The following is a 60948-nucleotide window of genomic DNA, read 5'->3' on the forward strand; positions in this document are numbered from 1 at the left end:
ATGAAATCATGACCTGAGCTGAAATCAAGAGTTGGATACTTAACCAACTGAGCCACGCAAGTGCCCCTACTTTTCTCATCAGTTAAACAAGAGAATAACACTGTCTATTCTGCTAGGTTGTTCTGAGGGATTTCTAGTGAGATAATGCATGTAAGAGAAGTATAAATTATTATTATTTTAGTCAAAAGTTTTATGGGCATCTGAATTGAAACATGTCCGTTGGACCTAGTGTAGTGGGATGATCCATGGACCTCAGGGTCATGGGGAACTCATGGGGTCATAATTCCAGTCTTCTCAAAAAGTCCCAATGATGACATCCAGCCACACCTGTGAGTAGAGCCCTGCTATCTTTTCTGGGGTCCCTTTGGGTCTAGAAAGTACCCTCGGGTCACCATGGTCCTCCCTTCAGTCAATGTTTGTGCAACTGCAAGCAACATTTTTCAGTGATGGGGAAAAGAGACAAGAAGAGACAGAAGAGAGGATACTAAAATGTATTGCAAATAGGGTGAGTATCCATTTGAGAAGCTTTTGTTTCAGATATTTTAGGCACACCCAACTGTATATATATATGTTGGACTGCAACTAAAAAGGTATTTCTTACTGTGAGTTGTGTCTGAAAAAAAAAACAATGCTGCTTTAAGCAAAGACAAATATGATTGCATCACTTGGGCAGCTTTGAGTCCAAAATCCAGCCAAGGAAGTGAGTGCTGACAGAGTCACTGAGGTGAGGAGCTCAGAAATGCCTTCTTGATTTGAGTCACGGGATGATGTCATGACACCAATATTGTGCCACCAGCTCTTAACTTTGTAGCTCTAATCTTCTGCAAGTCTCATTTCCTAACCTTCAACACAATGGGCTGGCTTCTGTGAGCTCCAAAGCCTTTCCAGTGCTAACATTCTGGGGGTGTTACCTCTTTGTTCTTAGGGAACCATTTGGGCTTCCTCAGGGTGGAAAGGAGCTGAGCTCAATGTCATGTTTGTCTTCTCACATCTCAGGACGACTTCCTCCTCCTGGGTTCTCAGACAGTGCCTCCGACATCCTTGGAGTGTGTGGGGATAGAGATGTTTTCCAAACATTTCCCTCTGTTTCTCAGAGAAAGAAGCTTCTCCTTCTCTGCTGTTTTTACCCATTTGGATAATATGGGAGACATCTTGGATAGTTTTGTCTAGGACTTTTGTCAGCAGTGGAATTGGCCAACCCAGACATTTCCTGGCTTTGTCCTCTGCAGGGGCTCCAGTCACAAGGTTAATGAGCCTTCCATCTCCCAGTTGCAGGCCACCTAAATTCCCCCTTACAGAGCTAAGCTTGGCTCGAAGTTTCTTCCCTCACCCTCTCCTCTGTCTTCCCTCCTCTTCTTTTTATTTTTCATTTCCCTCTTTCTATCTAAGTCTCTGAGGCAGCTTCCTACTTTGTAAATAGATTTAGCCGGTCTGTTTTTATTTCGGAGAAAACAATTTGCAGAGAAGTAAGTAAAGCCAGTTTGTGAAACTGTATCACTTTGACAGTTGCATCTTGTAAATATTATGCAATTGTGGAAATAGAGGTCACATCAACTGGATGTTCTTGCACTGGGTTTTTTGACTCCTTATGACCCACAAATCTGAAGCTTATTCTTCTGGAATACTTTCTCACTACTTTTGGGGTGGGTGACGATGCTTTTCCTTTCCTTATAAAATGCCTTCAGTAATTGTTTGACAAAACATTTGAAGACGTAGACACTAAATAGTATAAAAGTGATAGCCACCTCAAATAGTGGTAATCAGAAATCAAGAGGTTGATGGATTTAAGAGTGAATACCACCTCTCCTTATAATTCCAGTGAAGATTGTTTTCCTGAAAACAAAAAAAAAAGATGAATTTGTGCAAACTTGAAAAGACTGTATTCTTGAAATTTTATACCTTATTGATGAAATGGCATTAAAATATCTTTCTCCCAAAAGTCTTTTTGCACCCTTCCCTGTTCCTTCTTTCTGTATTGGGTAGGTGTTGGCATCTCAGAGTCACCTGGGTTAGCCCTGATCCTCCAAAAAACAGATGCGAGAATAGGTTTAATGCCTGTAGAGAGAAAATGGGGAGGGAGTTGGGAAAGCTGGGAGAGCTGTCAGTCTGCAAACAAGTGTAAATGGAGTGAGGGAGAGGGAGAGAACCTGCGTGGAAGTTTCCTGACTATGATGCAGTCTGAGGCCAGTTTGGGAAACAGTCGAGGAGTCTGTAGGCTCACATTGGCCATCAGAGGGGTCCTGGGTGTCCCAGGAATACCACCCAGTGTTCTGCCGACTGAGTGCAGAAGTTGGAAGTGTGGCCTTCCTGTAAACACTGTGATGGATTTCAGACCACAGTGGCTGGGGCCCCTGGTCAATGAAGCCCTCTGTAGTCTGAGGACTGCAAAGTTCATTCCCATGGCCACACTGCCTGATCTGGCCATTTTTGTACCCACCTGATAAAATCTGCCTTCTTCACACCCTCTCTTCTTAAAGACATTTTTGCAGTGGGCAGGGCCTTTCTGTTTTGTTATTAGTTACTAACTAATAACTTCAAGTAACCCACAGATCAACCGTGCTGTCTGCAACAGAGCAAATGGACCTCCTCCAGAGCCTGGTTAGCAGGTTCTGATAGTTGGAGAAAGCAAACAGCACAGGCAGTGGCTGTATGTGACCAGGGGATTTATTGAGTTTGGATGGAGTGACTTCAGCAGTGCCTCGTTTATCCTCCCAATGCCAGTTTGGGCTGCATGTGCTTAAGGGAGATCAGAGTCACCTCCCTCACTAGGAAGTAAATCACATTTTGTGTTCCACGGCATAAAGCGTGGGAGAGTAACCCAGAATTTGAGACTCCTCTACCCCTTGGCAATTTAGGTGAGCTTGGCTCCAATCGTGTTTCCCAGCTTGGTAAGCCCTGATGCCTCCTAGATTTGTGTGAATGGCTGGCCCCACTTCCCTCATGGTTGTCCTCTCTGCTGCTATGGCCAGGTGTACCAGCTCCATTCAGTCTCCTGCCAGCTGGCACCACTTTGGATCCTTTTCTTCTTAAACAAGAAATCTAATCACACACCATACTTCACAAGACTAGTAAATTTATTGAAGATTTAGATTTTATGAGTAGAGATCACCACATGGATGCCCTTACACCTGCCATCTTGTTTCCCCCTCCCTCCTCACTCCACGTCCTCTCCAAAAATCTTTGTTCTCTGCAGTTTGTGGGTCCCTCAACTCACACTCAGGCCCTCTGGGGAGTGTAAACACCACTGCTCTAAGTGTTCCTCCCCCAGATGCCTCCCTACCCTGGAGCTGCCTTCCCCCAGGTCCCGGGGATTCTGGGGAAGAAGACTCTCCATCTCCCTTATCATTTTTTTTTTTGTAAATCTTTTTTTTCAAAACAATTTCAAATTTACAAAAGAGTTGCAAAAACAGTATGAAGAGCTCCCGCATACCCAAATTCCCCAAATGTTAACATCTTACAGAACCACAGTACAATGATCAAAATGAAAAAATTAACATTGATGCCCTTTGTTATCTAATCTTCAGGCCTTATTCAAATTTTGCCAATTGTTTCACTAATGCTCTTTTTCTGGTCCAATTCACGACAAGCTCCAGTATTGTATTTAGTGGCCATGTCACCTTAGTCTCTTTTAATCTGAATTCTAGATGACTGGTCAGCAAACTTTTTATGTAAAGAAACAGATAGTAAATGTTTTAAACCTTGCAGGCTGTGAGGCCTCCTACAATTATTTTTTTGTTGTTCCAAGTGAATAGCCGTTAAATCTAGGTGAATGAATTTTGTAGATGAAATACATTGTCCTTCAAATGATATTTCCCCATTCAAAGTGCCTGACAACCATCCATATTTATTCCGTGTATTCTAAGCAACCTGCTCCAATGAATGATAAATGGGAGACATGTCTCCAGGCTATGGCTGAGTGCTCTCCATCCTTGTTTTGGGCCAGGAAGAGTATTTTCTGAGTCTGACAGCCTAGGCAATGGAGCACATGCTAAGTCTGGGTTGTCTGTCTCCGCCATCATTTAGGTGTGAGGCTGCTAAGGTTGCGCCCAGCTCACAGAACGCCTGGGGAACAGATTTCCTCTTGCCCAAAGCGAGATCCTTGGAATCCCAGACGGGCAGAGTCAGCTGAGGATGGTGGGGAGAGGCCCAGGGGAGAGAGAGGGGAGGGATGAAGGGGCAGTCCTGTGCCTCTAGAGCAGTCAAAGCCAGCATTGTTCTCAAAGAGTTAACCAGCATACCAGGCTTGCAATTAGCAAGGAATAATGGGGTGTGATGGGTGTAGAACAACGGCTGGAACTGATTTTCAGCCTTACAGTGAGAAACTGCCCTGCTGATTCCCCTTCCTTATTTCCTGGTAACTTGCAGGCGGCAGGCTCAGTAGAGCAGAAATCCTTGGGGGAGGGGGAGGGAAGGGCAGGGGAGCAATCTGTCTTTGAATAATTTAAACAATGCAGCACAGCCAAGCTAAATGGAGCTTATCAAATGTTACACCTCTTAAAGCTGCAATCAGAGGCGGCAGGATATTAACTGTAAAGCCCTCCCTCTGCTCAGAGGGAAACCAAGGAACAGACCTGCTACTAACCGAGAAGAGGGAGTTTGAGAGGCGGCAGGAGAAAGAAATGGATCCATTTTGAAAGCCAGATCAATAACGCGATGGAGGAAGCAGATACCAGAGGACGAGAGAGAGAAGGATAGCATTTACTGAGCACCTACTGTGTACAGGATAACAGGCACTTTTAAACAGGATATTTTCTTTAACCTTTGCCCCAGTTTTAAAAGACACGTGCTAGTATTCATATGTGTTTTTAAATAGGAAAGCAAATCACTTAAGACTCGTTCACTTCAAATGCTGTAAACCTCTGGCCCCAACAGGCCGGGGCAAAGAGATCCCCCCCGCCCCAACAACCCATCTAGCTGGTTTGATTCAGGGCTCAGACAACATCACTTGGACTCCATTTCTCTCCATCTCTTGGCTCTGCTTTCTACTATGTTGCCTTTGGGTTCAGGCTCCTTGAAGAGGGAAAATGACAGCAGCAGCACCAATCCTGGCATCCTCCAGTGTTCATGCTCAGTGAGGAAAAAGAGCTGTGTTCTCTAAAAAAGAAAAGTTGGAGCAGAAATTCCATTTCCAGCCAAGCTGGAGTGACAGCAAGCGGATTCAATTTCACCTTAAACAACTGAAAAACAGGACACAATATATGAAACAATGTTTTTTTAGACAATGAATAATAGGCAGTGCAGGACAGGGATCCTTGTCCAGAGAAGGGACACAGGAAAAAGTGTCTAGGCTGCAACACTGGTGGGGGCAGGAGGGTGGGATTCAGGTGGAGCTTGGCAGTCTCCTTGGGGAGACTAGAGTTCACAGGACAGAGTAGTAGAGAGGAGAGAGCTACCCAGAGAGCTAGCTTTGGAGACCTTCAGAGGACCCATCAAGTAGTTGGAAGAGCATTGACAGATGCATTCATACAAAGAAACTACTGGAATCTAGGAAAAGAACCCCTTCAAAGACTAAGCATAACCATCCTCAGAGTCCACACAAATCAGTGATAGTTCAAATTCCCACAAGCCAGAGTGAAAAACCTGGTAATACTTGGAGCATTGGGTAGAGTACTCAGAAGCTTATGGCCTCCATAGTGGCAATAAGTCTGATTAGCCTGAGACTTAAAGCTACACAAATCCGGACTAACAAATCTTACATGCATGCCTTGAAAGGAACAAGTTGTTTCCCAGCAACTTAACTGAATCCCAGAACAAAACTCAAGAACATTGAAAGGAATACAAAACTATCCAGGACCCTAGAAGGTAAAATTCACCGTGTCTCTCAGCCAATTAAAAATTACCAAGCATGCAAAGATGCAGGAAAATAAGAGCTATAATGAAGAGATCTATCAAAAAATAGAAACAGACTCAGAAGTGAGACAGGTGGTAGAATTAGTAGACAACGATACTAAAATAGTTATTATAAGCATATTCTATACATTGTAGAAGATAGAGAAAAATATGAGCGTGATGTGGGCGACATGAAAAGAGACTCAATATACCTTCTAGAGATGAGAAAAAATGTCTGAGATAAAAACTAGACAGGAGAGATTCATAGCAGATTAGACATCCAGCAGAAAAGGTGAGTGAACTTGAAGAAATAGTGATGGAAACTATTCAACATGAAACCCAGAGAAAAGTACTGGGAAAACCTACAGAACCCCAATGAGCTATGGGACCACTTCAAGTGGCCCTAATACAGGCACACCTTGGAGAAATTGCTGGTTCAGTTCCAGACCTCTGCAATAAAGCAAATATTGCAATACAGTGAGTCAAATGAATTTTTTGGTTTCCCAGTGCATATAAAAGTTCTGTTTACACTATACTGTGGTCTATTAAGTGTACAACAGCTATGTCTAAAAAAGCAATGTTCATATCTTAATTAAAAGTAGTTCATTGCTGGGGCACCTGGGGGGCTCAATCGGTTAAGTATCCAACTTCAGCTCAGGTCGTGATCTCATGGTTCACAAGTTTGAGCCCTGCATTAGGCTTCACACTGACAGCAGGGAGTCTGCTTGGGATTCTCTCTCTCTCTCTCTCTCTCTCTCTCTCTCTCTCTCTCTGCCTGCCCCCCCCCACCACTTTCTCAAAATAAATAAACTTAAAAAAAGTAGTTTATTACTAAAAAATGTCAACCATCATCTCAGCTTTCCACAAGTCATACATGTTTTGCTGGTGGAGTATCTTACCTCAGTGTTGATGGCTGCTGACTGATCGGGGTGGTGGTTGCTGAAGGCTGGGTGGCTGTGGCAATTTCTTAAATAACAGTGAAGTTTGATGCTTGATTGATTCTTTTATTTTTAATAAATGATCTCTCTGTAGGATGAGATGCTGTTTGATAGCATTTTACCCACCTCCCTTTCAAAACTGGAGTCAATCCTCTCCAACTCTGCTGCTGCTTTATCAACTGAGTTTATATAATATTCTAAACCCTTTGTTATCATTTGAATGTTTATAGCATCTTCACCAGGAGTAGTTCTCTCTTAAGAAGTCACTTTCTTTGCTCATCCATAAGAAGCAACTCCTCATCTGTTCAAGTTTGATCGTGAGCTTGCAGCAATTCAGTCCCATCTTCAGGCTCCACTTCTAGTTCTCTTGCAGTTTCTACCATATCTGCAGTTACTTTCTCCATGAAAGTCTTGAATCTCTCAACGTCATTCATGAGGGTTAGAATCAACTTCTTCCAAACTCCTCCAAATATTGATATTGTAATCTCTTCCCATGCATCACGAGTGTTCCCACTGGCATCTAGAATGGTGAGTCCTTTCCAGAAGAATTTTGATTTACTTTGCCTAAATCTGTCAGAGGAATCACTGTCTATGGCAGCTATAGCCTTACCGAGTGTATTTCTTAAATAATAAGACTTAAAAGTCAAAATTACTCCTTGATATGTGGGCTGCAGAGTGGATGCTCTGTTAGTAGACAGACAACATTCATCTGGTTGTACATCTCCATCAGAGCTCTTGGATGACCAAGTGCATTGTCAATGAGCAGTCATATTTTGACAGGAATCTTTTTTTCTGAGTAGTAGTTCTCAACAGTGGGCTCAAGATAATTTGCAGAATGGTAAGTGAGCACTGGCTTCGGTTAAAAGTTACCAGCTGCATTAGCTGCTAACAAGAGAGTCAGCCTATCCTTTGGAAGCTGTGAAGCAGGGCACTGACGTCTCTTCTCTACCTATGAAAATCCTAGATGACATCTTTTTCCAATGGAAGGATGTTTTTTCTACATTGAACAAATCTTGTTTAAGGTAGCCACATTCATTAATTATCTTAGCTGGATCTCTTGTATAATTTCCTGCAGCTTCCACATCAGCACCTGCTGCTTCACCCTGTACTTTTATGTTATAGAGATGTTTCTTTCCTTAAACCTCATGAACCAATCTCTGATAGCTTCAGACTTTTCTCTGGCAGCCTCATCACCTCTCTTAGCCTTCGTGGAATTGAAGAGACTCGGGACCTTGCTCTGGATCAGGCTTTGGCTTATGGGAATGTGTGGCTGGTTTGATCTTTGATCCAGACTACTCAAACTTTCTCCATATGAGAATAAGTCTGTTTCACCTTTTTATCATTTGTGTGCTCACCAGAGTAACACTTTTAATTTCCTTCAAAAACTTTTCCTCTGCATTCATAATTTGATTAACTGTTTGGTGCAAGAGGCCTAGCTGTCAGTCTATCTCAGCTTTCAACATGCTTCCCTCACTAAGCTTAATCATTTCTAACTTTTGATTTAAAGTAAAAGATATGAGACTCTTCCTTTCTCTTGAACACTTAGAGGCCACTGCAGGGTTATTAACTGGTCTAATTTCAATATTGTTGTGTCTCAAGGAACAGGGAGGCCCAAGGAGAGGGACAGAAATGGGGTAATGGCTATTTGACAAAGCAGTCAGAGCACACACATAATTTATTAAGTTTGCCATCTTACATGGTGCCGCTCATGGTGCCCCCAAACAATTGCAATAGTAACATCAAAGTAACAACACAGAACCATAACAAATAGAATAATAATGAAAAGTTTGAAATATTGGGAGAATTACCAACATGTGATACAGAGACACAAAATGAGCAAATGCTGTTGGAAAGATGGCACCACACACACCTTCCCAAGTCAGGGTTGTCACAAAGTGTCAATTTGTAAAAAACATAATATCTGTAAAATGCAATAAAACAAAGCACCATAAAACGAGGTATGCTCGTATATGTATAACTGGAGTGCCTGAAGGAAAGCAGGTGGACAGTGACTTGTGCGTGGAAGATGCTCAGCAGTTGAATAAGTGGGTCATCCTATTGCACTGGGGCCTTGAACCTCTTCCACTCTATGAAGTTTGGTCTCATAATGACAGCACTAATAATGATGATGGTGATGATTTATTCGGCGATCACATTTGATGTGAGAATACGTATAATATTTAATTTGACCCTTGCAACAACCGTGTGGAATCTGTCATCTTCACGTTACTGATGAGGAAACAGGCATATGAAGCCTTTTTGTGCCATGAAGGTGTAGCTAGAACAAATATCTTGGAGGGACACATTTGAGTGTATAAACTCACATAGTTTTGTGAAAAGCCAAGGCCGTGGCCTCTGGACATTGTTTGAAGTAGAAGAGTAATAACCAGCGAATATCCTTGGTTTTATCCCTCAGGTAACTTGTGTGTATGGCAAATCTTTTCCAATCTCTGGCTGTCTTGTTTCCTTCCTATAATATAAGAATGTTAGAAAAGTTATTCTTCCAGTGTGAACATTTGAGCCATTTGTATTGGTTTCCATCACTTGTGTGTTTCTTTCCCAGTAAAGTCCATATCACTTGGGGAGAAGTATCTCTTGAGTGGCATGGAAATCCAGAGACCACCCTGCTTTCCCTAGCTAGGGCCACATGAGAATAGTCATTGTGTTGGAAAAATTAAATTTGTTCAAGTGTCCATAAATCCCTGCATTGAAGCACTGGTTAATAGTTCTGTTGGATGGGGAAGGGACACACAGCCAGATAAGGTGACACAAGGCTGAAGAATTTTTGTCAGAAGATGCAAAGGAGACATGACCCTGGACTTGGGTATTTGAAAGGTTGCTATGAAGAACGATGGCTAGACTTTGCAGGGGACACCTTTTAGTTCTGAGATTGGGAGTCAGTTTTTTTTGGCATATCTTGAACTGTAACCTTGAGAACAATGGACAGCTACCTCCCCTGCCTTCCCAATCCTTCTTTGGGACATTACAGTGCAGAAAGTGCTTTGCTGAGAAAGAAATTGGACTCTACTTGAATGGGACTCATCTGAAAAAGCTTGGCAGTAAGATGGAGAGAGCCTCAGGGCCTTTCTTAGGCTTGGCTTTGTTTTTTCTGCATTTCTGCCCTGAGATCATGAGTGACACCCTGCATTCTTATTATAAAGTCTCCTTCGGCTAAGTTAACTTCAGTGCAACCTAGAGTCCTAACTTTCTCAGAATCCAGCAGGGATGACAGGTGGAAGTCTGAAGAAATGCATCGCACCATACTTCAGAGAAGAAGTGTTAAAAACAACATTGCACATCTGGAAAGTACTGCTTTGGGAGGGGTTGAGTCCCTCATTGGGGGATGCGTCAGGGGGATGTTTGGGGATGGCAGGATTGACACAAAAGCTCATCCAGTAAAACTGGGATAGATGACGTGTTATCTTCCTTCATTTCTTCTTCTAATAACACAGATAATATACACATAGGTTCTTTGCAAGAAAAATGTATTTCAGTCCACACATATAAGTTAGATTTCAAATGTGTCTTTTAATGGGCTCTTTTGGATGCCAACTAAATACATCTCTCAGGACTTGAGTAGTCATTAATAATTTTTGATCATGATAAGAACATTTCTTCATGCTTTCCTGGTTTTCTTTGGCCCCAAGAATTGCTGATTATTTGAATGTAGAAAAGTAAAGAAAAAGTATTTTTTGAAAGCTTTGATTTACCCTGGAAGTAAACTCATTCAGGCTATTTTATTACAGTCACTTTCAGTTATGTGGCATTTGTTTGTACATGAAATATTTGTAGCACTAACAGTCTGATAAAGACTCTCCTTGAAAATATCACTTTCAAATATGTTAATAATGTTTAATGACCCTAAAACCATCACATAGCTCCCTGGTTCCCTAAATGAAGGATACTACTGTATGTAACTTTTTCTTGATGATAAAGAGTCATCATGATAAACCTCATTTCTTGTACTTTACGGTAACAAAGTCATGTCCTCCAAGACCATTGAGGTGTGTACAGCTATTTGCCCTTAAGCTAAATTACCACACTGGTCTGCTTTTAATGGTTTAAGTTTTAGTAAACTCACTTTCAGGCTGTCAACCCAGATTTCATTAATATTAATGTGCTTGGCTCTTCAAGAATCCCTTCTGTTTGCTGTGGGCCAGACACCATGACAAACACATATGTGCATGCATGCACACTTGCACACACACGCACCCTTTCCAGCATGACCACCCTTAGGTTGTAGAGTTGGTTTTATACTTGTGATCCTAACTGGACAGGTGTCACATGGGCCACAGGCAGAGAAGGACCACAGGGTACATGAAATATAGTTGCTGTGTGTCTCCTGTCCCAAAGTCTTTTCTCTGGGCTCCTTGTCTTTGCTTTCCCAACATCTGCTCAAGCTTTCCTTGGTTCTGGTTCCCGGGTTTTCAGCATAGCCTAGACCCTGCTTCTGATTTTTGAGTTGCTCTTCTGGGATTTGTTGCTCTTTGGATCTTAATGGTCTTGGCCATTGCCAAGTACTGTTTCACTTGTTCTCTGAGTCACTTCTCAGGCATTTGATCTCCCTCCCAGCTAGCTCTCAGACTCCCTCTTAACTGCACATACACAGTCCCAGACATCCAAGGGTCTCCATTTTTCAGTAAAACAATTTGGACTGGATATATTGACTTCACTCACTCTGTCTTGTTTGAGCTTCTATAACAGGAATATGATAGACTGAATGCCTCAAACGAACACTTATTGCTCACAGCTCTGGAGGCTGGAAGTCTGAGATCAAGGTACTAGCGTGGTCTGATCCTGGTGATTCCTTAGTTTTCACGTGGTTGAGGGAGACCATGAGCATCCTGTCTCTTCCATTTCCTATAAGGGTACTACCCCCACACTCATGACCTCATCTAACCCTAATTATCTCCCAAAGGTCCCATCTCCAAATAACTATCACATTGGAGATTAGAGTTTCAACATATGAATTTGAGAGGGACTGAAACATTCAGTCCATAACACACACACACATACAGCTCTTTGTATGACAAAATTATAAATGGTTTGGGGGCGCCTGGGTGGCGCAGTCGGTTAAGCGTCCGACTTCAGCCAGGTCACGATCTCGAGGTCCGTGAGTTCGAGCCCCGCGTCGGGCTCTGGGCTGATGGCTCGGAGCCTGGAGCCTGTTTCCGATTCTGTGTCTCCCTCTCTCTCTGCCCCTCCCCCGTTCATGCTCTGTCTCTCTCTGTCCCAAAAATAAATAAAAAACGTTGAAAAAAAAATTTTATAAATGGTTTGACCTGTTACACACAGTAGGCAACATGATACAAATCTGTTATCAGCATAAACTCAACAGTTGCAATTACTTTCATAACATAATTGCTGTTAACTCATAGTATCTCTAACTTGCAGTTTCTCATAATAGCATTTTCCCCTCCAACTCACTGTCTTTGATGCTGAAGTATTTTATTTTTTTAAAGTTTTTATTTATTCATTTGGGGGGGGGGAGGTAGGGGCAGAAAGAGAGGAAGAGAGAGAGTTCCAATCAGGATCCATGCTCAGCCCGGAGCCTAATGTGGATGACGAGATCCAACCTGAGCCAATATCAAGAGTCAGATGCTTAACCAACAGCCATCCAGGTGCCTTGATGTTGAAGTATTTTAAAGTGAATTACAGCTATCATATCACCTTCAAGTATTTCAAATGTATCTCTAAAAAATAAGATTATTTTCTTACATAGTCAAAACCAAAATAACATTAGACTACAAAAAACAATAAGTTACTTAGTTCCCTCTAATACCCATTTTGTATTCAAATTTTTCTAGATATCCTAACTAGATGCTAATCTGTGATCATGCATTGCACCCAGTTGTTTTACCCTTTAATGCTCTTTACGTAGTGGCACTGATGTGCTGGTGAGACTGGGGCCAACAGTTGTGCATAATTTCCCACCTTCTGGATTTGTCTCATTGCTTCCTCCATGACATCTTTTAGCTTGTTGCCCTGTCTCCTGCTTATCCTCTAAGTTGAAAGTCCTGTCATCCAAGGGCTCCAGATGCCTCCCTGCCCTCCCTGTTGACCTTGCTGCTCTGACCTATGGCTCAACACCTCCTTGAAGGGCAAAGAACCCTGGTGAGAAGCAGTCCCAGAGAGCAAAGTGAAGTGTATCTACCCCTCAACTTGCCCAATTGCCTACCTCAGGAATCCTTCCTAGTTTCAGAAGATTTTCTCAGAGAAAGAAGGAAAGTGCTCATGGTTGAACTTGATCCCCAAACTTTGGCTTCTGTATCAGGCTCCCCTGTGTCCTTCCTGTCCCCAGTCACCCCCACTCCCAAAGCATGCTGCAGTTTAGTTTGGTTCCATTTGACAAACTGAATGGAGGTCCTGCAAAGTGCCAGGCACAGTTCTAGGTGATAGATTCACAAAGCTGTATAAGATATAGTCCCAACCCTTTAGCTCAAACACTAGTGGGAAAGAGGTGGCTATAATCGGATAACATCAGTACCAGTACAGTAAATGTTTTTTTTATTTTCAGTTGTGGTAAAACATACATGACATAAAACTTATTATCTTGCCTATTTTTAAATGCACAGTTCAGTAGTGTTAAGAACATTCACATGGCTGTGTTTTTGTATGGGGTGAACTGGGATGCAGAGGAGAGCACTTAACCCAGTCTGGGGTAAGAAAACTCCCTGGAGGAGATGCTTCTTGAGATGCATCCTGCAAGGTAGATAGGCATTATCTAGACAAAGGAAGGAGGGAAGGGAACTCCTGACACAATAGTCAATTCCGGAATGCCATAGACTGGTGGCTAATAAACAATAGAAATTTATGTCTCAAAGTTCTGGAGGCTGGGAAGTCCAAGATCAAGGTCTAGTAGATTCAGTGTCTAGTGAGGAGCTGCTTCCTGATTTTTATTTTTTGTTATTTATTTTTTTAATGTTTATTTTTGAGACAGAGAGTACAAGCTAGGAAGGGGCAGAGAGAGGGGGCAAGAAGATCAGAAATGGGCTCTGCACTGAGAGTGGAGATTCTGATGTGGGGCTCAAACTCATGAGCTGTGAGATCATGACCTGAGCAAAAGTCGGACGTTCAACTGAGCCACCCAGGTGCCCCTGCTCCCTGATTTTTAGACAGCAGTCTCACATGGTGGAAAGGGGGAGGGATCTCTCTGGAGTCTCTCTAAAAAGACACTAATTGCGTTCATGAGGGCTTCATCCTTATGACTTAATCATCTCCCAAAAGCCCTACTGTCTAACACCATCACACAGGGTGTTAGGATTTCAACGTACAAATTTGGGGGGGGGGGGGAAATATTCAATCTATAACACAGGCTAAGGAAACATCCCAGGTAAAGGCACTGGGGCAGGAAACAACATGACGTTCCAGGGAACTGCAAGCAGGTAATGGTTACAAGCACGGAGTGTGCAGCAGAAGAGTGAAAGATAAAGGAAGAAGGAGGAGGCAGGGCCATGCCACAGAGGGGCAGATATGCTCCACTAAAGAACTTAGACTTTAATTTGAGCAATGGAGACTCAGTGAAAGATGCAGGGAGGGGTGTGACACAGTCATGTCTGTATGCCCAGGAGCTCATGCTAGTGGACTGAGTATGGGTGGGAAGGGGAGAAACTGGGGCTGAGCATCCAGGCAGGGGCTGGTGCAGAGCTGGCCAGAAATGCTGGGAGCCCTGACTGAGGTCAGGAAATGTGGGAGAACAGGGAAGAGATGGGGGGTAGGGTGGAAGGACTCTGATTAGTAGGGGGTGGGCTGGGGCAGGGAGAAAAGGACGATTTCAGTTCCCTCGTTTCTGGCCTGTATCACTAGGTGGATGATAGTGTCCATTAACAGAAGGAGGGCAAACAATTTCATGAAGAGATATGGGTGGTGGAAGATCAGGAATCAGGACTTTGTTTTTGTTTTTAATTTTTTTTAATGTTTATTTATTTTTGAGAGAGACAGAGACAGAACGTGAGTGGGTTAGGGGCAGAGAGAGAGGGAGACACAGAATCCGAAGCAGGCTCCAGGCTCTGAGCTGTCAGCACAGAGCCCGACGCGGGGCTCAAACTCACGAGCCGTGAGATCATGACCTGAGCCGAAGTTGGATGCTCAACCGACTGAGCCACCCAGGCGCCCCTCATCATAACCATTTTTAAGTGTACAGTTCAGAGGCATTAAGTATATATCCTGGAATCAGGACTTTGAATTTAAGGTGTCTGGAATGCCTGTATTTCATTTCACTCATCAGGGGCTGGTCAAATCCAGGTACTTGAATGTGCATGTCTCAAGCTCTGGGAGAGACCTGGGTAGTGGATGTGTTGTCAGCAGGTAGATGGCAGTCGGCATCATGAGAACAAAGGATACCATCCAGGTCACAGAGGGAGAAGTGTGATGGGCCAAGGGTGGCAGCATGGTCAGAGAAAGGACAGGAGAAACAAGGAGCGCATTGGACAGAAGCCATGAGAGATGTTTTTAGAACAAAAGAGAGATTCGTGGCAGTAAACACTAGAGGTCCAGTAAGACAAAGCCTGAAAGAGGTGCCTTAAATTTGGGAGCGGAAAGCCCACCAGGGGCGTTCTTTGCCAATGCAGTTTTAGTGAAGCAGAAGGTATAAAAGAATATAGCGGGTCAAACTTCCAAAAATGGGTCCAGGGCTTTTTGACTCCAGGAGGGTGCAGATGACATCAAAAAGATGTGCTAAAAATACTCTGAGTTAAAACAGTAGGGCCCAACAGGTGCAGTCAATGTCACCTCTACTTCAACCCAACCACGTGTTCATCCTGCACTGAAACCCAGGCTCCTTACCCGGGCTTTGATGGTCCTAAGGAATTCGATAGATTTCTCTCTATTTCCACACAAGTCTCCATTCTAGCAGACAGGATCTCCCCACTTTACTTCTGTTTATGTTACCTCTCATCCCAGGACCCCTGCCGCTGATTTTCTGTCCCTCCAGCTCCTGCCTATGCTTTAAGGCTCAGGATCGGGCACCTAGGTGGCTCAGTCAGTTAAGCATCCGACTCGGCTCAGGTCACGATCTCACAGTTTGTGAGTATGAGACCTGCGTGGGGCTCTGAGCTCACAGCTCAGAGCCTGGAGCCTGCTTCAGATTCTGCGTGTGTCTCTCTCTTCCCCTCCCCTGCTTGTGCTTTGTCTATCTCTCAAAAATAAATAAACATTAAAAAATTTTTTTTAAAAAGGTTCAGGCCCTGTCTAGCTTCCTTTGGGAAAACCTCTACTCCAGCAAAACCCATCTCACCCCCCCCTGACAGGGACAGGGGTACAGTTGGTGCCTCTCAATAATAAAAGATCAAATCTACTTTTTTTATTAGTCATTCTTCTCTCCCACACATTTAAGGTGTCTCCCCAGCCCAACTAACTTCTTTAGGACTAGATACTGGATCAGCTACTTTTTGTTTTGTTTTGTTTTAAACACTCCTCAAACTACTTAACTCAGAACCTGGGGCTTGCTGAGTCTTCATTAGCCATGGAGGAAAATCTCCAAGTGAGACAATAAGGTGATTAGTCTGGTTTCCAGGGTCTGCTTGTAGTTCAGTCTCCATAACACCCCACCTCTGGATTCTTTCCCAGACACCAACAGCAGGAGGCACAGGGCAGGGCCAGGCCCTGCCATCAGCCACATGAGACCTCACACACATATCTGGGACTTGGTCCTTCAGGCTTTACTGCAAAGCTCAGAAAAGGGCTTGTGCTTCAAAAAGGAGCCTGGCTGTCTTCTGAGGGCTGAATGCCAGAGGCTTTACACAGAGAGAAGCAGACATAAACTAGGCGTTTTGTACATCTAATCTCATTTAACATAGTCATAACTGCTCCCACTTTGATGCCTAAGGTGGTAGTGAATTCTCAGAAGTTGGTGGGTGCTTAGTTGCAGACCACAGAATCAGTATTAGCTAGCAGTTAGGGCAGGAAAGAATTTATTTAAGACCATGGGCGAGCTCCAGGCTTGGCGGATCTTCTGGGAACAACTCCCAGGGCCGTGCAGAGGTGGCCGGGTCAAGGAGCCACTGCTCAGTGGCCTCTGTGGCTCCTCACACCCCATCACAGGTGTCCACCCCACCTGCCTCCCTGTGAACAACTCACAGTCTCACACAGGGGCATCGCTTGGTGCCACACAGGTCATGGGCCTATGCCCTTGCAGGAAGGGAAGCTGGGAAAGAGCTCTTTTGTTTGTTGTTTTGGGAAAGTGGATTTACAATGGGGGGGAACTACACAAAATGTAGAGGGAAGGTTCACAACGGTTGGGAAGCCACAAGTAACAGTGCTGCATATGAATCATCTCATCAGACCATCTCCAAATTGGACTGCTGGGGAGACAGAGGCACAGAGAGGCTAAATCACCCGAGTCACACAACAGGCAATGGGATGGTGGGGATTCAAGACTGTCCCACATCGCATTTCACTTTTTCCCTGTGGCTTTGAGGATTAGACCCTCAAAAAGCAATGGCACCTCTGACAGCCACAGGGAAGCAGAAGTTTCTGTGGAGGATGAACACGGTTCACAGTTAAGGATTTCAAAGGGACAGAGGGGACTGCCGGTGAGCACATCCGACACGCAGTCAGAGATTGAGAATTGGAGCCATTTTACTCTGTCTTCCCCGCCTGGGAGAGGGTTCTGGACAAAATGCTTCTATAAGTCCAGCCTTACAATCAAAGCAAATGGATTCTCTATGCCTTCCCAATACACACGCACACATACACACACATGCATAAGTGTTCACTTACACACAAGACACATATCGACATAGGCACTCACACGCACGCGTGCTGGCATATGCATACACACGGACACACTGACACGCACAATGACACGCGCATGCACACATGTGCGGGTAATGTCGACAGCCTCTGGCTACGGAAGTTCTTTCAAGTGCTTTCTCGTCCTTGCCTGGAGTTTACGGCACTTGGAAAATGTCAGGCGTGGGAGGCCTTTCAGTCTTGGGTTAGGTTAAAACTCCCTCCACATATTTGGAGGGCATCCAGGCCCTTGGAGTGCATTCGCAGAGCAGATAACAGTGACCTTGCTGGTGAGGGAGGACAGCCCAGCTGAGGCCAAGGAGCCGTGCTGGCTGAGCTGAGGTCACTTCCCCTCCCCTGCTGCACCTGGGTTGGATCTGATGTCAAAGACCCCGGTCCCAGCTTTGGGCAGGAACACAATGCTTGGTTCTCCAGGAGAGGGTGAGAGCCAAGCACTGGCCCCACAGGTTTGGGGTGGAGAAGAGTCCAGCTGTTTCTTAGGGGCCCATGGGCTAATGGCCAAACATTGATCTCATTGCCTTCCCAAAGACACAAAGCATGCCTCTCCAGAATGGTGACCGATTTTCCATCCTAGCTGGGGCTATGTCCTGTTCCTCAACAGCTCTGAGGCTTTTTAACAGGAAAGCTCAAATCTATACCATGACTCGTGTGTATATGTGGAGGGGGCCCCAAATAGAACTAACCCTTAGAATCCTGGAGCTCGAAGGCCATGCAGGTGATCTCACTGAAACTGAATCCCCTCTATTGCCACCCTCTTTAAGGGGCCATCCTGTCCAGGGAACTCACTCCTTCGGGAGCCATCTATGTTATAGGTGAAGCCCACCAGTTTTCTGCCTCTCTGTCACTTCCACTCACTGGTCCTGACTGTGCCTCTTGAGCCACTCAGATTAGGACTAACCCTTCCTCCATATGACAGCCTTTCAAATATTTGAAAACAGCTGGCATTCATACATTTGGCAAATACTGATAGGGTACCTGCTAGGTGCCAGGTCTGGTGCTGGGGGCTTGGGGGGGGGGGGCAGACATGTGATTAGCCACGAGCAGCTGGTGGTCTAGTGGAGACAGCAGACAGGATAGGGGAGCAGGCCCCATAGGGTGATAAACCTGCGGGGCTGGGGAAGCATGGGGGGCTGCACTGCCCAGAGGAGAAGGCAGCAAGGCATGTGCTGGAGGTCATGCAGGGGGTACTCAGATTGGGGGTCCCGGGGCTATAAGCACTCCAGACAGAGGTAACAGTATAGGCAAAGGCTGGGGGTACAGCATAGCGCCCCCGATCTTCAGGTAACTTAGAACATGTGGGTCCCAGAAAGCTGTGGGATGGGCATCACTGGGCTCTTAATCTGAGGCCATGGCAAGGGGAGTGGGTGGGAGCATACTCCAGAGTTTTAAGCAAGGAAAGGCAGGATCAGGTATGGATTTTAATGAGGCCACTCTGGCTGTGGAATAAAGAAGGCATTTCCGGGGCAGTCCTCTCCCCTGGGCAAAGTGTCCAGGAACGGTTGCTGGAAGCATCTAGGCTGGAGGGGCTGGGTGCCTGTGCTAAGGCTGCAGCCACAAGGTGGAGGGCAGTAGGTGGAGTTGAGAGATGGTAACATGTGTGTCCCAGGAGAGCTGACAAACCTCTGGACATGCGTCTCCAGGGTCTGCACACACTTATCATCCGACATAACTCTGAAGCCCCTCACTGGGCAGCTCACCCTCTTGGGTTGGGCTCCCCTTTGCAATTTAGGGCAACCTCGAGTATGCTGCCCAGAGTGGAGCACAGTACTTTAGACAACATCTGAACAGTGTCGAGTATCTCGGCTCTTTATCTCCTCTTTCTAGTCTCTATCCTTTCTGCCACGAAGGTTGACATCAGCGATCTGGTAGCCACAGCCCACAGTTGGCCCATAGGTAACTCATACCATGTTCTCAAGGCCATGAACCTTCTCCACACTGGCTATTTCAAAGCTACGCACTCCATCCGGGAATTTGGTGTTTGGTTTCCAGAACCTAATTAACAGGAACTTACATTTATAATTTTTATTTACATTTATTCCTTCTTTTAAAAGTTTATTTATTTGTTTTGAAAGAGAGAGAGCTGGGGCGCCTGGGTGGCTCAGTCGGTTGAGCGGCCGACTTCGGCTCAGGTCATGATCTCGTGGTCCGTGAGTTCGAGCCCCGCGTCGGGCTCTGTGCTGATGGCTCAGAGCCTGGAGCCTGTTTCAGATTCTGTGTCTCCCTCTCTCTGGCCCTCCCCCGTTCATGCTCTGTCTCTTTCTGTCTCAAAAATAAATAAACGTTAAAAAAAAAAAATTAAAAAAAAAAAAGAAAGAGAGAGAGCACGTGAGCAGGGGAGGGGCAGAGAGAGGGAAAGAGGGAACCCCAAGCAGGCTCCACACTATCAGTGGAGAGTCCAACTTGGGACTTGAACTCATGATGCTGATCACGTTCTGAGCCAAAACCAAGAGTTGGATGCTCAACTGACTGAGCCACCCGGGCACCCCTACATTTATTCCTAAGAAATTCAATTTTCTTAGATTCAATGCCCCCATCTCCACTGCTTTGCCCTTAAGAGACAGGAGCACCGGGTTAGAAGCTATGAGATTTGACTTCTGGACTGATATGTGACGTTCTACTGTAATTTCTGCTATATAAAAGAACAAATAATGTCGTTTTTCATTCCACGAGGCTTGAAAACAGAATTTTATGATTAAAAAAATGTTCTCCAAAAGTTACCACCTAGAATGTTTTTCTTTCCATCTTGGGGAAACAGCGTGTTGCCATGTGTATGAAGCAAAGAGGAAAGGGGTGGGCCAACCCTGCACACCTTTGTGGAAGCCCACAACTGGACTTGGGGCTGCCTCTGGGAGGCCCACCAGGCAAACTAGGGGAAAGACACTGTCCAAGCCAACCTGCTTTCCTGAAATACCTCCACTGGGACCTGCCACAGCTGTCAACTGGGCTTGGACCTCCAAAAGAACATATAAAAGTGCAGTGGGAGTGTGTGTGTGTGTGTGTGTGTGTGTACAGTGGGAGTCAGGTTATTAGGGGTGGAGAGAAGGGAACTGTTTGATTAATGGGTGTCCTGTGAACCTGCACATTTGCCCAAGGCTGCATTCCTGGGCTTTCAAACCCGGGGCAGTTTGATAAGGTGAGACCAAAGTCCTCTTTCCTTCCAGCAAGGAGAGCAAACAGGGCTCCTCGCTAATCCCAGCCCTGGCCCCTGCGGCCGTCTCTCAGCAACCGGCCCATCAAGTGGCCTTTCACAGGCCAATCAATGGGGCAGCCCCGGTGTTACCGGGACTTGTGAGAAGGCCTGACAGTCAGCTTGCCTGAGCTGGGTGGGCCGGAGGCCATGGCTCACCGGACCTCTAGCACGCAGTCCTGAGGCCCATGCTTGGCCAACGAGGCCCTCCATTAATTACAGCACCCGCCGAGCTGGCCTTTTCTCCCTCTCCTTCCTGCCACCCCTTTCCCCTGCAATTGTTCTCACCTGGGCAGCTTATCAGCAGGGCTTTCTCCATTCCTCCAGTGCCTGCCCAGAATGTTCTTCCCAACCCCCACAGCCTTCCATCTGGTTCCTCCTCCTTTGGAAGCTTTCCCTGATCACTCTAGCCTACATGGGACTCTCCTTCCTCTGGATTCCTAGTGCCCTCAGAGCCATTGCTCGTGCCTTAGTACAAGACACATCTCTAATCAGTTTGGGTATGTTGGCTTGACATTACCAACTAGAGGGTCAGCACTCTGTGGGCAAGGCTTACACTTTGGGACCTCCCTCGCCACCCCACCAGTGGAGGGCACAGTGTTAGTTTTGGGAGGATCATACAGGTAGGAAGGCATGTGGGAATAGGGGGCAAAGCAGAGGGAGAGGTGGGCAGCTCTGAAGCTGAAGGACTTAATCCCAGGAAGTTGTGGAAAGAAAGCTCTTTGAGATGAAAAGCAGCCATGGGGTTAGGGCTGGGAGGATGTTTATTTCTGGGGAGTCACAGTAGATGCCTGGGAGTGTCTGCTCAGCCTGTCCCCACCCAACTCCCCTCTCTCTGAGGACTATTCCTTTCCCTGTGGGGCTGGGCAAGGGTGGTGGAGCTGTATCCACGTAGATTCCTATACCTGGCAGTGGAAGGTTAGGGTTTTGATGGACCCTGGAGGCTCTCCAGATTCTCTTCTCTGGAGACTTGGGTTTAAAACTGGGAGAGATGGGTCTCCGTCTCAGGGTATTTGCCTCTAAAGAGATGTAAACTAGCTATGAGCTGGCTATGAGCAGGGAGAAGCCATGGAAGCCAGGCTGTGAGAGAGAAGGAAGAAACCACACAGAGAGAGGCCGGACTGGGAGCACACAACCCGGGCTTATAGGGGGTCTGGCTGCCTGCAGCATCTACATCAGTCAGTGCTCACTGCACTCCTGAGAGCATGTGTTGTTACTATATTCTTGTACTGATGGGAAAATCAGGCTTGGAGATGTTCAATAACTCACCCAAACACTCTTGGTCAGTGAGGGGCAGACTTCAACCCTGTCCTGCCAGGTTACTGAGTTCAAGTGTAACCTTCCTGCTGCCTTCGCTCTCAGCAGATTTGTAGATCCAGGCATCCCACACTTTGGTTCCATAAGATAACAGAAGAACTATGACCAAAATTGTAATAAGGTTTTGCTCTATCTATCGATTGTTTGTCTACCTCTCTCCTTCTATCTGTCTATCTATCTATCTATCATCCTGTTTATCTGTCTATCCATTCACTTGTTCATCCATCCATCCATTCTTCCATCCATCATTCTTCTATCCATCCATTTTCTATTTATCCATCTATTATTCTTTCTATCCATTATCTATCTTCCTAGGTCTCTATCCATCCATCATCTATGTAATTATCCATCCATTCATCCATCTTCCTATCTCTCTATCCTCTCTATTTTCCTACCTATCCATCCATCATATACTTATATATCTATCTATCTATCCATCCCTCTACCTTCTTACCTGTCTTACCATTATCTATCTTCCTATTTCTCCATCCATCCATCCATTATCTCTCTATCTTTCCATCCATTATCTATTTATCTATCTATCTATCTATCTATCTATCTCATCATCTATCATCATTATTAAGCCCTGCCATATGCAAGGCACTATGACAGGCACGGCATTGTGTTTTAGTCCTGCCAATTTGGTACAGAGAGTGAGGGACAGTAGATGATCAGGTGTTAAATTGTGTGTGTCTCTTAAGATTGACCTATAGGGAGCATTGCAAATACATATTCCCTGGTGCCATCCGTGATATTCTAATTCAGAATGGGGGAGAGCCTCAGGGAATCTGCTTTTCCAAGTTCCACAGGGTGTCTGATGTATGTGACCCTCAAACACACCCTGAAAAACAGCTGTCTGGACAGTGTTGTTCAGAGAAGGAGAGGATCAGTGAGCCCTGAGATGGTCAGGGAAGATGATGTGGGGGTCAAGGCCAGGCACTCCGACATCCCCTGAGAGGGCCTAGGGAACTCTGGGAGAAAGTGGCATGGCAAGAGGAGAATGATTCAGGGGTAGTAAGCCTGGGCAAGGCCAAGCATCTTCCCATGATAATGAAAGGCATGCCCGTGAGGGGGCAGAGGGTGTTTTGTAGGAAGCAAGATGGTAGGAAAAGGGCATAGTTCTCTTTTTCCCATTAACAATAATGCCATGATAGCAACAAGAACAGTGTCACCAACTGCTTCAGTGGAAGTGGGTAATGTCTTACATTCATTCCTAGGGGCTACATGGACTTTCCGTGGTGAAGAGGGGGGTGTTATTTGATACTTGATCCAGGACTAAAGAAACCAAAAAAACTCAAGTGCAATTAGGATTGGGGTGAATATGAGAGCGGTTAGGAACCCTGGAAGTCTTGGGTTGAATGAGGACTGAGAGATAGTCATTGTCATCATCACTAACATTATCCTCTATGTGCTTTCCGGGCAATGCCTCATTAATCCCCAAGATTTTCCAGAGGGGGTGCCAGAACAGTGAGCCATCCACTTACTTGTACAGACAGTAGGAAGTGGGGTGCAAACCTGCTCTTAGGCTGTGTCTGGTCTTGGCTTCTCCCTTGAGATGGGGTGATCTCGAAACACCCCAGAACATATAAATTTGTCTTCTTCTCAGCTTCTCTCCCAGCACATTGCCCTGGTCAAAGTAACCTCAAGACCACTAGGAGCCAGTCCTGAGTTCTTTCTCTTGGACACGGCCTCAGTCTCTATCACTCTATTTACACCTTTTCCTGTAGAGCAGCCCCCAACCAGGCATTGTCTCTGTACCAGCCTCCATCCCACCCCAACTGGTTGTCCAGCATTGGGGCTTCCACTCCCAGCACGGCCCCTCCTCATACCACAGCCCCCAGCCTCCCTCCATCTGCAGCAGAAACCCAGTGCCCTGCCTCTGCCTCCCCAGCCTGCCCTTGGGGGTCCCACTTTCTCCCACTCCTTCCTTATTAGTGTGTGTTTGAGAAGAAAAGGAATTTCTTTTGCCATATATCCTCGGAGCAGCCTCCAAAAGGAGTTGAAGGACACGCTGCGAAGTGTGAAAAAAAACAAGGCCTGAGCTTGCCAAGAGGGCCCAAGTGGTTATTTTAATCATGTGGAACAGCCCCCTTTTCATGGAAAATTTTCTACTCCAACACCTGTGGCCATAAAAGGAACCCTCACTCTTTTCTACCCTGGGGTCCCAGGGGTCACGCTCTAGTTGGGGCTGGCTGCCAGCTCAAATAATTATTCCTGCCCTTCCTCTCCACCCTCCTCATCCCTTCCTAGCCCAGCCCTGCCTTCCCTCAGGCTTGCAGTGGATGCAGGGGAGCAGTTGTGCCTCCCTCCCTCTCCCTCTGCAGTTTCTGGAAAGAATAAACTGGCAAGACCAGGATCCCCTCCCCCAGCACTAACTGGTTCTCGGGCCTTGTCACATCAGGTCTATGCCTGTTCCTCTGTTGCTCACTACTCATCCCTGTTCCTCATTCTTCCTTATGCAGACTCACTGCCTACTTGACCCTTGGAGGTTGTTCAGTACCTTCCATTCCCTAAAGTGCTCTGTGCCCCTTTTAACTCAAAGAAAATGGGGGAGTCCCTAGAGAAATGATACTACCCAAACTTCTTTTGATCCATTGTCTTTGTAAGTGCCTAGTTTTCTTTTTCAGATTACATAATCTGACTTTGGTTTGTAAAAGATTATCCATGCACTTAGAGATACCGTATCGCCTTGCTTCCCCCAGCTTCTTTGGGGAATAACAGATCCAGAGAGGTGATGAGATTTACTGAAAGTTACACAGTGCTCAGTGAAGATGGGGAAGGACTGGAAATGGGCTGTGTTTGGAAGTCAGACTCGCCAGAGGAGTTGCCTTGACTTTCTCCATTTTGTCACTTGCTCTGCAGTCCTGTTCAATCATTCCTGCCCCAGTCATGCCATGGAAACAGCTCTTAAGGTCACCAATGACCTCAATGTCACTAATTCTGATGGACATTTTCTCTCTTCATCTTGACCTGTCGGCAGTATTTGACATTGTTGACATAATCCCCTCCTTCAGTTTGAAGCACTCTCTTCCTTTGCTTCTGTGTTTCCACATGATCCTTGCTTCCTCTGACTACTTTGGTTACATCTCTGTCTGTAGTGCTTTAGTGCTTATGAAGATTGGCGTTCCTCAAGACTCAAGTTTAGGTTCTCTCCCCACTCCCCACTCCCTTCCTTTGCAATCCCATCCAGACCCACTGTTTCTACTACTACCCCCACATCTCCAGGCCTGACCTTTTTCTTTGTGTTCCATCTGCCTCCTTACTGATGTCATTTAGATGCCTCAAAGACACCTCAAACTTAACTTGTCAAAATCTGAAGCTGACATCTTCCCTGGGACTCCCATGCTGTATAACTCTGCCAGACACTATTGAGCAAAGTGTTGTCCTGTTCTTCTCCCCACATCTGGTCCTCTTTGTGCTCCTGAACTCACTGAATAGAACCAAACAGTATTGCAGCCCACAAATATCGGAGTCATGCTTGTTATGCCTCTTTCTTGCTCTCTCTCACCATATGCAATCCATCATCTGGTCCACCAGCCTTGTGCAAACTACCATCATTTCCTCAGCAGCCTCCTGATGGTCTATCCACACTACAATATTAAAACATGAGCTATAGCGCAGTTAAACTGAAATGGGGACAAAAGACAAATGTGGACTGACTACTGAAGTGATGACATTCTAGCACACATTCTAGAATTTGGACTATATCTCTACAAGAACACAATTCTATGAAATTACATCAAGTTAAGAAAGTCAACATGGAGCAAGTGCACCCTGATTTCAGCCAGAAAACACAGATTGTGCTTGGTATTGAAGGTGGCATCCAGGTGTGTAAGTAGTTGAATTTTATGCACAAGGCTTTGATTTCCTGTAAGGCCATTAACACGTGAAGTATCAGTTTAAAAAATTGAAAGAAATACACAAATCAATGAAAAACTAGGAATTTTCAAAATAATTTAAATTCTCCTTGATATTATTCAAATGTACAACTGATTACCAGCAGGTGGGACTCATTGTACCCAACAGAATGCCTAGCACATATAAATGTTTTGGAATAAGATGAACGTGTGCCATCTAAATTATTTGAGACTGCATTGTTTTTCTTTTTAGAGAGAGTGCAAGAGAGTGCACATGCGTGCACGAGTGGGGGAGGGGCAGAGGGAAAGAGAGAATCTTAAGCAGTCTACATGCTCAGCAAAGAGCCTTATGTGGGTCTCAGTCCCACGACTCTGGGATCATGAACTGAGCCAAAATCAAGAGTCGGACACTCAACGGAGCCACCCAGGCATCCTGAGACTGCATTCTTTATTCATTATACAAATGCTAGCAAATATCAAGCATAATTCAATGACATTTGGAGGAAAAACTGATGGTGACCCAATCTCTAATGATCTCCCTGACCCAGACTTCTCACCTCTCTGACAATTTAGTGCTTTCTAGAACACTTTTATTGATGACCCAGGAAGGAGCAGTCAGAGGCCTGGTAGCTACAGATGTGGAGTTTGTGGGAGGGGAGTTGTCTGGCAGTCAGTTCTCTGATAACTGGGGCCTCCATAGGAAGATTCCAAGCAGTTTTCAGGGTGAACTTATTAAAGAGCTTCAGGTCCCACACCAAGCAGAAAATGTAACTTTGAGCCCTCCTTGTCTCCATTGTGCAGAAGAGTAAAGCAAGACCCAAGAAAGGAGATGTGGTTTACAAAAGACAGATAAAGAGTTGGTGGCAAAGCCAGAATCAGAAGCCAGGTCTCCGGTTTCTTTCTCCAAGGATCCTATACTATAACAAATTGCCTCATAGGACGACCCAGGAAGGAGCTCTTCCCGTAATTGAAATAAGTCAATTCACCAAAACAAGATTGAAACAGAAGAACAAAGTTGGAGGGCTCAAACTTCCTCCTTTTACTTTAAACCTATAGTAATCAAAACAGTGTGTTGCTGGAATAAGGATAAATATATAGAGCAATGAGATAGAATTAAATTAAAATAATCCAGAAATAAACTCATACATCTATGGCCAATTGATTTTTAACAAAGGCGCCAAGACCATTCAATGGGGGAGAGAATAGTCTCTTTAACAAATGGTGCTGGGACTACTGGATCTCTACATGTCAAACAATGAAGTTGGAACCCTTCCCTACACCGTTTACAATAATTAATTTCAAATGGATCAACAACCTGTATATAAGAGCTAAAACCATAAAACACTTAGAAGAAAAGATAGTGACATATCATCATGAACTTGGATTTGTCAATGTTCTCTTACATATGACACCAAAAGCAAGAGGAGCAAATGAAAAAATAGAGAAGTTGGGCTCATCAAACTAGAAACTTATGGATTAAAGTGAAAAGACAACTTCCAGAATGGTAGAAAATATTTGCAAATCATAAATCTGATAAATATCTAGGATCCAGAATATATAGAGAACCCTTACAACTCAACAACAAAAAAACCAAAAGCCTCAATTTAAAAATGGGAAGATGTCTTGAAGAGACATTTCTCCAAAGAAGTTGGAGTAAGTTGTTGTGCCCAACAAGTAAGTTGTAAGTGTAAGTTGTAAGTAAGTTGTATGTGGCCAACAAGTACATGAAACGATGCTTTATATCATTAGTACTTAGGGAAATACAAGTCAAAACCACAATGAGATACCACTTCACACCCACAAGGATGGCTATAATGAAAAATAAGTTTTTTTCCATTATTTGTTATTTTGTTATTTGAAAATTGTTATTTTCAAACAAGTGTTGGAGAAGATGTGGAGAAATTGGATCTATCGTGCATTGCTGGCAGAAATGTTAAATGGTTCAGCTGCCATGGGAGAGAGAATATAGTTCTTCAAAAAAAATTAAATATGGAATTACCATATGATCCAGAAATTCCACTTCTAGGTATATGCCCCAAATAATAGAAAACATGTATGCAAACAAGTACTTTTACATGAATGTTTGTAGCAACACTATTCACAATGGCTAGAAGGTAGGAACAACTCAAATGTCCATCAACGGACAAATGAATAAACAAGATGTGGTATATCCATATGATATTCTTTTCAGTCATAAAAAAAAGAATCAAAGTACTGATATGTATCAGTATCATGCTACAATGCTACAATGCTACATGCTATATGCTAAACGCTACCATGCTACAATGTGGATGAACCTTGCAGAGCTTATTTATGCTAGGTGAAACAAATCAGGCACAAAAGATCCCATATTGTATGATTTCATTCAAATGAAATATCCAGAACAAGTATATATATATAGAGAGAGGGATAGAGAGAAAGAAGGTGTGTGATTGCCAGAGGCTTAGGTAAGGGGGGAATGGGGAGTGACTTCCTAAGGGGTGTGAAGTTTTCTTTAAGATGATGAAAATGTTTTGGAATTTGATAGTGTTGAGGCTACACAACACTGTGAATGGACTAAGTGTTGTTGAATATACACCTTAAAATTGTTAATTTTATCTTACGTGAATTTCTCCTGAATGGGAAAAAATAGTTAATTCGCTCAGACAGTAATTAAGAAAGAAAAATATTTAAGCCTCCTGTATGCTTCTTACGAACTTTTCACATTTTAGCCAGTGTGGGGGAAAAAAACCCCACATGAATTTTTGGGAGCATGCAGAGTTGTGAAACACATGTACTGAATAATCTGAAACTATGAACTGATTGAGCCCAAGAGGCCAATCGAGCTAGCAGGCTGAAAGTTTCCCTCTAGCCAGATGTGTCCCTGCCTCCAGGCAGCATTGTCCCTATCCATTGCACCACATCCATTTTCCCTCTTCTGGATGGAATTCTGGGATGCGAAGCAAGCTGGGATGAAAAGGGAGGGATACCTTGTTAAATTGAACTTCCACAGGCAGGAAGTTGGCCGTGACTGGGATGGTAGTTCTTGCGAACTGACTGAGGACCAGTTAGAAGTCCAGAGATGAGAGACTGAAGCATTTGATAGAAGCCCTTAGAACAAAGCCCAGTCTGATGTAAAGACCGTCACTACCCAGATCGCTTAACAAAGCTCAGGAATCAGTAGTAGAAATGTCTGCGATGATGGTGGCACAAAGTGGCCATTGATGGACCAGGCTGGTAGATTGTAAAGGGAAGAACCAGGGCCTTACATGAGCTGAGTGAATGGAAGAAGAAGGGGAGATTGGACCTGAAAGAAAACAGCATCACAGATGGGCCTCTGAAAGTTCATGTCTAGGCATCTGGCCAGCTCTGGGTAAACAGGGCTGATGCTCCCTCATCCTGAACCACTATCCAATTAACCACTATGTTTATTGGATTATTCTTCTGCCCTGGCTCTCACGGATGACCTCTTGGATATGTCCCTTCTATGGCCTCTAAGAGCACTGTGTGTGCCTTTAGGGCCCATCTGCATTCTACTATTGACATTTATGTGCATAACTAAATCCTTACTGACTCTAAGCCCCTTTGGCCAGGATGAGTCTGATTAATCTTTGCTTTCCCCCACAAAGCCTAATATGGTACTTTATTCTGAGAGGGTGTTCATGAGATGTCTATTGTGTGGATGACTACTGGGGATAGGTTTTATCTGACAAGAAGCTTTCACTGGGGGAAACACAACATGAACTTCATATGGCTCTCATGGGGTAGCAAACACAGAAGCCTTAAGAATGGCATACGACCCGGGTGCCTGGGTGGCTCAGTCGGTTGAGCCACCAGCTTCAGCTCAGGTCATGATCTCACGGTTTGTGGGTTCAGTCACGCTCTGTGCTGATGGCTCAGAGACTGGAGCCTGCTTCGGATTCTGTGTCTCCCTCCCCAACTTGCGCTCTGTGTGTGTCTCTCTCTCAAAAATAAATAAACATTAAAAAAATTTTTTAGGAATGGCATATGACCTAGGCTGCTCCAATTCTAATTGTTTACTCCAGTCTTCATAGTGATTGGTCCAGAGGTGGTCATGTGACCTAAGCAGACCCAATCAGAATCCTTTGGGGAGATCTGACACATGGACTCCAAAAAAACTTTTGGATCATGAGCTGTGAGCTCATGAGGACATGAGGACACCCAGAGGTTCCCATAGCATATTTCTTATCTTGTTGAGAGTCTTTTGTAAGAATCAAGATAACTGTATGAGGCAAGTAAAGGCCGGATACAGGGACAGAGACAAACAGAGCTTGATGGTGTTTGACATTTCAATCTTTCCTGAAATAATTATAGCTTTGTCTTGGTATTTGAAAATGTATCTTTGACTCTATGTAAATAGCTCTCTAACCACTTTTGGACAGTAGACCATATGTGGTCAGGGGCTACATATTTTCAGTCTAATGAAAGAAATTCAACAGGTATTTATTAGGTGCCAACTCCATGCCAAGGCTGAGTTAGGCACTAAAGATAGAGGGAAGACACAGTTTTGACTTGGAAGATTATGGGGAAGAAGAGAGACAACGTGATCATTATAACACCAGTTTAAAGGGAGAGTAGATACTTTCAAGAGTTGTAGAAATGGAGGAAGGAGTAATGAATTCTTCTTGAGGAAGGAATGATGAATAGCAACCAGGAAACTATGACATTTAAGGATGTGGTCATCACCACGGGGATGAAGGCATTCCAAGCCATGGAGTATCACGGCCAAAACTCTGGAGACTCAAGTGGTATCCTGTGGTTTCCATTTGGGATTTGTGGGGAGGAGGTGGGAAAAAAGTTGGAGAGGTAGGTGGGGGATGAATGCTTCGGAGTTTGGACTCTGGCAATAAGGAGGTCCTGAGAGGTTGTTAATTAGGACCTGAGGTGATCAGAGTGGCATTCTGGAAAGATCACTCAGGCAGCACTGTGAAAGATAGACTGGGGAAGGAGTAGGTTGGGGCTGAAGACCACTTGGGGGTGATAGAAATATCCCAGGCAAGACACAGTGGTGGCCTGTCCCAGGGCAGTTGCTGTGGGGATATCAGGGGAGGCTTTGCATGTCAAATGGATAAAGAATGTGGCAAAAGTTTGGATGTAAGACTCGAAGTTGTTGAGGATGGCTCACAGACCTTTGGCTTAGTGACTCAGAGAACATGGTCAAGATATTTTGGAGGGTACAGGAATGGGGCAGGGGGCAGGAAGAAGTCAGGCTGACTTTTCTGGTTGGGCCCCGATGCGCCTGGATTCTCTGGGTGCATACGTAGAGAAGAAGGGGCTGGGTTAGTCGCAGGAGTGTGGGTGGATCCAGACAGACAGTGGACTCAGCAGGGGAGCCCTCTGTCCTAAAGTAGCACCAAGAGTCATATTTTGAGGGAAGCAAACCATCCAGGGACAAGGAAGAATGGCTAGACCCTTGCGCATATGCACTGGGGTTGCATATGACCTTTCCAAACCCACAAGAACTTTTTCAGTGGGCTCGTATGTGTCCAGCTGCCAACACAGGTGGGGACGCTGATCCCGAGTGTACTTTCAGGGATTGAGGAGGCGCTGACAGTCCCATTGTCTTATCCACTTTCTCTCTCCAAATAAGCAACAAACTACAGATCATTTCAAATGTGCAAAACAAGGCAATAGATTTATATATTCGAAAGGGATTCTATTTCCCGAAATCTAAAAAAGATTATGAACTCTTCAATTACACCTTGTTCTCTAATTGTCCTGTTTTCCTTCAAAATTGAACACCACCAGCCAGGTTAATTCAACATGCTTCAGCTGAAAGCTGAAGATTGGCTGGCCACGCTAGCAGCTTCTTGCCTCACTTAAGTTCCCAAGACCCAACCCTTTTTATCACTAGTATCGCACTTTCACTTTTGTTTTCCATTTAGTTACATAACATAATGAAGGAAAATATGCTAATATAATACAAGTAATTGTGGTAATGTGCACTGTTAAACAGACAAAGATGGCGACATGGCCAATCTGTTTGTAGCCAGGTGGCACCACCATGTGAAACTCAAAGTTTTTTCAAGAAATGCCATACGAAGATCCGAGATAGGCATAGAAGAAGGAGTTCCTAAGTATCTATGTATGAAAACACGGGGTATATGAATGTCAAATACATAAATTGAGGACTACTTAACTTTAATTTACAGATTTATTTATTTTTTTACAGATTTATTTTTGTAAAATTTTTCTTCTATTTCATTACATCATATATATATATATATATATATATATATATATATATATATATAAAATATCCAAGACGCTCCTTCATACTAAATGTTTTTATCCTATTGTGACCTGTCAGTGGAGGGGGAAAGACAAACAGAGGGATGTATAGAAAGCAATACACAGAGAGATGGAAGGAAAGGGAGGCCTGGAAACCTACCAGTTGTGTTCGCTTCGGGAAAGGTCCAGGTCATGGACTGGGCTCACCATGACCCCCCTCATGTGAGGTCTAAGGTGAATCATTTCTCTCTGAGTTCTTCTCTGCCAAAGGAAGGGGTTCCATAAGATCTCAGGCCTAACCCTAGGACTTGGCATGCACTAAATGGTGTTTTAGGTGCAAAATAAAGTGCTTTCTGGTGGACCCTGAACTGGGGAGGCCCCTGACTCAGGGGCACCTGGCAGAGTGGAAGGCGGGCTGGGAATAGCTGTAACGATGAGGATGAGAAGTTGGCAAACTGAACCATCAGACCCACACAAATGCTTTCTTCTGCCTGAAATCCCAGAAATGCAAGACCCTCCTATAGGTCCCAAGACAGAAGCTAGAGAAACTGACTAGTCCAAGTAAATGACCAAGTTTCCCCCCAGTCACCAGGATGAAGCCCCAGAGGGCATAAGCCCCTGTGCACTCAGAACTTCCAGTGACCCTTTAGTGACACAGCCAAAGATCACCACAGATCTGAGGAAAGTCTCCAACATCAAAAATAGAGACCAAGACTAACAGAGACAAGGAAGCTGAAAGTAACAATGTGAGGAGCAGACGGAAACTTAAAAAAATAATTATAATTAATATATTTCAGATGATAAGATGTTGCCTAATGAAGTAAGACTAGAAGCTATGAAAAAGCCACAATCAGAAAACAAGAAAGACCTCTCAGAAATTAAAATACTGAAGAAAAAAAAAAAGGATTTTATAGGAGGGTAGGAAGATAAAGGTGAAAAAAATCTTCCCGAAAGTAGAACAAAAAGACAAAGAATTAGAGGGAAATAGGAAATAAAAGCTGAGACATTTAGACTATCAATTTAGAATATCCAACATCCAATTAATAGAAGTTCTAGAAAGAAGGGATAGAGAAAATGGGAAAGAGGAGTAAATAGCCAAGAAATAAGAGGTGAATTTTCCCCAGAATTAAAAGAGGTGAGTTCCAGATTAACAGCCTATTCACTGATTATCCAAGACAATGAATGAAAAAAAAAAAAAAAACATTAAGAAACATCATAAAATGTTCCCACAGCAGGCATAGAGAGAATTTCCTAAGAGCTTCCTAAGACAAGATTCCATACAGAGTCTCAGGAGGAGGAATGTGTGTCTTGAGAAGTCTGAAAAGGAGCGATCTTTTTAAAGTACTATGAAAAAAATGATTTCTGATCTAGAATTCAAGACCTTACCAAATTAAAAAAAAAATGTACCTTTTCTGAGGAAGGTACTGAAGGACATGCTCCAGCAAGACCAAGGAGTATCTTAAGAAAGTAGAGGAAACAGGATCTAGGAAAGTTACAGCAATATTTTTACTGTCAGAGTAGTCACTATTCATTATTTACTCAAATATTATTGTATATAATTACTGAAGGATGAGAGAGATAAATCAAAGGGAGAGCAGTTTAAAGTTGCTAAGTTCTCATTTTCCATATGAAAAAGCCGTTAGATGATGTCTAAAACTGAGAAATAAAAACAGCAGCATAAGCACATTATTCAGAAATAGAGCGGCAAACGCCAGAAGCAGCACGTGTTGACGGTGGTTTGGTTCCCTCTGGGGAGCAGGACACGGCACAAGGACAGGATGGGGAGGCAGACTGCAGGAAACCAGTTTTGTTGTTGTTGAACTTTCTCCTCTTACTGAGTACCTTAAAATATAAGAACTCTGTATTACTTGATACAATAAAAAGTCCGAGACTCAATGGAACAAATACACCTGTGCACACTGAACGGTCAAGCAACACAGTCCCACCACAAAGAGAGAATTGTGGGCCCCTTTCCATTTCCACCTCTCCCTCCGGTTTTTCGGTTTTTCTCTCACGGCTGAAGGCCCAAGGCTGGTGAACTTCAGGTACAGCTGCGGGGTTGCAGGCTCTTGCTAACCCGAGGCGAGGCGGGCCAGGGAAACTTGAACCCGCGAACTTGAGGCGGAGGTGGTCTCCCCGATTTGCCACGCCCAGGTGCAAATCCCGGAGCCCCCTTTGCGCGCCCTCCCCGGCCGGCGCCGCACTCTGCCCTCTCTGCCGGGCTGCCCGGCGTGTCCTCGCCCCCCGCCCCTGCACCCCGCCCCTCCCCGCGCCCGCGGCGCCCTCCCCTGTCCAGCCCCGCGGGCCGCCCTCGCCGCCGCCGCTGCCTGTGGCCGCTGGAATCCCTGTCGCCCCGGGACTCAGCTGACAGCGGACAGACAATGGTATTTCCCATCAGCCTGGGTATCAGGAGCCGGCCTTATCCAGCGGTGTTTTTCTATTAGTCTAACACCCCATTGTCCACCCCTTATCACTGAAATGTTGATGTCATGCCTGGCTTGGAAGTGGTTTCTGCAGCGCGGCGCTGGGATTGCTTCGCTTTAATTGGGGGAGGGGGAGGGGTGGAGGAGCTCATTTATCAGAATTCTCACGAGAATTCACCCCTTTCCTCCTTCCAATGCGGCCGCCAAGGGCGCCACGGTGGGGTGGGTTCCCAGCCACAATTCCTGGCCTTTCTCTCTGTGCCTGCTTCTCGACCCCGCTGGCCTCCCTCAAAGCTGAAATGCTGAGGAGGGTGGCCAGGGTGCTGTGGGCCACTTTTTGTCCCTCTGTGCTTTGGGCTCTGGGCTCTGGGTGGGGAGGGGCCGTGGCTCTTGGTTCTCTGAATGTCTTGCAAGGCCCCCGCTGAGCCTGTTCTTAGTAGGATCTCCATAAATATGTGCAGGATTAAATCAACGTGCAGCCAGCTGGGAAGGTCCAGTCTGAAAGCAGATGGAAAATTCAAGATCCATCTTGATCCACACTACATCTCCCCTCCTCCCCAACAACTGCCTCCCCAAATTGTGCCAACTCCTAGGGAGAGTCTTAAAATACCATCTGTGCTGTCCCTACTGTGCTCAGTTCTTCTCCGATTCTCTTTGTTCATAGTGGGGGCCTGAGCACAGGAAACTGGTGTGTGTGTGTGTGTGTGTGTGTGTGTGTGTGTGTGCGCGCGCGCGCGCGCGTGTGTTCCGTGCTTGGTTGTTGTAATACCCCTCAGAGAATCTGGTTCAGAGAGAACGAGGTGAGCTCTGGGATGGGGTGGGCCCCGCTACAGTTTGTTTTGGTAAATTACTTAACCTTTCCAAGACTCAGTTTCCTCATCCATTAAGCTGACACAATAAGGTTGCTGCTCAAGGGATTGTCCTGAGGCCAGGACTGAAATAATTAAGGTGCTTAGCTGCCTGTCTGGCACATAGTATGCACACATTCAATGGACATTAAATGGTGAGTGTTATTAGTACAGCTATACGTGGGCTTTGCACAAAGCCTGGTGTGGGGAACTGGTGAGCAGGGCAGAGGAGAGGAACTAGTGGGGGTGAGAGGTCGTTCTCCTGGCCCCCTCCTTGGAGCCCCCTTGGTGGGCTCCTGTGGGGTAGGCCAGCCAGTGTGGCTCTGCCAGAGCTAGAAAGCCCGCAGGATCTCAAGTTCTTTCCTGAACTTGAAGCAGAAAATAAATGCAGGTTGTAATCATTTGGAGACTTCTATCCTCTATGGAGTCAACCTTTATATATAAGGCGTCTGTTTTGAAGTGTTCCTGAGAAAATTGAATTTGGAATATGGTTGGCAAGCCTCATTTGAAAGCAGATTTTACCTGTGCAAAGTGGCCTCAACACATTAACCTAACTGAACACACCCACAAACCCTGCAAACAGGTATTGCTGTCTGCAAGAGTGTGGGGCTCAAGGCCTGCACTGTGACACCCAGAACATAGCAGAGCTCAGGGGCCATGGAGAGACCAGTCCCCTCACCAAGGCTCATGGAAGAGCTGCTTAATACAACTGTTGAAAGCCTTCCCATCCATCCACCCCCCAACCCCGGGCTGATACCCTAAAGGTCAGGGGTCCAAGAGGGAATACTTTCCCTGTAACACATATTCCTGGGATGAAAAGATGCTTAGAAAATAGGGGTGAGGGACTGTCTACTTTGTGGCTATATTTACTGTGTGATCTTCACTCATGAGGGGCTTGCTGGATTCTCATGTGCACCGCCATCTTGGGGAGCTTGGCCCAGAGACCAAGATGAAGGGGACCAGAAGTTCAGGAGAAGAGTAGTCTTCCTTGACTGTAATTCCAGACGACATGGTCTCCACCTCCTCTTTCCTGACAGGTCTCACTTTTGTAGTTCCAAATGTTGAAGGCTGAGGATGATGGGGGCGGGGGGTGGGGGGGGGCGGGGGGGTGGGGGGGTGGGTGGGCAGGAATAATGCACTGTGGGGATGGGAAATGGGATTTTCAAGGGCAGCTTTGAGCAAAGTAAATTCTCTCACCTCAGGGGATTTGAGGGGCTTCTATACATCTTAAATCTATCTTCTAGAGACTGGGTAACATTTCACTAAATTCCATTTATCCCATTTTAAGGTGCAAATATTTCCATGTGGGCCAACGCACGTCATGAACACCTTAGTGTGAAGGAGTAACTTACATGCTGTCTTCTAAGAGTGCAGATGCCAACTAAAAATACTGAGAGAGAGGTTGCAAGAGGAAAGGGGGTACAGAAACAGAAGCCACCCACTTGACCGTTCTTCTAGACCTGTCACTGTTTTAAAAAGTTTATTTTGAGAGAGAGAGAACGACTGGGGGCAGGGCAGAGAGAGAGAGGGAGTGAGAATCCCAAGCAGGCACCATGCTATTGACGCAGGGCTCAAACCCATGAACTGTGAAATTGTGACCTGAACCAAAATCAAGAGTCAGACATTTAACCCACTGAGCCACCTGGGTGTCCCACTTTTTTTCAGTGGGTGGTTTCCTGTTCGGTACATGTATTCCTTTGTTTCAAGGCAGCATTTTCTGGGTGTGCCTGTGCTCAGTCCTGGGCTCCTCAAGGTCTGATGATTTCAGTGTGTGGTTTTCAGGAAGTTAAAAGGTCTAGTTGGGTTTCTTTGAAAATTCTTACATACATTGAAGCACCCCCTCCCCTCCCAGGTAAACAGTTTTGTTTAGAGAGTTATCAGGGCTTTACAAATAGTATCTTAGCATACAATGTCTGGTTCATCCCCTTTCTCCTTTCTCCCTTCTGTCTGTCCTTCACCTTTCTCCTTTCTCCTTGAGGTCTGTGGCTTTGCAGGTGAAATTACGACTCACCCAAGGAGTCTGTGGCCTCGATGAGGAAATGACGTATTCTTCCTTGATCACGCACCCCATCCCCAATTTGTAGCTTTCACAGAACTTTTAATAGCACCTATTATGCCTTGTCACTATTGTTTGTTCTTTTCTCATCTCCCCTTCTAGATCTCAAGCCCCCCCAGGGCAGGGACAGGTCACCTGAGTTTCCACTGTCTCCCCAGGTCTCAGCACGGGGCTGGCACCTGGAAGGTGTTCAGTAAGTGTGGGCTGAATGAATGCATGAGCTGATGAGAACCGGGGTGCTGTGCAGAGACCCCCGATCCTGGGAAGAATGGACCTTGTCTGGAGTTTCTAAGGTGGGTTTCATAGGGGAGAAGGAGCGGGTGTGAACTCAAGCAGGGAGGGTTTGTAGGCAAGGTGGCAGCGTGGTTTCTTTCCATGTCACAGCCTCCTAGACCAGGAGCCAGAAGATGTTGGAGACAGGACCATCCCTGAAGCCACTTTCAGGGAAGGAGAGGAAAAGGCCCTTTAACCAAGCACTCACTTTGTACCAGCCTAACCTGCTACATCTCAGTTCTCTTAGTGAACACGAGTGGAGGAAGGTAGGTTTCTAATAACCCACCCTCCAGAACCCCCATTTTTACCGCAGACGAGACAGACACTCAGGATGGTTAGGAAGTTTCCGGAGAGTGTGAGGTTTGCCCTCGGCCCTGAGCCCTGAGCCAGCGACAGCTCAGTGCTGATACCCCAAGGCCCCGGGTTTGGTCAGCTGTCTCAGTGTCTTAGCGAGGGCCTTTCTTCTCTCTCTGCTCGCGCTTCCTCTGTGCTTCCGCACCATCTTCCTCGTGTCCCTCTGGCGCTCCTCCCTGGCTCCGGGGGTCTGCTGCCTGTGGCCGGCCTCCCCTTTATCTTGTCTCCCCGTTTCCACTGCTATCAGCCATTATCTGGCGTGATCCCACCCTGGCCGGGCAGGGCAGGAAGCCGGTCTGTGACTCTCCTCTCTTTACTCTCCATCCTCTTCCTTCTCCAGAGACAAAAGCAAAAACAGCCTGTTCACAGATCTGCCGTTTCCCTTGGCTCCTTGACTCTCATTTCCCACTCTCATTTTTTTACAGGCTCTGCTTTTCCATCTCAGCTAGTGCTCAGGAACCTCTGTGCCCTGAGGCCTGTAGGCCCAAGACTGTCACTTCCTCGGGGACTGCCTGCCAGGAGGCCAGCACCTGTAGACCCAAGGCTGTCCCCTCTGTAAAGCCCCCTGCTCCCTGCTCTCTCTTATCCTTGTAGACATCAGCCCTGCCCCAAGCGGCTGGTCGGCTGGTTGGGGGTCGGTCAGTCGTCTGGCTGTCTGCACCAAGGATGGGGCGGGACAGTGCTCTGGCCTGGCTCATTAGCAGGCTGGCTGTGGCTCTGATTATAACCAAGGGAGGGGTTGTTTTTTGGCCAAAGAGCATCATGCATCCATTCATTATGTCACCGTTCCCTCAGACATTTACCATGCCCTTCCTACACTGCTGCTGGAGACCCAGAGATGAGCAAAATGCCACCTCTGCCCTCCAACAGCATGTAATTTGTGGGGAGTGGGGAGGTCACCGGACTGAATTCAAGTGCTCTATCTAATGCATGGTAGCAATTGCTGAGTGCAACAAGAGGGGTGAACACGAGAGCACTCTGAGAGCTCAGGGGAGGGAGAGGTGGATGCTAACAAGGAGAGCTGATGCTTAGCCGCCAACTGTGCTAAGCGCTCGTAGAGCTGCCTCGTTTCCTCCTCATGGCAAACCCATGGGGAAGGTGTGATTATCGTCCTCAACTCGCAGACAGGAGGCTGAGGCTCAGGGAAGTTAAGTAATGAGTCCAACGCCTAGGTTCATGGCTAGAGCCTCATTTTCCTTGAAGGCCCAGTTCAAATGCCACCCTCATACCAGTTTCATCCCCATCTCTCAAGCCCCTTGGTCTGGAGAACGTGCTGGGTGGGAGAGTGAGCTCTGGACACACCCGTGGCTCGAGGTACTCAATTGCATTGCGTCTCAGTTTTTCTCATCTATAAAAGGGGATCATAACAGTACCTTCTAGGTTTGTTGTGGGTTTTAAAGGAACAGTGCATACAACGTGCTTAGCACAGTGACTGGCACAGAGTATATGCTAGATAAATGTTAGCCATGATTATTTTGATAATTATTATTATTACCACTACAGAAAAGTTATTAGGAGGAGACGCTTCGCAAGAGAGTGATTTGAGGAAGTGGATTGTCAGAGTTGGTACAAAATTTGCATCTATTTTCCAAAGACCATGCGACACTTGCCCTGGGCAAGAGGGCCCGCACTGGACACAATCCAGAGTCTGTGTTCCCATCCCATTTTTCTCTCAAGTTAACCGTAAGTCTCCCCAGTGATTAAAAAAAAAAAAAAAAAAAAAAAAAAGCCCTGTTAATTTCAAAGTCATCTGGGTCCCTGAGAAGCCTGAGTCCCTTCTTTTGTGATTATTGACCTTAATTCTTTTTCCCATTTAAAATATTGTGGTAAAGTCGATATAACCTAAAATTTACCATTTTAGTCATTTTTCCCTGTATGGTTCAGTGGCCTTAGGTACATTGACATGACTCTGTAGCCATCACCACTGTTCATCTCTAGAACTTCTTCATCAGCACCACGTGAAACTGTCCCCCTCGAACATTAACTCCCCACTCCCCCTTTCACAGAGCCCCTGGCAACACCCTTGCTGCTTTCGGCCTCTGTGAATTTGACATCTCTAGCTTCCTCATATAAGTGGAATCATACAGGATTTGTCCTTTTTTGACTGGCTGTGTCACTTAGCAGAAGCTTCCTCAAGGTTCATTCACATTGTAGCCCGTGTCAGAATTTCCTTTGCTTTTAGGGCCAAATAATATTCCACTGCATGGATAGGCCACACTTTGTTTCTCCGTCACCTGTTCGTAGACACTTGGGTTGCTTCTACCTTTTGGCTACTGACTAATGCTACTGTGAACATGGTGTACAAATATCTGTCCAAACCTCTGCTTTTGATTCTTTTATGCATATATCTAGAAGTAGAATTGCTGGATCAAATGGTAATTTGATGTTTAATCTTTTGAGGAACCGTCACACTTTTCCATGGTGGTTGCGTGATTTTACACTCTACCAGCAGTATCCACATCCTTGCCAGTGCCTCAAAAGACAGTTTATTCTTTATAGGGGGTTGGGTGCAAATCTAATTGTTGGGAAGTTCTTTTATCCAGAGTTCAAATACTCTTGTATCCTTTACAGTTGTCCTGGCCTGGCCCTGAGTCAGCCCATCTTAAGTCTGCTCCTTCTTTCCCTGGGTGTTTCCCTTCAGCAGCCTGGGTCAGCCGCTGCCCAAGCCATCAGCACACTGGCCTGCTCCCTGTGCATGCCTGCTGGCCCCTGCCTTGTTCTGAAGGATGCCAACCATGGGGTTTCCTCACTGATTGCTCGTGAGGTGCCTCCTGCCCTGAGTGGGTGCAGACGCCGACAGGACAGGGGGACTCCACTCCCTTTCTCAAGGAGGGTGAGTTATTGGAGGGAATGCTGGCTCCCTGAGGAGTTAAATCATCCTTTGACTCAGACAAGAGCCCTTTGCCCCACAGGAGAGCATTATTCATCCCGGCACCCGCGGGACCAGGCTCTATGTCAGGGGAAAGTGCGGCTCCTATTCCCCTCGCTCAGAAACTCATAAATCATCCCTACTAGAATTTCAGCTCTTCGGATAGACAAGGAACAGCTGGCCAAGCCAGGTTTCCCAAGTGCCCCAACAGTTTGTTCTAGGGGGTGGTAGGGGATGCATCAGAGGATCAGGGGACCCTGGACACCAGGGCTCTGCTTGGACTTCCCTTGAGGCCAGATGACTTTCCCACTCCTGGTCCATGTGAGACAGAAGGACTTCAGGTCCAGCACCCCCCCAGAACTTGAATGGCCTTGGAGGGAATTCATGAAAAGCCTGAGTGTTCTGTTTGTGGTCGCCACCCTGCCCCCAGGCCAGCACTTGGGCAAGACCAGGCTGCCCTGAAGTAACATGGTTCTCCCTGTGCCTCAACTTCCTCATCTGTCAAATGGAAGAAAGCCTGGACAATCTCTTTGGCTCCTTTCAGCTCTAACATTCTACGATACCAGCCATCCAAGTGTTCCTTGTGGACTGACCACAAGTCCAAATCAGCTGGTGCTGAGGTCTGTTTGGCTGTTTCGATGGGAGTGGAGGATTGGATTGACCATGCTGGAAGGTGTATAAACTATGAAGATAGCACCAGATGCATGAACAGTCACTTTAAAGAATCAACCTGATGTGTTTTCTTAGACAGGCACAGCTGGATTCACAGGCAGGTAACAGTGTGAGTGTATAGTGTGCCTGTCTAGTGTGTCTATTTTGAGGCTCTGGAATTCCTGACAGGAGATATAGTTCAGTGTTGACACCATTGCTAGCTGGAATGTCGAGAACAATACTGCCACCAGCACACCTTTGGATGTGTGGGGCGGGCCAGCTAGGTGGTTACAGGGAGTACTAAGGAGCCCCCAGTCTTGACCATGGCTGCAGGTGGATCTCACCACAAATTCTGGTTGACTGTTCTCCAAATGTGAACTGTAGGCCCCCACATCTCCTAAGGGGTTGAAACAGCACAAATCATTGCCACCACCAGTAAATAAGGTCTATCATTGGGTCTAGGAATGTGAGCAGATGGAAGGGGAAAAGTACTGGATTAGGAACCAGAACGCTGGAGTGTATACCCACTAATCAGCTGGGTGACTTGGCAAACAGTGGAGAGGGGGAGTGTTCTCTGCCCAGCCTCTCCCTAACCCCCAACCCTGGCTCTGCATGAGGTCCAGCAGCATATGATGTCCCAAATATTTCACTCGCACTTAACTTTGTCTGAGTTGGATTTTGGTCATTTGCAGCTAAAGGAGTTGCAAAACAGAAGACCATGTCACCTCTAGCACCCCGTTGATTCATTTTATTCATTAAAATAAAGGTAATAGATAGGAAATAGATAATTGCTGAAGTTTTCTCAGCTCTGTGATTCTACTTTTGCCTATGACAAGCGAGAAAACATGGTCCAGCTCAGTTAGAGAGCTTACGATTCAAATTGAAAAAATATAAAGTAAAATAATTAAAAAATTGAAAAAAAGGAGTGTCTGGGTGGCTCAGTCCATTAAGCGACCAACTTTGGCTCAAGTCATGATCTCACAGTTCATGAATTCTAGACCCGCATTGGGCTCTCTGTTGTCAGCACGGAGCCTGCTTCAGATCCCCTCTCTCCCTTTCTCTCTGTTCCTCCCCTGCGTGTTCTCTCTCTCTCTCAAAAATAAAAATAAAAAACGCTAAAAAAGTTTGAAAAAAAAAGAAGAAAAAATAAAGCTTACAACAAAATCTAAAAGCCAAGCCTTCCCCCCCACCCCTCTCAAAATCTTGATATTTACTCCTGGCGGAAGGAAGATAAGGAGTTAATGATTGTTGACTGCTTACTATCTATAGGAACTGTAGACATATCTTCTCATTTAGTATTCACCATAGCTCTTTGAAGTAGGGATTAGCCCTCCATTTCACAGATGGGGAAGCCAAGGTGCAGTGAGGCCCAAGGCCACAGAGTTATGAGAACCAGAGACAGGGTTCGGATTCAGATCTGTCTGATTTGGGCACTCTGGCTTCTCTTCCTTCCAGGGGTAAAGTTTTTAGTCACAAATGATCCCACCAGAATTTTTCTGTTGGTAAGGAGGCACCCCAGTGAACTAGTCTGGTTCTGAAGGCAGGTGATACAGTCACTGAGGCGATACTATCACTGAGATGATACTGTCACTGAGTTCCTCATCAGCCATTCTCAAAGTCTATGCAATTATTGCTGTCTGTGTTTTATTGGTGTATGGAGCAATTCTTAAGCAACTGAGTTCTTCCACTGGCATTTTAAAATCCCACCTCTGGCTATCTGTTTCTATCACGTCTCAAGATCCTACCTGGACTTGAGTTTCACACTTGGGTGGGATGTGTCAGGGATGAAAACTCTGGGGAGAAAGACAATGCCACCTCTGAGAGCTGTACACTGGACCCCGAGTGTGACCCTAAGAAGGACGGGGAGTGGCCTCAATCCTACCAATAGTGATTCCTCATGGAACCTCTGCTACATGCCAGGTCCTTTGTGTAGTTTTAGTAATCATTTTGCAAGATGTTATTGTCTCTACTTTATAAGTGTCAAAGTAGAGGCTCAAAGCAGTGAAATAACTTGCTCTGCTTTTACGTGGTTTCAAAGTCCGTGCTCATGTTGACACATCACAGATGCACTAGCATGGCCTGGAGATAGATGCCTGGGGATTCCTGAAGAGGTGAAGATTACCCCATGCTGAAGACATAGACAGGGTCCAACAACTGAAGCAGGCAAGCCAGGGGTGGGGTCTGTACCATTGAGGGTGGGAGATCTGGAACTTTAGCTAAGGCCCCTCCTTTGACCACTAATTTCTCTGGCGTCTCATTGTGGTTTTAACTACCATCAGTCAGGTCAACACATCTTAAACATGATGAAAGAGCCACTACTTTCGGAAAATGTGTTCAGAGAGTACCAGCCATTCTGTTCTTCACAATGAAAGTGTTAGATCTACCATGATTGTACAAAGCCTTTTATTTTATTATTTTTTTTAACGTTTATTTATTTTTGAGACAGGGAGAGACAGAGCATGAACGGGGGAGGGTCAGAGAGAGAGGGAGATACAGAACCTGAAACAGGCTCCAGGCTCTGAGCTGTCAGCACAAAGCCCGACGTGGGGCTCGAACCCACGGACCGTGAGATCATCACCTAAGCCGAAGTCGGACGCTTAACCGGCTGAGCCACCCAGGCGCCCCGGTTCAAGGCCTTTTAAATCTCAGAGTTCCCTCTGAGAGGTGGTTCCAAATGTTCACCCTTGGGGCTTGGAGGCTGAAAGCCTAGTCATCCAATGCCCCTCAACAGAACCTCCCGTGGAGCTATCCAAGGTCCTGCAAATTCTTTGACCTGTGCTTTGTGTAATCAACCATCTTTCTACCTGTGTTCTTGACTTTCCCTTTCCTGGCTTTGGACCTCCTAAACCCTTTGCTGTCTCATTTACATTCACTTGCAGTTATTTTCTAGGTCCTGCTGAGCTGAGCTCACCTGGCTCTATTCATGATGGCCTTGACTCCCACCCTCCAAGCTGGTCCAGGTCTCACTTTTAACTACCACTGCCCCTGCTGATAATCAGCTGACCCAACTGTCCAGCACTGCAGGTCATATCCCCTACTTCCTCCCATAGCCACCTGGTTTCTTGAGTGGTTATTCCTTGGAATCTGATTGACTTCCAGGAGACACCCAATTTGTTGATTTTGTCCATTCTTCTTTCTGGCCCCATGACTAGCCATTTATGAACTGTTTCCTGGGGTTAGAGCAGTGGGGATATTCTTACTCAAAAAAGCCTATAACTTGAGGAGGCTTGTGGCTCTGTCCCATAATCAGCTCACATCTACTCTGTGTGTCTCAATCCATATTGATACAATTGATTCTTTAAGGAAAATCAGCTAGACAATGAGCTTTCATTGAAATGCATCACCTTGCTTTCTCATGAGAACTGGAGCTTTGGTGTTCTTGTCCTGGCATTGCCCCTGACTAGCTCTGTGACCTCTGTGGTAAGCCATTTAAGCCATGCATCTCTTTATTCTTTTTGTCATTCATTTGCTTTCTCATCAAATATTTACTGACCATGTAGCATGCATTATGTGCTAGGCTAGGTGCTGGGGTTGCTACAAGGAGAAAGATACAGTTTTTGTCTTCAAAGAACCCACAGCTTAATCCTGGAGACCAATATGTATATGGTTAAAGGAAAAGTAATGTGGAAAATTATTACAACAATAGGAACAAAATGCTAAGGGAACACAGAGGCTAGATCTGCACTTGCTGTCCCTTCTGTTTAGAAGGCTTTGCCCTCAGACACTTGTATGACTCACATCCTTACTTCTGCAGTCCTTTGGTCAATGTCATGTTATCAGAGAGCCCTTCCCTGACCACCCTATTTGAAAGAGGAAAACCACCCTTAGCCTGGCACCTCCCTGTGTCTCTCGTCTGCTTTATTTTTTTCCATAGCATTTATCATCCTCTGGAAGGAAAGGGTGCTCTCATCTGTGAAGTGGAGGACTGAGCTAATGATCCCTGTAGTGGGTTGAATGGTGGCCTAAAGAAGATATGTCTAGGTCTTAGCCCCCAGAACCTGTGAATTTCTTTTTTTTGGAAACAGGGTCTTTGCAGATACACTTAAGGATCTTGAGATCGTGTCATCTTGGATAAGGCTGGGTAGACCCTAAACCTAATGACAAGTGTCTTTATAAGAGGCAGAAGAAAAGACGTGGACACATAGAGGAGAATGCCACATGAAGACAGAGGCAGAGAATGGAGTGATATAGGCAAAAACTAAGGAACATTTGGAGCCACCAGAGGCTGGAAATAGCTAGAAAGTGCTCTTCTAAGAGCCTTCAAAGACAGCATGGCCCTGCAAAAATCTTGACTTCAGACTCTGGCTTTCAAAACTGTGAGAGAACACATTTCTGTTGTTTGTCACAGGGTAATGATCATTTGTTTAGGACAGTCACGGCACAGGAATGCAATGTCTATATTATCTCTACGATCATCTTCAGGCTAAACAGCCTGAAGCCTAAACTGGGAATGCCATTCAACAATACCAACCTTTTTAATGACTCCTGAGCTGTATTTGTGGAAGCAGAGACAACTTGGGAAGGACATTGGGTGCTGTTGGCCACTCCACACGAGCCACACTGGGCAAATATGCATAGCAAGAGGTGGTCTCTTGCTGCTTCCAGCACAAAGAGAAAGATGCATGGTCATCTGGCCCTAGTGTGGACATGGACGCCCACCAGCCTTGTCTAAAATTTAAAAAGGGGCACATATTCAATTACAGTATGGTTTATATAGAAAAAAATGAGAACCCCCCCCAAATTTCTGTAAGCAAATAGTGATATAAATCATATGACATTCTTACTTTAGAAACCCTATGTCTATACTCTATTTCTAGTAGATGAGAATAGTATATTAGAATAGCTTATCTCGCATACTAGTGAAGTATATTAGAAATATACTCTACTTCTATTTTAAAAAAAAATTTTTTTTAACGTTTATTTATTTTTGAGACAGAGAGAGACAGAGCATGAACGGGGGAGGGTCAGAGAGAGGGAGACACAGAATCTGAAACAGGCTCCAGGCTCTGAGCTGTCAGCACAGAGCCTGACACGGGGCTCGAACCCACAGACCACGAGATCATGACCTGAGCCGGAGTTGGACGCTTAACCGACTGAGCCACCCAGGCGCCCCTTTTTCTTTTTTTTTTTTTTAATTTTTTTTTTAACGTTTATTTATTTTTGAGACAGAGAGAGACAGAGCATGAACGGGGGAGGGTCAGAGAGAGGGTATACTCTACTTCTAAATGTACTCATACATGCATGTAAATCCATTGAAAAAGGTCTGTAAGGACACATACTCAGCCGATAGCATCAGTTACCCTTGGGAAGGGACAGAGGTGGAGCAGTGTTCAAGAGTTTTCACTTCTTTGCTTTTTACAATGATTCAAACCATTTAAAAAGTTCTTTCATTTCAGCAACAACATCAAAAGACGGGGGGGCGGCGGGGGGGGGGGAATGCATTCAGCTGAGGGTGTGATGTTGTGATTCCTTACAGCCTTGAAGCCAGCCAGTGTGGCTGGAGTGGGAGGCGGGGTTTGCTGTTCTCTGAAGCTCCAGGCTCATAAATTTTGCCTCTCCAGCAAGTTCTTCTCCGGTTCCTGGGCACTGTGACGTGGCCTTGACGTGGAACCTGTAAATGGACAGAGTCCTAGCACCTAGTGTTCTGGACAGAGAAGGCTGTTCTGGCAAACCAGTGAGGCACTTTCCTTTTATGGTCACTCTTGCAACCTGGGGGAGGTGCTTCCTGGAGCAACCCAGAGCTCACGCCTGCAGCGGGCATTCCTCCACCCTGTTTATGAGGCACAACCAGTAACACTCCCATGCCAGCCCACTCCACTTCTGAGGCCACCCGGGTAGCTTTAGAGTGGGAGCTTCTTATCCAACCATGAGGCGTTGGGCATGGACCCGTGGGCTACAGTGGAGGTCCTGAGAGCGAATCGACGCCACTGAGCATGCGCAGCTGTGTCTTCTCCCTCCACCCCATTGGTGCATCGGGCCTCAGGAAGGGAGGCGTCTTTTCACTTCTCCACCCAGTGGGGGCCGGAGGGCTCAGATGGTCCGAGGACCCAGGACACCTGGATCACAGAAGGGTTATTGGGAAGGCAGAAAGGACTCAGGCTGGGAAGAATCCTAAAATTGTGCATTTACTAACATAAATTATTTATTATATTTGGTGCAAAGGGTAAAATGAGCTGGGAATACAACCAGAACAGGCTCTTAGACAATTTTTCAGTGAAAGGAGAAGTCTCATTTGTAACCGATGTACGTTGCTGATAAGCCAAATGATACAATACTGACAAAGATCACATTTTTCTCAGAAAATCTTCCAACTCTTTCCCCCACTCCCTACTTCTGTGCCTTGGTACTTTTCTTAGTAAATGTTATAGTTTTGGAATGAAAGAATCAGGCCAGAGCTGTCACAGGCAAGAGGATTTTAAGGAGGCAAAAACTAAGGAAATTTGAATAAATTAATAATAGTTTGTTATAGGTAATAATAACGTATCAATAATAATAGCTTATAATAATGTATCACTATTTGTTCTTTAATTGTACCAAGGGTATCATATTAATATCAAATGTTAACAATGGGGGAAAGTGGGTGGGGGTATATGGAAACTCTCTGTACCTTCTTTGCAACTCTGCTGCAAATCTAAATCTAAAGTTTTATTTTTTTATTTATTAAAAAAAATCAGGCTTGGCCTGGTTTAATGAATGCCCATGACAAATGAAGACTACAGGTGGTAGTGGGAGGAGGTAAGTAGAATTTGAAATTTAAGGGGTTTATGATGAGTTTATTTGAAGTAAGATTTGAGTGCTCGGCCCTAAAATATTCTCCATTGTTGTACTTGACTCTCATGTCAACTGTGTGAAATATTACTATTCCCAATTTACAGATGAAGAAACCAAGCTCAGAGAGGTTATGTGGTTTTCCATCATCTGCCACAGTTTGTGCTTCATTTGCTCCTGGATAATTTCCCGAATCATCTGGATAATTTCCCAAATTTGCCACGTCTCTTCATGTGTCAGTGCCCGTCAAACACTCAGTCACTCTTCTTTTCTGCCTGGTAAATGGTCCAGCCTTTTCCATCCTTTTATTTGTTTTTGTAAATGTTTATTTATTGAGAGAGAAAGAGAGAGAGAGAGAACAAGCAGGGGAGGGGCAGAGAGAAAAGAAGAGAGACAATCCCAAGCAGGCTCCGGGCTGTCAGTGCAGAGCCCCATGCAGGGCTCGAACTCAAGAACCATGAGATCATGACCTGAGCCGAAATCAAGAGTCAGATGCTCAGCTGAGCCACCCAGGCGCCCTTCCATCCTTCTAAAATTTCCTCAGGTTTCCCCTCCTCTAAGAAGTATTCCTTGATAGTCCCACATAACTAATCACCTCATACTTTGTGCTCATACTTCTGAACCCCCCAAAATGAATTCTTTCCTTGAAATTATCTGCCTCTGCCTTGGGCTGTGAGCCACCCGAGGGCAGGGACTGTGACTTTCTCGTCTTTCAATCTACACTGTCTGGCCCAGTACCTGGCAAACCGTGGCCGGGCAGCTTGTATCTCTTGAATTGAGTGAAATCATTCTTAGCTTGCTCAGGCTGCTGTCACAAATTACTACAGACTAGGTGGCCTAAACAATAGAAGTTGATTTTCTCGAGGCCTGGTGTCAAGCTTACACTGTCTGCTCTGGTAGACGGGAAGAGCATTGATGCTGGAGGCCACAAACTTGGGCTTGCCCTGGAGTTGGAGGCTTAATCCAGCTGAAAGAAACCTCTGGGAATGGATATCAGAAGATTTGGCCTTAATATATTTCCAGTGTGACTGATCAGCAGGCTTTTCTCCCCCAAGAAGGTGATCAAAACAAAGGGTGATCTAAACAAGAGCCGTATTTTAAATATTTAGACAGTTACTTGTTAGCTGGTTTCTAGTTGAATCGGTTATCTATCTAGTTACCAATGTTGCAGTCGTGCAGTCACTGATACATTATTTAAATGTATTTAACTGCTAAATGCACTTCCCACCAATAATGCAATAGACCTTTATGAAAAAAAGAAAAGGTTGATTTTCTCACAGTTCTGGAGGCTGAAAGCTCGAGACGAAGGTATCTGCAGGGCTAGTTTCTTCTGAAGCCTCTCTCTCTTAGCCTGCAGATAGCCATCTTCTCCCTGGGTCCTCCCACGGCTTTCCCTCTGCACACGTCTGCGTTCTAATCTCCTCTTCTTTCCGGGACACTGGTCATGTCAAATTAGGGCCACCCCCATGACCTCATGTAACCTCAGTCACCTCTTTGAAGACCCTATCTTCATATGCAGGAGCATTCTAATATCCTGGGGGTTAGGATTTCAACATAAGAAAATGGAAGGGTCACGACTCAGTCCATAACTAAACCGGAGCAGGCTGTGGCTTTGGAAGGTGGTGAGGAACGACCCCGAGTGTCCACCATTTAAAAGATTTGGGTGACGTGTGGGCAAAGGCCTGAAAAGTTCTCAGCTGGAGTCACAAGGGCATTTCTTCTATTCCAGGACAAAGGATGTGAGGGGGACTTGTATTGGGAAAACAATCTGAGGTCATAAGATGAAGGGGCTACGGAAGAGGCTTGTTTTTATTCATCACCACTAACAATTGCTTCAGCCAGAAGAGGGATCCTGGCAGCCTCCAGTCTGCACTGTGCTTTCCGGCCTTGAACCCCTGGCTCTTGCTGTGCTCACGGTCTCCCCCTCTTGTCCTCTTGTCTTGCACTGTTACTTTCGCCTGGTCCAGCCCACACAGCACACAGCGTCTTCAAGGCCTCACGCCCAGTGTGGGGGGTGGGGGGGCCCAGGATGGAATTTCAGACTAAACTTGCATTGGCAAGCTACCTTCTCAAGGGCAAGGAGATGTCTCAGGCAGCAGCTGCAGCCGCCCAGGGAGAGCCAGAAGGTTCTAGTTGCTTGTAGTGCATTGAAGGGGATGGTCCTGACAAACAGCCCAATCTGGGGAAGGGCCTGAGAGCCCCATTCCCAAGGGGCCAATCATCTGGGATCCTGGGAATGCACAAGGACATTCGCAGGACCACCAGCAGCTGGCAACATTTTTTAACTGCTGGTCTTGTGCCATTAACACTGCTACTTTGGAAAGGAGGTTTTGTTTCGTCAGGCGGTGGCTACTTAAGCAGCACGTGGCGAACACCATGTGGTTGGTGCTTCATGACCTAGAGTTGCCTCACAGGCATCCCTCCATTGGATCTGCAAGGTAGAGGGTGGGGCAGATTTGACTGTCCGTCCGTACCCCCATCTTGCAGGTGAAGAAACGGAGGTTCAGCAAGCGTTGCTCAGCTGTTAGGTGGTGTGTCTGCATCTGGGAACAAACCCTCGGGCTGCTCTCTGCCCGCATGGGCTCCTTTGATCGCCTCAACAATGCCTGACAGGAGATTCTGGCACTTTTCATTTCTCAGGTGAAGCTGATGGCTTGGGGATTTCGTGGGTGCTCCAGATCACACAGGGTTGTGGCAGAGTTGACTTAAACGGACTCTCCTGACTTAGATCTCGGGCACTGTTTCCTCCACCACGCCTGGGATGGGCAGGACCCAGCAGGTTTGGGAACAAGCCCTGCCCTCAATGTGCTTACAGTGCAGCTGCTTGAGATGAATGGTGGCTGGAAGGAATGGAAGGGGGTGCAGGTGGGAGCGTACGCCCTGGCTAGGGGCCTGATCCATCCACCCCCTGCCTCAGCTGCTACATCTCCTCAATGAGCCAGGGTCTGTGCTGGCAGCGGCTCTTGGGCCCACAAACCTAGGAGCACCTTGCCCTTCCCCAACACCTTCCGCTGGGGGTGACCACTCCTGGGAAGAGGCATGAATCACAGGAAAATAGAACACAGGCTAGAGAGTCAGACACATTCAAGTCCAGATTCTGATGTTGCCACGGATGAGCTGCTCCACCTCGTGGGTGTTGGTTAATTTCTCCGAGTCTCAGTTTTTCCACCTGTAAAATGAAGGCAATAATGCCTACTTTGTAGGACTGCTCTGGGGATGAAAATGAGATTGTGTATATCAATTATTGGCACTATACCTGATGTGTAGTAGATATTCAGCAAATAGTAACTAACATGAAGATGATTAGCATGGTGGGGGCTGAGTCCCTGATGTACTACAGTCCTGAGAAAATGTGTTGGTGCCCGTGGCTCAGAATGAGGTGTTGGGTTGATGTGTGTGCTTCTCTGCACTCCTGTCCTCCTTGCTGGCTGACCAAGGGCCAAAGGCTATGTGAGCAGTGGTTACTAGCTGGGGGACCTCGGACACAGAATGAGTTTCCAGTATACAGAGGCATGATCATTATTGTCATTATTGTTCCCAGTGCTAGGTGGGCAGTGCGTGCCTGGGTTCGTGTTGAGAAGACTGGGAACCTTGTCACGGTTCAGCAGGGAGAGTGCCACAATTGATCAAGGTGATGTGCGCTAAAATGGATTAGGAGCCTGAAATCCAGGAGTTTTCCTTTCCTGAAGTAGGTGGTCTGCAAGATCCTATTAAAATATGACTCTTCCCTACATTGGGTCTCAGTTGTCTTCTCCATCAATGGGGGAGTGGAGCCGGCTGACCTCCGAATTCTTCTTTAGTTTCATCATGCTAGGACCCCAGCGACTCTGTGCCTTGGCCGAGCCAAACATTACCCCAAATGCTCCTCTACAAAAAGTTGGCTGCAGCCGGGAACAGGAAGGAAACCAGCTCCTGCCTGGCGGGGGTCCTCTGGGAAGCGGCTCTGGGCCTCAGCAGGCAGTTTCTGATTGTCAGCAGGAGTCCCTTCCAGCCTGCACACACAACCCTGGAGCGAGCCCTTACCCCGTGTCTGTGTCCGGGGTCCCATCCCCGTGGGGAGCAGTGGGTGAGACTCGTTGCTGTGCTCTCTACCCCAGAGGCAGCGAGAGTCTGGTGGAACTTTGTCGGTATCAGGGCGGGCTGTTGAGTCTGCTTGTGTGTCCATGAAACAGGGCACTCAGAGCTGTTCAGACCTAAGGAGCGAGGGACCTTGACCGCCAAGAGGGCCTGTGAACAGGCCTTACTCATCTTCCCAGAGGAGAGAAACATGGAAAATTAAACGTGGTCTAGAGAGGAGAATTAACATCTGCTGGGCTTCTACTCTGTCGGCACTGCGTGGTTTCTTAGAATTTGAAGAGGAAGAAGACGAGAAGTCTACTGTCTAGGAGGCAGACAAGTTGCTTAGTTTTTAGAATTTTTTTTTTTTTATGTCTGTCTCCTCCAACTGGAATATTTGCTGCAGGAGAATGGCAATTTCCTGCATCCTGTTCACAAAGTGTCCTCTGGAACTGGCAGTGTCCCTTGCACGTGGCAAACAGTCACTAAACATTGATTAATTGAATGGAACAATTGACAATATTTCAGAGTAAGACCGGAAGTGTGATCAAGGTTCTGGGAGAATAGTGGAGAAGGCACAAGCCTGAGAGGTGACAGCTGGACTGAGTTTTGAAGAGTTAATAGTGGTTCATCAGGGCGTGAATGTAACAAAAGGTTGTTTGTTTTTTCAGTTAGATTTCATGATAAACTTTCTATTGATGATGCCTATGAGCCCCTTAAAGTTATGACAGGAGGTGAAGGTGTGAGCCGTAAAGAAATTCGAATAAATGTCTTGAGGTTGCCACAGTGGGGAAAAGATATTAATAGCATGCCTTTTCTGTGCCCAGTGCTATGCCAGGCACTTAATGCCTGATATCTTGCTCCTTCTAACCCTCCCATGAGGTAGGCATTTGACAAATGGGAGTGCGGGCTCCGGGGGCTTTAGTAACTCACTCTGGGTCTCAGCGCTCACTAGGGCTGGAGGCTGGATGAGACCTAGGGGCTTTCTACCTCCCAGAGCTCCTATTCTTTCCTGGGAAGGCTGGCCCTCCTTCAGAGCAGAGGACCTGGTCATCTTAACCACGGGGTAAATATATCAAATGACCCTCCAGAATTAGAGCCTTGTCTGAAAGCTCTAGGCCCCAAGGCCAGACCTTGAAAATAAACTCTGAGGCTTTGTCATTAAAAAGTTTTTTTGAGCCTGTGGCCTTTCTGCTCTGATCTCTCCCAGGCCACTCCTTTGCCCCCACTGTCTGCCCACCAGTGCAAGGTCTCAGAAACACTCAGAAGCTCCAGGAGGAGGCTGGAGAAGCCCCATCCATCAAGACCTTGAAAGGCCCCAGGCAGGTCTGGGGGGGGGGGGGAGGCAGGGAGGAGAAAAGGTTGGGGGAGCCTAGTTGTTCCAGAAGGGAATCACAGCCTGGAGGTCCCTAGCCCCATTTCCCTGGAGGGGAGGGCCTAAAGTGTGGGGGTGGAAAGGGGGAGAGGGGCAGAGAAGGAGGGAAGATAAGCCAGTGATCATTTGTCTTTTTAATTGGCTCAAATGCTCAGAGGAGAGCTGTGTTGTTATCCGGGCTGGACCGGGTCCAAGCGCCAGGCTTTGGCCGGCCCGGCGCAGTGCGGAGCCGCAGAGGGAGGCCCTGGTCTGCCCTTCACCCAGGAGGGGCCCCTCGGGCAAGACGGTTCAGGAGACAGGGTGGGAGGCAGCAACACGTGGTCAGAGGCGGCTTTTGCTTCTCCGGCATTTCAGAAATTTAAAACAGTAATTCAGTGACTGAAATAGACATATTTTGAAGAATCCATGGCATCTGAAGGCCCCTCCTAATTCACTCTTCTGCCTGTGGATGAAGCCTGTCAGCCAGCTAGATGTCCACAGGAGAGTTTTGGAGCTGAGTTTTGGAACTTAGAGCTTTCTGTTCATAACAATATGACACTGTTAAAGCACCAAGGATAATAAGAGTGCTCCCTCGTATTTGCCAGCTGATTTATGATCGGCAATGCCCTGTGACATTTGTTATCCCATTTGGGTCTCTGACACCGTCTGGGGAGAAAGGCAGGACAGGTACACTGTTTCCTGTGTCCTGATTGAGGGAAGGAACTATAGCTCTGAGTGGCTGGGTGACATATGCAGGGTGGTTCAGCATTGTGGCTGGGACTCAAACACAGGTCATCTAATTCTGTGTCTGGGGGAGGCGCCCCTCAAAGCTGTCCACACCCCAGAGGAACTGCATCGGTGGATGCCTGGTGTGCTGTGATGGTCCCCGATGGTGGTTGTTGGTACAGCCTCTAGGGGATAGATGGCTTGGTTCAAATGTCTGCTCAGAGCACATGTCGGGCATTGTGGCAGAAGGAAGGATGCCCCCAATGCAGGAGGGAAGGGTTCCGGGGAGCATGATTGGTCCAGAGAGGGGGGGACATGGGCAGGGAGGGGAGGGGGAAGATGGCATGGTCCCAGTTAGTATCAGGGTATTCAGAGAACTGAGATAGCAGATTTAGCTGGGCCTGAGCGGGTGTTTGTGGGTGAGGGCCCTCTGGAAGCTGGAGCCTGCTGTGATACCGGGTCATTCAAGATCTTCCTTCAAGGAGATGCGTTAACCTTCTCTGGTTAACACATACATCCATTGCCTCAATACATATAGGCCCAACGCACCCAGTTCAAATCTTTGAATCCAAAGCAAAGAAGACACTTTTACTTTCACAAGGGCTCCCAGACCCTTGTGAAAAGGTAGCTAAGCTTCAGAATCCTCCAGCTGGTGAGCCGGCAGCTTCAGTGCCTTTGCCCTCTGGTCCCAGCCTCGGCTGGTCTGCCATCACCTGAACAAAACTCCTCCTGACTCCTCTTTTCTTACTGGTCATTGGCTTCCTGCTCCTGCACCTCACCCTCCAGGGCACTGGGTGGGGGCCAGGGGGAGGTGGCTCTCATCTCGAGAGAGTAGGAAAGTATGTCCCCAGGGAGTGGCCTGGCCCAATAGAGGGCAGGCCGATGCCTTCTGCTCCCAGGGTTCTGGAGGACTGGAGAAGGAGTGAGGAGTGGGAGGAAGCCAGTGGTGAGATGGTCTACACCACCCTGTTCTCGCCCACGAGGCTCCGAGAGGGGCTGGTGAGTTAAGGAGGGTGACATCATAAGGGCCTGTTCTGCTTCTTGTGGTGCTGTGGGAGGGGTCGCCTCTCAGGGTACTGACTGAGGAGCCAGCATGGAGAAGCCACATCAGAGAAAAGCCTCCGGTGGCAGGGATAGTAGTGCAGAGAGGCTCTGGGTTAGTCCTGTGTGGCATGGAAAGGACCCAGACTGGGGGTCGGCTGAAAGCCCTGCTGGGTGGGCCTCTGGAGGTGACCAGGCTGAGGCTGAGGAAGTGACCCATTAGGTGGATCACTCGGGCAGCACTGAATGGGAGTCAGAGGCAGAGGTGGGGCCACATCAAGCCCTGACCAAGTCCAAGAACTGATGGCCAGTTTGTCAGCCCCGGATCAACTTCCAGGGTGGACGGGACTCACCAGATCTCACCTCTGTGGTTTCCAATCCAAGGCTGGATCTGACCAGTGCAGACCCGTGTGGAGACAGAGAACCCAGAGGGTTCCAGCCCCTCCTGTAGGTTCAAGGGCCCAGTGCTGTCTCCAGGATGCCACGTGCAAGACACCTCTCTGTGGCCCCTCTGTACTCCTCCCCTCCCCACCTGGCCTGCTCCAGGAGCGGACCTGCATGCACATTGGCCACCTCCGTGCCCTCAGGCTTCTGATGGGCTAGGATTATGAGGGAAAGTTGCCCACTTCAGGCAAAGTTGTTTGAGAGTTCAGTAGCAGTACAAGGGCAAGATAGGTGCTGGGCAGACCCCACTTCTGTCCTATCTTATTTGCCCTCAATTCCATGCCTTTGCTCCCTCTGAACAGGCCCACTCCATTCCCGTTTTCTCTGGATCTTTCTGGTTCCTGGGCTCCAGGAACATGTCTTCCTCTTTGACCCCCCAGGTGCAGGGTGGTGTCTTCCTGCACTGCTCAGCTCCGGGGACCTCGCTGCCCTTTGTCAGGCTTGTCGCCAATTCCATCATCTGATTAACCAAATCTTCAGTGTAGAATCCCATGGGGCACCTGGGTGGCTCAGTCAGTTAAGTGTCCAGCTCTTGATTTCAGCTCAGGTCATGATCTCATGGTTCAGGGGATGGAGCCTCACTGTCAGCGTGGAGCCTGCTTGGGATTCTCTCTCCCTCTCTCTCTGTCTCTCCCCTGCTCACACATGCACTCTCTCTCAAAATAAATAAATAAACTTAAAAAAAAAATCCCATGGCTTTAAGTCTCAGAACAGATTTCTTTTTCCAGGTTGGACCCCGACTGATGCATTTCCCGAGGGCAGTTAATGTTGACCCCACCTTACAGATGAGATTAGCCCAAGCTGCGGGGTCCAGTGACTTGATCAAGGTCCCATAACCAGTTGTGGAGAAGTTGGGATTTGAACCTGGATCTGGTGAGTGTGCAGCCCAAGTCCTTGTCATCACACCCACCAACAGTGGTTTCACTGCCACCGCTTCACGCTCCTGTGGCTTAGAAGGCTGACAGAGGCTGTTCCACTTAGTCCTCATCGACAGCGAGCGGGCAGGGATTAGCATTGCCACACTCTGCCGAGGACAAGGCGGAGGCATAGATACGTGGGGTGACTTTCTCTAGGTAAATGCTTGTACCGAGGATTTCAAACTCTGTTTCCGGTACGGATCAGAGAGATGCTTCGTGCCTTTGCTGCACCTCCTGAGTGCTGCCACCACTGGCCTCCAATCTCCAAATACACCTAACTTTTAAATTTTTTTTTTTAACATTTATTTATTTTTGGGACAGAGAGAGACAGAGCATGAACTGGGGAGGGGCAGAGAGAGAGGGAGACACAGAATCCGAAACAGGCTCCAGGCTCTGAACCATCAGCCCAGAGCCCGACGCGGGGCTCGAACTCACGGACCGCGAGATTGTGACCTGAGCCCAAGTCGGATGCCCAACTGACTGAGCCACCCAGGTGCCCCAAATACACCTAACTTTTAAAAGAAACCTTGGTGGGGCGCCTGGGTGGCTCAGTCGGTTGAGCGTTCGACTTCGGCTCAGGTCATGAGATCACGGACTGTGAGTTTGAGTCCCGTGTCGGGCTCTGTGCTGACAGCTCAGAGCCTGGAGCCTGTTTCAGATTCTGTGGCTCCCTCTCTCTCTGCCCCTCCCCTGTTCATGCTCTGTCTCTCTCTGTCTCAAAAATAAATAAATGTTAAAAAAAAAGAAACTTTAAAAAATAAAAATAAAAAAAAATAAAAGAAACCGTGGTAAAATATACATGATCTAAAATGTACCATCTTGATTCTTGTTGAGTGTACAATTCAGTGGCCTGAAGTGCATTTATAGTGTTGTGCAATCATCACCACCATCCATCTCCAGAACTATTTCATCATCCCAAACTGAAACTCTGCACCCATTGAGTGCTAACTCCCCTGTCTGCTTCTCCCGGGCCTCTGGGAACCCCCAATCTACTTTCTGTCTCTCTGAATTTGACTCATGTGAATCATACAGTGTTTGTTCCTTTGTGCCTGGCTTCTTTCCCTTAGCAAATGTCCTCAAAGTTCATTCATCTTGAAGCACGTGTCAGAATTTCCTTCCTTTTTAAGGCTGAATAATATTCCATTGTGTGGGTAGACCACCTCTGGTTTATCCACTCGTCTGTTCATGGTACCTCGGATTGCTTTCGCTTCTGCAAATCTACCTACCTTTCGCGGCCCAGCTCAAATGTCATCTCCACGAAAGTGCACTGCACAGAGTTGCTGAAGACGTGCGGGACTGGAGAATGAGAGCACTGGGCTGGCAGGCCCTCTCTCACTCAGCATCCCCAGGTGGCCTGAACAGGATAGACAACAAAGGTCTGCATCTTGCCCAAAGCTTGTGGCTAATCGGGGCGTGGTACTGTATTCTTGGCACTGACGGCCATTTGTTGAAAGCAACTGAATAAATCAGACTGATAGAGTGGCCTTTTCTCCCAAGAAGGAAATGTCTGTATCAAGTCCAGGTCAGATACTCTACTGGGTTGGAAGCTACTGGAGGATGGGATTGGGCCTCTTGTCTGCACCACATGGGTCCCCTGATCAGCCCTTAGAGCCTGAGGGAGTGAGGATGATTGAGCTTGTCTCTCCTGATTGTCCCTCATGGCTCAGGGTTAGAGATTGGTAAAGCTGGCTTATTCTTCAGCAAGATCCATAATTCATTATCTCGCCTGCTCCATTCAATCCTGAACAAGGCAGCAGGGGTTCGGGCCCTGGGAATGAGGCATCAACATAGGAAAGAAGATGAAAAAGGCAGAGTCAAGAAAGCAAAAGGGGGTAAGAACAGAGGCTAAAAGTATCTGGAACTGTGAGATGCTTTCTGAAATTTAAGAGGATTGATCTAGATGCTTAAGACTTTTTTGTTTGCTCTTATAAAATAAATTCAAGAAATCACTTTGGCTTTAACTTACACATCACCAACCCCCTTTCTGTGCTGAGACTCCTGAGACTTCTTTCTTCTCACATCCCATAGTAAATGGAGGAAAATAGAGAGCCACAGTGCTGTGGGCTGGCAGGAGCAGGGTCCCCAGGAAGTGGGGCGCAGTTCTGTCCACCACACAGGAGCTTGGTGTAGTCTTCCAGCAGGTGGCGGTAATGAGTCTTGGAGAGAGCCGCCACTTTCTAACTCACACAAAGGCCTTGTAGGGGTTGGTGGGTGTACTGGGGTTGGGTGAGGGGCAGGACTCAGCATTACCTAATTTTCCTTTGCCATTTGACAGGTGTGGACTATGCCCTGCCAGTGGGTTAGAGACTACTTCACACAGGATTGTGGAGGTAGGTCGCCCTCGTTCTACTCAGCCTCAGAGACAAGGAGGAAGACCAGGGAGTGGATGGTAAGGGAAAGCAAACTTTGGTCCAACACAGAAAGAGCTTTACAATAGTCAAGATTTGTGGTAGTGAGGTGCCCATCACCAGATGTATTCAAGCAGATGATTCTTTCCTAGGGATATTGTAGAAGATCCTCAAACTTTAGATAAGGATGGATTCGACAGTCTTTCAGGATCTCTTCCAACCCAGAGAGCCTACACAGTTATTTCACTGAGAAGAAAATGATGACAAAATCTTGAGCTCATTGAAGGAAGGAATGTGCCTTGTTCGTCATGGACTCACTATCCCTAGAACATATGGGCACATATAATAAATATGTCAGTAGATACAGTAGCCTTATTCAACAAATGAGGGTCAGAGAATCAGGATTGGGGCTGCTGCTTGCTCAGGTGAGCCACATGTGAGGTCCCCGGTCACCTGGCTGATCTAGTTAATGAGGCCCCACCCCATCTCTCTGCTGGTTAGTTACCCTATCTATGTTGCCACCTTGAAACTTTGGGTGTGCAATTAAAGAACCCCCACCTCCAAACAGTGGCCCCCAGCATCCACCGGACAAAAGATGGTCAGGGCGACAGTCCCCAGACGCTCTATCGCCCTTCCTTTCTCTCTCAGAGATGGGGCAAAGCAGGAGTGACATTGAGACTTCATAATAGTCTGAAGAGCTGGCCTAAATCTAGCCGTGGGCTCCAAGTGTCCTAAAAATACCAGTCCCCAACCCAGGGTCCCAGCCCGGCCCCCACGTCCGGAAGTCCTGACAGTGACCATATGCCACCGCGGGGTCAGTCAAAGCAACCTTGGCAAATGTCAGCCACAGCTGCTTGTAATCTCCAGGGAGGTAAGGCGGTGCCAGAAGTGATCGGTTTCTTTATCCACATCACCCAGATATAAACAATATCGGGGAATCATGACAGGGAGATCCTTCTAGGCCAGTCTCCCTAAACCATTTCTTCCTGAGTGAAGTTACCCTGTAGCTCGGGGCCCTAATGGCTCCCGGGGATTGCAGCCTGTCGCTCTTATCTGCCGGAGGCAAAAGCACCTCAGTGAAAGACATTTTTGGTGCCCTGTTCTGGATGTCTCGGTAATCCTCTCATTTATGTATGCAGGCAAGGAGATCAAAGCCCCCCGGGGGTGCATAAAACATGTCAGGGCTGGGAATTGTACATCCATTAAAGCTGACAAATGCTTTGTCCAGCTGATGGGCTGCCAGATAGCCACCCTGGGGGACAGGAGAGCGGCAAGCGGTGAAGCAGAGGGTGGCATCCTGTGGGGCGGGGTGGGGGTGGGGGGGACAGGGACCAGGAGAGACAGGGGCTGAGAGGACCAGAGCCGAGCTGCGCCAGGACAAGCAGGGGATGCAGATGCCCCAATCTCCACAGGTACCCGCAGGCTCTGAAGCAGCCTTATAAAAAGAGCTGTGCAGAAAGTCGGGTTCAAGGTGCCCTTCCAAGAACCCAGAGACCCTTCTATGTGGACATTCCAGAATCAACAGGCATGGAATAGGGATGGGAAATCCTGAGTGAAGGGAGGGTAGAGAAAAGAAACAAGAAAGAAAAGACCAGGAAGAAAAAAAAAAAAACAAAACAACATCATCGATACTCTTTTTTACAAATCAGAGTTCACCGCAGAGTTCACCTGTCGTCATGCGTGTCACTATTGTAGTCGCCGTCCTATGC

General features: G+C 46.6%; 1 long non-coding RNA gene across 2 annotated transcripts; it reads left to right on the forward strand.

Annotated features, from left to right (window-relative positions):
• The first annotated feature begins 47251 nt into the window (after positions 1-47251).
• Positions 47252-59587, forward strand: LOC132691891 (uncharacterized). Of its 2 annotated transcripts, none has more exons than XR_009616044.2 (3): positions 47252-47419; positions 56703-56847; positions 59167-59587. It is a non-coding gene; the product is annotated as an uncharacterized LOC132691891 (long non-coding RNA). The 2 variants fall into 2 exon arrangements; XR_013554874.1 differs by lacking the exon at positions 47252-47419 and adding an exon at positions 50382-50993.
• The last annotated feature ends 1361 nt before the right edge of the window (positions 59588-60948 follow it).

The sequence above is a fragment of the Panthera onca genome, chromosome B1 (genome assembly GCF_046562875.1).
Source record: "Panthera onca isolate mPanOnc1 chromosome B1, mPanOnc1 haplotype 2, whole genome shotgun sequence".
In the NCBI taxonomy this organism is placed as follows: domain Eukaryota; kingdom Metazoa; phylum Chordata; class Mammalia; order Carnivora; family Felidae; genus Panthera; species Panthera onca.